General features: G+C 39.7%; 2 protein-coding genes across 3 annotated transcripts; both read left to right on the forward strand.

Annotated features, from left to right (window-relative positions):
- The first annotated feature begins 13412 nt into the window (after window positions 1-13412).
- Window positions 13413-35350, forward strand: LOC145715609 (uncharacterized). Its single transcript, XM_081796103.1, has 4 exons — window positions 13413-19763; window positions 25586-25684; window positions 26491-26653; window positions 31667-35350. Exons 1-2 carry the CDS (start codon window positions 19381-19383, stop codon window positions 25647-25649), a joined length of 447 nt encoding a protein of 148 aa, XP_081652229.1. The 5' UTR covers window positions 13413-19380; the 3' UTR covers window positions 25650-25684; window positions 26491-26653; window positions 31667-35350.
- Window positions 35351-38726: 3376 nt separating this feature from the next.
- Window positions 38727-58713, forward strand: CLEC2D (C-type lectin domain family 2 member D). Of its 2 annotated transcripts, XM_060658434.3 has the most exons (5): window positions 38776-38987; window positions 41833-41943; window positions 48263-48447; window positions 52471-52574; window positions 54123-58713. In XM_060658434.3, the coding sequence occupies exons 1-5, from the start codon at window positions 38927-38929 to the stop codon at window positions 54259-54261; spliced, it is 600 nt and encodes a 199-aa protein (XP_060514417.1). In that variant the 5' UTR covers window positions 38776-38926; the 3' UTR covers window positions 54262-58713. The 2 variants fall into 2 exon arrangements, with proteins under 2 accessions (XP_060514418.1, XP_060514417.1); XM_060658435.3 differs by lacking the exon at window positions 41833-41943 and having other exon boundaries at window positions 38727-38987.
- Window positions 58714-66950: the final 8237 nt, after the last annotated feature.

A 66950-nucleotide genomic window follows, 5' to 3' on the forward strand; every position in this document is an offset into this window, starting at 1 on the left:
GAATGCAGAGGGGTATTGGAAGGTGAGAGAGAAGTGAAGAGTGCAGCACTATCACCCCACTCACGTTCCCCTCATTTAACAATGACACATGGACCTGTATGCACCATTCACTAGCTTTTTTCAGATACGGAAATGTGAACAAAATGATTCCTGCCGGATTCAAACAGTTAAACCTATTGCCTTTTGAGAATGTTTTAAGATATTAAGAGCCTTAGGCATGGTTTCAGAGAACTGAGAGAAATAAATGCTAACCACTAAACAACTTATCAGTTGGCTGTGGGTTGTCATCGCTTTGCTTTGCTTTCTCGCTCATTCCTGTCCGGCTGCCCTGCTTAAGTAGCAATTTTGTTCTTGTTGTTGTGTAAGTCTCAGGACTTCAGTGTTCCATGAAAACAGGTACACTTGGTGCCTTCTTCTGTGTGCCTGCAGAGTTTGCATGCAAAGCACATTTATAATTTATTTGCAATATGGTAGTATCTATGTTTTGGCTGTTAGATTGAAATTTTCCCTTGAACCATGACTGTTTTGTAATGCCAGAGGATAACTACATGCGTACATACTGAAGGGATGAATGAATGCATGATGCACTTGTTGTGATTGTCCTGTGCTGCGTATTTGCAGTGGGGATTAGATGCATAACACTGCCCGTATTGGTTGCTAGGGCTGCACTAAAAAGGTGCCACAGACCGGAAGGCTTAGTTCTGGCAGCTGGATGTCCAAGATCAAGATGTCAGCAGGGTTCATTTCTTCTAAGGCCGCTCTCCTTGGGTTGGAAACGGCTGTCTTTTCTCCATTTCTTCACGTGATCTCCTCTCTGCATCTATGTCCTAATCTCCTCTATTGACAACAACACCAGTCATATTGGAAACAGGCTCACCCTAAAAGCCTCATTTTAACTTAATTATTTCTTTAAAGACCATTTTTCCAAACAGTCACAACTGGGGCGCTAGGGCTAGGATTTGAATATATGGATATTTTGGCAGGGAGGGGAGTATAGTTCAGCTCATAAAATATCCTAAATCAGGGTAATGGTTATATTTGACTGTAGATGGTTTGTGTGTGTGTGTGTGACTAAACTTGGAATTATTAATATAAGCTGATCATCCTGCAAAAATTAAAGATATCTAAACACCAACTGAACCTACTGATTAACCCAAGGCAAAATACAAACTCTTCCAAATTGTTCATGCACTGTCTATAGCTCGTTTCATAAGGAGTTACGCCAATGCTGAGAATGTTTTCAACATTATAATGAAATAATGATACTGCACACAGATGATTTCTGTTCGAGGTTCAGAAATTTCCACTGCGAACAAAATTAGGCCAGTTGCCTTGATGCACAGGAAATACGTACCACAAATATCTTCCTAGAAACATTTACACATTTTACCCTTCAAAAAAATGTTTGTTTATTTTTGAGAGAGTGAGAGTGCATGCGCAGAGAGGGGCAAAGAGAGAGGGGGACAGAGGATTTGAAGCAGGCTCTGTGCTGATCCAGACAGACCAATGTGGGGCTCAAACTCAAGAGCTGTGAGATCATGACCTGAGCCAAAGTCAGACGCTTAACTGACTAGGGCCACTCAGGTGCCCTGAAACATTTACGTTGTTTTTTTTTTTATTTAGTTTTTTAATGTTTATTTAATTTTGAGAGAGAGAATGAGAGAGAGACAGAGCAGGAGCAGGGGAGGAGGAGAGAGAGAGGGAGACACAAAATCTGAAGCAGGCTCCAGGCTCCAGTTGTCAGCACAGAGCCCGAAGTGGGGCTCGAACCAATAAACTGTGGGATCATGACCTGAGCCGAAGTCGGACGCTTAACTGACTGAGCCACCCAGGCGCTGCCCATTCACTTTATTTATTTATTTATTTATTTATTTACTTACTTACTTATTTATTTAAATATAATTGGCTGTCAGGTTAGCTAACCTACAGTGTATACAGTGTGCTCTTGACTTTGGGAGTAGATTCCCATGATTCATTGCTTACATACAACATCCAGTGCTCATCCCGACAAGTGCCCTCCTCAATGCCCATCACCCATTTTTCCCCTCCCCTGCACCCCGCCCAAAAAAAAAGTCAGTTTGTTCTCTGTATTTAAGAGACTCTTATGGGTTTGCCTCCTTCTCTGTTTGAAACTATTTCTTCCCCTTCCCTTCCTCCATTGTCTTCTAAGTTTCTGAGGTTCCACATATGAGTGGAAACATATGATATTTGTCTTTTTCTGACTGACTTATTTCACTTACCATAATAGGCTCCAGTTCCATCCACATTGTTGCAAATGGCAGGATTTCATTCTTTCTCACGGCCAAATTGTATCCCATTGTATATATATACCACCTCTTCATTATGCATTCATCAGTTGAAGGACATTTGGGTTCTTTCCATGATTTGGCTGTTGTTGAAAACGCTGCTATAAACAATGGGGTACATGTGCCTCTATGCATTGGCACTCCTGTATCCCTTGGGTAAATTCCTAGCAGTGCTCTTGCTGGGTCATAGGGTAATTCTATTTTTGAATTTTTGAGTAACCTCTACCTTGTTTTCCAGAGTGGCTGCACCAGTTTGCATTCCCACCAACAGTGCAAGAGGGTTTCCGTTTCTTCACATCCTTGCCAACATCTGTTGTTTCCTGAGTTGATAATTTCAGCCACTCTGACCAGTGTGAAGTGGTATCTCAATGTGGTTTTGGTTTGTATTTCCTTGATGATGAGTGATGTTGAGCATCTTTTCATGTGTCTGTTGGCCACCTGGATATTTTCTTTGGAAAATGTCTATTCATGTCTTTTGCTCATTTTGTCACTGGGTTATTTGTTTTTCAGGTGTTGAGTTTGGTAAGTTCTTTATATACTTTGGATGCTAACCCTTTTTCTGATCTTTCATTTGCAAATATCATCTCCCATTTCATTGGTTGCCTTTTAGTTTTGTTGATAGTTTCTTTTGCAATGCAGAAGTTTTTAATCTTGATGAGGTCCCAATAGCTCATTTTTGCTTTTACTTCCCTTGCCTTTGGAGATGTGTCAAGTAAGACGTTGCTGTGGCTGAGGTCAAACAGGTTGTTGCCTGTTTTCTCCACTAGGGTTTTGATGGTTTCCTGTATCACAGTTAGGTCTTTCATCCATTTTGAGTTATTTTTGTGTGTGGTGTAAGAAAGTGGTCCAATTTCATTCTTCTGCATGTTGCTGTCCCAACCTCCCAACACCATTTGCCAAAGAGACTGTCTTTTTTCCATTGGATACTCTCTCCTGCTTTGTCAAAGAGTAGTTGGCCATACCTCTGTGGGTCCATTTCTGGGTTCTCTATTCTATTCCATTGGTCTGTGTGTCTGTTCGTGTGCCAATAGCATACTGTCTTGGTGATTACAGCTTTGTAGTAGAGGCTAAAGTCCAGGATTGTGATGCCTCCCACTTTGGTTTTCTTTTTCAACATAACTTTGGCTATTTGGGGTCTTTTGTCATTCCATGCAAATTTTAGGATTGTTTGTTCTAGCTCTGAGAAGAAGGCTGGTGCAATTTGGATTGGGATTGCATTGAATGTGTAGATTGCTTTGGTAGTATTGACATTTTAACACTATCTGTGCTTCCAACCCATGAGCAAGGAATGTTTTTCCATTTCTTTGCGTCTTCTTCAATTTCTTTCATAAGTTTTCTATAGTTTTCAGCATATAGATCTTTTACATTGTTGCTTAGGTTGATTCCTAGGTATCTCATGGTTCTTGGTGCAATTGTAAATGGGATCGATTTCTTGATTGCTCTTTGTGCTGCTTCATTAATTGTGTATAGAAATGCAACTGACTTCTGTACATTGCTTTTGTATCCTTCAACTTTGCTGAATTCATGTATCAGTCCTAGCAGCTTTTTGGTGGAGTCTTTTGGGTTTTCCATGGAGAGTATCATGTCGTCTGTGGAAAGTGAAAGTTTGACTTCTTTGCCAAACTGGATGCATTTTATTTCATTTTGTTGTCTGATTGCTGAGGCTAGGACTTTCCAACACTATGTGAAACAAGGGTGGTGACAGTGCACATCCCTGTCGTGTTCCTAATCTCAGGGAAAAGGTCTCAGTTTTTCCTGTTTGAAGATGATATGAGGTGTGGGCTTTTCATATATGGCTATTATGATATTAAGGTATGTTCCTTCTATCGTGACTTTTTTTTTAGTAAGAAAGGATTCTATGTTTTGTCAAATGCTTTTTTTTGCATCTATTGACAGGATCCTATGGTTCTTATCCTCTCTTCTATTAAAGTGTTGTATCGCATTGATTGATTTGCAAATATGGAACCAGTCCTGCAGCCCAAGAATGAATCCCACTTGATCATGTGAAAAATTCTTTTATTATGCTGTTGAATTTGATTTGCTAGTATCTTGTTGAGAATTTCTGCATCCTTGTTCATCAGTGATATTGGCCTGTAAGTCTCCTTTTTGATGGGGTCTCTATCTGGTTTGGGAATCAAGGAAATGCTGGTTTCATAGAATGAGCCCAGAAGCTTTCCTTCCATGTCTATTTTTGGAAGAGCTCGAGAAAGATAGGTATGAACTCTGCTTTAAATGTCTGGTAGGATTCCCCTGGGAAGCCATCTGGCTCGGGACTCTTATTTGTTGGGAGATTTTTGCTCCGTCATTCAATTTCTTCACTTGGTCTGTTATGGGTTGTGGGTCTGTTCAAATTTTCTATTTCTTGACATTTGAGTTTTGGGAGTGTGTAGGTGTGTAGGAATTTGTCCATTTCTTCCAGGTCGTCCAGTTTGTTGGCATATAATTTTTCATAGGATTCTCTAATCATTGTTTGTATTTCTGTGGTGTTGGTTGTGATCTCTCCTCTGTCATTCATGATTTTATCTGTTTGGGTTCTCTCTCTTTTCCCAGACTTGAGAGATGTCTGGCTAGTGGGTTATCAATTTTGTTTATTTTTTCAAAAAGAAAAATCAGCTGTTACATTCATTGATTTGTTCTAATGGTCTTTTTTTATTAATCTATATTGTTTATTTCTGCTCTAGTCTTTATTATTTCTCTTCTTCTGCAGGCTTTGCGGTTTCTTTCCTGTTCTGCTGCTAGTTCCGTTAGGTGTGTGGTTAAGTTTTGTATTTGGGATTTTTCTTGTTTCCTGAGCTAGGCCTGGATTGCAATGTATTTTCTTTTGATGATTGTCTTTGCTGCATCCCAGAGTTTGGACTGTCGTGTTTTCATTTCATTTGCTTCCATATATTTTAAATTTTCTTCTTTAATTGCCTGGTTGACTCATTCATTCTTTAGTAAGATGTTCCTTAGCCTCCATGCATTTGGAGGCCTTCCAAATTTTTCCTTGTGCCTGGTTTCAAGTTTCATAGCATTATGATCTGGTATGCAGACTCCTTTATCCAGCAAGGCTGTTATTCAGAATAGAAGGAGAGATAAAGACTTTCCCAGACAAACAAAAACTAAAGGATAAGCCAGCCCTACAAGAGATTCTACAGGGGGCTCTGTGAGTGGAACACTGCAAAGACTACAAAGGACCAGAGACATCATCACATGCATGAAACCTACAGATAACACAAGGACATTAAATCCATAGCTTTCAATAATTACTCTGAATTTAAATGGATTACCAAATTCTCAAAGTCTTTTTTAAAAATATTTATTTATTTTGAGAGAGAGAGAGAGAGAGAACAGGGAAGGGACAGAGGGAGAGCAAGAGAGAGAATCTCAAACAGGCTCCGTTCTGTCAGTGCAGAGCTGGATGGAGGTCTCGAACTCACCAACCATGAGATCATGACCTGAGCCAAAATCAAGATGGATGCTTAACTGCCTGAACCACCCAGGCACCCCACAAATTCTTTCTTTTATAAAGTTATATGATCCCCTTGTCATGTGAATCCTTCTACTGGTATTTGGTCCATATTCATGAAGCATTTACTATGTTATGCTTCATGTTATTTGCTTGGAGGGTTATATAAGTAAAATTTAAATATAAAATACAAATACACAATACAAAGTTAGCAACAGCAAATGTTAAGCACAATTTAGGTTTTCAAAAAAAAAAAAAGAAATAAAAGCGTTGGGTAAATTCGCAGCTGATGTTGGGTGGGTGGTTGTGGTATAGGAAATGGTGGTGAAAGTAAGAGCATTTATCTGAAGAAAAAAAGTCTTAAAACAGAAGAGCCTTGGGTTTTGAACACGATGCAATGTAAAAAAATACATAAAATGGTTTTCTGTGTTATTTATTAATAAATATTTATGGTAAATGCATAAAAAACATGCCTGCAAATTATCTGCATCAACCTCAGTTTAGATGGTAACTTTGGGAGAAAGAAAAGGAAAAACAAATCACTTTAGTGGTATCTGTAAATTTTGTTCAGTTTTTAACTTGACGCAAGTGAACTGTGTGCAAAAGTGTTGATTTCTTACATATGCGAGGCATTATTTTATTGAATCACTAATTTATTTAATTTTTTAACTATAAATCCCAAACAGGTATTAGCCATATTTTTATTTTCAATATCATTAGTCATTTTGCTTACATGCATTTCATAATCAGCAATTTTTATTTTATACAAGCAGCAACTTCAATGGATGCTTTATCCCATTTATTTTTGTTGATGTAACAGCTTACCCATAATTTCATCTCTTTATTTTGTGTGTGTGTTTGTGCATATGTGTTTTATGATTATTTTTTGCTATATGATCTATGTTTTCTTTGTTTGCCTAGGACATAGGTGCACATCTTTTGGAAATTTGAAAGTTTTATAATGTTATTAAGGTCTTTAGTGGTAATATTGCATCTATTTATTTTATTTATTTTGTTAAATGTTTACGTTGCTTTTATTCTGAGGGAGCTGAGTATCTGCTCAATGCTTTAGAGCCATTTATAGATCCTTCTGGTAAATGTTCTGTTTTGGTCATTTGACTATTTCTATATTGAATTACTAGAGGTTTCCTTAGTGAATATTTAAGGCTCTTAATATATTAAAGAAATGAACTCATTTAACTCAGATTGATATGTAACAGTTATTCTGTTTGTACTCAAACAGTTAAGGGACATGATAATGTGGGTGTCCATTTTTTCCCCATACCATTCATTGAACAGAATATTGTTTCCCCATTGCATCTTCTTGGCTACCTCACTTTGTTCAAGCTCTTCTAATTTATAACTTTTATATCAGGAATCAAGGAATGGGTCAAATCTTCCTGCCACCTGCTTTTTTATAGCCAGCAAACTGGAAACATTTTTTATTTTTACCTTTTTCATTGCTGAAAAAAATTTTTAAAGAATGTTTCGTGGTATATGACTTTCATACTTAATTCACATTTAAATATCTGGAAATAAAGAGCTTTTTATTTGAGGTTTTTTTCAATTGAGATAAGATCAACATATAACACCGTGTAAGTTTAAAGCGTAAAACATGCTGATTTGATACATTTATATATTGCAATATGATTACCTCATAGCATTTCTGACATATCATATGATTATTATTACTTTTGTGTAGTGAGAATTTTTAAGATTTAGTCTCTTAACAGCTTTAAACTACATAATACAGCATTAGCTATAAGTGCTATGCTGTGCTTTGATCTCCATAGTGAATTCATTTTCTAACTGCAGGTTTGAAACCCAATTTCCTGAAACCCAGCCCTTGATAACCACCATTCTATTCTCTGTTTCTACAAGTTTGACTTCTTTAGATTCCACATAGGGATTGCTATCATATAGTATTTGTCTTTCTGTGTGATTTACCTTACTTATCATAAGGTCCATCCATGCTTTCGCAAGGGGCAGGATTTCCTTCTTTCTCCTGGCCGACTAATAAATCCCATCTTAAATACTTACCACATCTTCTGTATCCATTCATCCATTGATGGACATTTAGGTTATTTCCATAGCTTGGCTTTTGTGAATAAGGCTGCAATAAACATGGGCCTGCAGCTATCTTGTCTTTTTTCTCCCCACTTTTCTTGAGATGTAATGGGTATATAACATTGTATTACTTTAGGTATCCAACATAATGAGTTCATAAATGTATCTATTTTGAAATGATTACCATGATGGATCTAGTTAACGTATATCACCTCATGTGGTTGTAACTTTTGTTCTGTGGTTAAATCTTTTACCTTAGCAACTGTCAAATGTATATTATTGGTAACTGTAGTCACCGTGCTGTGCATTATATATCCAGAACCTACTTATTTTGTAACTGTTAGTTTGTATCTTTTTGACCACCTTCCCTGTTTCTCTCAACCCACATTTCCTGCCTCTGGCAACCACCAGTATATTATCTGTTTCTATGAATTCAGTTTTTTTAGATTCTACATATAAGTAATATCATGCAGTATTTGTCTTTCACTGTTTGACTTAACTCCTTTGCATACTGCCCTTAAGTTTCATTCATGTTGTCACAAATGGTAGGATTTCCGTATTTTCGTGGCTGAATAATATATTCCATTAGGTAGGTAGATAGATGGATAGAGAGGTAGATAGATAGATAGATAGATAGATAGATGGTTAGATAGGTAATAGTTGGATAGATAAGTGATAGATAGATAGATCTACCTGTCTATATAATATCATTTATAATATCTGTCTACTTCATATTTCTTTACCCATTCATCTGTTGATGGACAGTTAGTTTGTTTCTATACCATGGCTATTGTGAATAATGCTACAGTGAACATTGGAGTGCAGATATCTCTTCAACATAATGATTTTGGGGTGCCTGGGTGGCTCAGTCAGTTGAGCTACCGACTTCAGCTTAGGTCATGATCTCTTGGTTCTTGGGTTCGGGCCCCTTATCAGGCTGTGTTGACCACTTGTTCAGAGCCTGGAGGCTGCTTCAGATTCTGTGTCTGCTTCTCTTTCTGCCCCTCCCCTGCTCACGCTCTGTCTCACTCTGTCTCTTAAAAATAAATAAATGTAAAAAAAAATTAAAAATTAAAGATAATGATTTCTTTTCCTTGGATATATAACTCAAAATGGGATTCCTGGATCATATGGTAGTTCTATCTTTAATTGTTTGAGGAACCTCCATACTGTTTTCCATACTGGCTAAACCATTAGTTTACATTCCCAACAACAGGGCACAAGTGTTCCCTTTTCTCCACATCCTCACTAAAACTTGTTATTTCTTGGCCTTTTGACAGTATCCATTCTAACAGGTCTGAGGCGATATCTTATTGTAGTTTTCATTTGCATTACTCTGATGATTAGTGACATTGAATATCTTTTCACTGACCTGTTGGCCATGTGTATGTCTTCTTTGGAAAAAAAAAAATTCTATCCAGATCCTCTCCCCATTTTGTTTGCTTGTTTTCATTTTGTATTGAGTTGCACGAGTTTTTTTTTTAATATATTTTGAATACTAACCCCTTATCAGCTAGATGGTTTACAAATATTTTCTCTAGTTCTATAGGTTGCTTTTCATTTTGTTGATCATTACTTTTGCTCTATAGGAACTTTTGATAGCACCAAGCCCCATTCAGGGCTTGAACCCATGAACCATGAGATCATGATCCAAGCTGAAGTTGGATGCTCAACCGACTTGAGCCACCCAGGTGCCCCTGTACAGGAACTTTTTAATTTGCTGTAGTCTTGCTTGTTGATTTCTCTTTGGTTGCTCGTGCTTTTGGTGTCATATCCAAAATACTATTTTGAAGACCAATGTAAAGGAGATTCTTCCCTATGTTTTCTTTTAGATGTTTTATAGTTAGGGGTCTTATGTTTAAGCCCTTTATCCATTTTTAGTTAACTGTTGAGAGGTATAAGTGTTTACCTAATTTTATTTCCTGCATGTGGGTATCCATTTTCTCCCCATACCATTCATTGAACAGAATATTGTTTCCCCACTGCATCTTCTTGGCTACCTTGTCAAATATTGGTAGACATTATTGGAGGGTTATTTCTGAGCCTCCATTCTGTTCCATTGGTCTATGTCTCCATATTATGCTGGTAGCACGTCATTTTGATTATTATTGCATTACAGTATACTTTTAAATAAGAAATGTGATACCTCCAGTTTTGTTCTTTCTGAGGATTACTTTGGCTATTTGGCTAGCCATACAAATTCTAGGATTTTTTTTTCTGTTTCTTTGGAAAATGTCCCTTGGAATTTTAATAGGGATGGCATAGAATCTATAGGTGACTTTGGGTATTATGGACATTTTGACAATATTAATTCTTTCAATCCATGAACACGGGATATCTTTCCATTTGTTTGTGGCTTCTTCAATTTGTTTCATTAAAGTCTTGTAGTTTTCATTGGGCAGGTCTTTTATTTTTTGGTTAAATTTATTCCTAAGTACTTTATGTTTTCAATGTTATTATACATGGGATTGTTTTCCTGATTTCTTTTTCACACATTTCATTGTTGGTAGATAGAAATGCAACTAATTTCTTTATGTTAATTTTATATCCTACGACTTTACTGAATTTGTTGATCAGTTCCAACAGTTTTTTCGGTTGAGTCTTTAGGATTTTCTATATATAATAAGATCATATGATCTGCAAATAGAGACAGTTTTGCTTTTCCCTTTCTGATGTGGATACTTTTTATTTCTTTATCTTACCTGATTGCTCTAGCCAGTACTTGTGGTACTATGTTGAGTGAGTGGTGAGAATGACACCCTTGTATTGTTTCTGATCTTAGAGGAAAAGCTTTTAACCTTTTACCATAGACTATGATGCTAGCTCTGGGATTGTTGCATATGGCCTTTATTATATTGAGATACCTTCTTTCTATGCCCAATTGTTGAGTCTTTTTATGGAATGATGTTGTATTGTGTCAAATGCTTTTTCTGCCTCTGTTGAGATGATCATATAATTTTTAAAATTATTATATTAGTGTAGGGTATCACATTTATTGATTTACCTATGTTAGACCATTCTTGCATCTCAGGAATAAATCCCACTTGATCATGCCATGGGATCCTTTTCATGTGCTGTTGATCATGTTTTGCTAATATTTTGTTGAGAGCGTTTGTATCTATATTCATCAGGGATGTTGGTCAGTTTTCATCAGGGTAATGCTGGATTTGTGAAGAGAATTTGAGAGTAGTCTCTCCTGCCCAATTTTTAAAAAAAAAGTTTGAGAAAGATTGGTATTAATTCTTCTTTAATTTTTTTTTAACGTTTATTTATTTTTGAGAGAGAGAGAGACAGAGTGTGAGCAGGGGAGGGACAGAGAGAGAAGGAGGCACAGAATCGGAAGCAGGCTCCAGGCTCCGAGCTGTCAGCACAGAACCCAACGCGGGGCTCGAACTCACAGACTGTGAGATCATGACCCGAGCTGAAGTCAGACGCGCAACCGACTGAGCCACTCAGGCACCCCGGTATTAACTTTTCTTTAAATGTTTGGTAGAATTCACCAGTGCGATCATCTGGTCCTCGGCTTTCCTGTGTTGGGAAGCTTTTGATTCCTGATATTCTCTTTACTTGCTATTGGTCTGTTCAGACATTCTATTTTTTTGTGCTTCATTTCTGGTAGAAAGGAATTTATCCATTTCTTCCTTGTTATCCAGCTTGCTAGCATATAATTGTTCATAGTAGTCTTTTAGGATTCTTGTATTTCTGTGCTATCAGAAACTGAAGTGAATCTCGTACAGCATATTGTTGGGTCGTCTTTTTTTTTTTTCCATCTAGCCACTCTGTATCTTTTAATTGGAGAATGAAATCCATTTATTTTTAGAGTAAATATTGATATGTTAGGACTTCATAATGCCATCTTATTAACTGCTTTCTATTTTGTAGTTCCAAAATATTTTGTTCCTCTTTTTTCTCACCTGCTGCCTACCTTGGTGAAATGGTGATTTTCTATGGCAGCGTGCTCTGATTTCCTTCTCTTTGTTTTTTGTGAATCTACTATAGTTTGTTGGGTTTTTTTTTTGTTGTTGTTGTTGTTTTTGCTTTGTAGTTACTATGAGACTTAAATAAAATGTCTTACAGATATAATAGTCCATCTTATGCTGATAGCAACTTAACTTAGATTGCATACAGAAACTCTGCTCTTTCAGCTCTCCTTTTTTGTTTTTAATGTCACAATTTGCCTCTTTTTACATTTTGTATTTAAGTAAGTATAGTAGCTCTAATTGATTTTAATACTCTTTTGCTTTGACTTTTGTAATGTAGTTAAGTGATTAACACACTATCATGTTACAGAATTGAAGTTTTCTGAATCTGATTACACATTTACCTTTACCAGTGAGTTGTATAACTTAGTATATTTTCATGGTACTAATTAGCATCTTTTCATTTTCAGTTTGAAGAACTCCTTTCAGCATTTTTTATGAGGTAGTTTTAATGGTGATGAACTGCCTTAGTTTTTGTTTGCCTGAGAAAATCTCGATTTCTCCATTTCTAAAGGACAGTTTAGCCAGCTTGTGTATTCTTGGTTGGCAACTTTTTTTTTCAGCACTTTGTTTGTTTTTTTTTAACTGTTTATTTATTGAGAGAGAGAGAGAGAGAGCACAAGCAGGGGAGGGGCAGAGAGAGAGCGAGAGAGAGAATCCCAAGCTCACTGCATGCTCACCATGGAGCCTGACACGGGGCTCAATCTCACGAACCATGGGGATCATGACGTGAGCCAAAATCAAGAGTTCGGGGCTTAAGGGAATGAGTCACCCAAGCGTTCCTAGTTTGGCATAATTCTTAAATTTGTATATCTTCTCTTCACCTTATAACAAAAGAGCAAGCTGGCTTTGGTAACCTTTCTTTTCTTTTCCTGAAGGTGGTGCTACAGCTGAAGCTTGTGTTTCCTCCCTTGTGTCAAACTCTGGCTTGTTTTCTGCACATCCTCTCTTTGTCTATTTAGCTGCCTCTTGCTTCCACCCTGGGAAGTGCACACACAATGCCAGTCACGGAGTGGGATGAAGTGTGAGTTTGGTACTTAGGGCCAGCTCGGGGAGTGCCCAGGTGAGGTTTTCCCAGCTCTTGGCCAGACTTCCTGCTGGAGCCTCGAAGGCAATTGGCAAGATCAGTGTCACTTTAAGATCAGTGTCTCTAACATTCTCATCTCCCTCTCTCCCAATCTCCCTTCTCGGACTCACAGAATTCGTACGTTTATGCTCGGGGTTGTGTGGGAGAGAAGGCCTTCTTTAGCAGTGTCCTGCACAAATTGGGTAAGCCAGGCGCTCACTTGGTCTTCCTTTTTTTCTCATGGGAGGAATACCAGCTTTCTTTTTTTTCTCTAAAGTGTGCCACCTTCTGGGAGGAATAATGCTTGCAAAGTTCCTCCCACCCACTCCAAGGCATCCAAACTCTTCTGGGTTGTTTTTTGTTTTTTCGCGCTGGAACTTTTCCTCCATAAACCTGAACTTTCACGAAGGCACTCTTGTCTGTAAATATCTGCCCAAGTCTGTGTTTTCCAGGCACCACGACCAAAAGGGATTGGATCTGGTTCACAGGATCCTGCTGGTACCACTGGGGTCTATCTGCCTATTATCCAGTTCACAGGTGAGTAAGGCTTCTCCTAAATCCCTTGGCATGTGGTGCTAGATAACACAGGCTCCCACGGAAGCACTTTCGTTCCTGGATAGATGCCCAATTTTAGATGTTGAGAGAGGGCAAATGAGGAATGTCTTACGCTGCTATGATGTTGCTCCGTAACTTTTATGATTTAAATTGATTTTCTTAATTTCATATTTGTTGGCTGACCAAAAGTCTATCACACGAATTTCTACCTTTGCCAGAAGAAGAATTTAGCCACATTTACTATATATATATAAATATATATAATATATATATATATTTAGGTCATGATAATTTCAATTGTAGCTCAGCCTTAGTTCTTACTTCATCATACATAGTGTTAATATTAGTTATACAGCACCTACTTTAAACTTCATATTAAATACAATCATTAACCCCAGTGAACAATTTGCACTTCTAGTCATTTCATACGATGTCTTTATCCTTTCTGAGATCCTTAGTTTTAATCATCCGTTAGTTGGCTGGGCTTATTCATCAAGTTGTTTATTTTTAGAACGATATATGTTATATTTATCATATTCAATAAGTTCTTAATGTTAAGTTTTGGTTTTAATTTGCATGACAACTCAATGGATATAAGAACTTGCCTCTTTCGCTGTTTTTCTCAGACAGTGTAGACATTATTCTTCTATTTCCCGCCATTGATGGGCCTGCGGCAAAGTCTAGGGTGGGGTTCACATTCTGCATTGTAAGCAACAGACTTTTTCTTTGTACCGAAAAATAAGAAACTTTACCCAGACTGCTTTATTTATTTATTCAATGCTCGGATTTAGTTGTCTTCTTATTTCAATGAAGTTTTCTTCTATTAATGCTTAGCCGTTTTCCATTGTGGGCTGGTCTTCAGGAACACCGATTTTATGCATGTCAGAACTGCTTACTCTTTCTTGACAACCATTTTCTCATTGCTTTGACTTGGTTCACAGAGTCACTTTGACATCATGATATCTCTAACGTAGTTTTCCTTTATGAGATATCAGAAGGCATTCTTATCTTTCTGATAAAAATATCAGAGGTATTTTTCACCTCCCTTTTCTGTGCTGACTGCCTCCAGCTCATGTTTCGTCTCTCTGTTATGTCTTTACCCTTTCCATTTTACCTGTTAGAGGAGTTCTTTTTCCAGTCTGAGTTGCCCATAATTTCTTCAAGTATGAAAAAGTATTTCTATGCAATTACCTAATTTCTCCCGAAACATGGATTCTCATACAAAGTGTTCACCTGCTTTTCTATGCTAATTTTAGTGGGGACAGCAATAAAACAAGGTGAAGAGGGTGTCTATGCATGGATCCCCTGGAACTTCTTTCTGGACATTGTTCATGTTGTATGGGGCAGCTTTTCAAGCCAGTCATTTGTTCAAAGATAGTTTTGGAAGGGATGGGTATAATAATATAGATGATCCGGAAATTTTCAATTTTATACCAGGGAAGGTATGAAACCATCAAAAGATTTTAGTGAAGAGGGAAATCATATAGACACACATTAAGAACAATGCAAGCAGAATTTGTGTGGAATAGAGAAGGAAAAAAACATATAAATAAATATGATACCATTTTGAAACAACTGATAGGGAAAAAAAATCCATTGTTTGCCTCTAAATACCTATGGAGAGCTCTTAAAATCAGCTCATTTTCCAAACTTTTTAACCACCCCCCACCATTTTCTGATGGTATTCAAATGGTCTTCACCTCCAGAACCCTGAGTGAATTCTTTTATTTTATTCCAACTAGTTATTTCATTGAGATATAGTGGACATACCCAAGTGATTTCTTTAACACTTAATGTCTCACTTATGAGAAAAGTATTTTAAGTATTAATAATAATACTATTCGAATTTGGAAACTTTGGCAGTCCATAACCTACATTTAATCCTCTCCTAACCCACTTCACATTTTCTATTTCTTGACTCCTCTTTGATGGGTTTTTTGGTTTCGTTGTTAACAAGTCACCTCCAAAATTTAGCCTCTTAAAACAACAAACATTTATTATATTGCAGTCTTTCTAGATCAAGAATCTGAGTGTCCCTCAGTGAGATGCTCTGCCTGAGAGTTTCCCAAGATGTTGGACAGGGCGATAGGCATGTCAAGGTTCAACTGGAGGACGTTCTGTTTCCAATCTCATTCACATGGCTGCTAGCTGGCTTCCGATCTTCAATGCCTTTTGGCTGTAGATATCAGTTGTTTGACATGTGGATCTCTCCATAGGGTCCTAGGAATAAAGAGGAAGAAAGTTTATGGCACAAAGAATTCAGTTTTTTGTAGCCTAATGTCAAAAGTGACATTCCATCATTTTGTTGTATTCTGTGCATTAGAAGTTAGTTACCAGGTCCAGCCCATGCTCCTACGTGCAAAATACATTCACCCTCCCAAAAGCCCCAAACATCTAATCCCACTAAAATATCAGCTCCTAGTGTGGAATCTTATCAGATAAATCAGGTTCTTAGGTGGATGTTTCTTTGGACATAGTTCTTTTTTTTTTTCTTTTTTTTTTAACGTTTATTTATTTTTGAGACAGAGAGAGACAGAGCATGAATGGGGGAGGGGCAGAGAGAGAGGGAGACACAGAACCGGAAGCAGGCTCCAGGCTCTGAGCCATCAGCCCAGAGCCCGATGCGGGGCTCAAACTCACAGACCGCGAGATCGTGACCTGAGCTGAAGTCGGCGCTTAACCGACTGAGCCACCCAGGCGCCCCATGGACATAGTTCTTTAAGTACAGTTTCTCTAGGTATACAGATCTGAGAAATTAAGGAGACAAGCTTCCCATAAACAAAATGTACACTGTCATACAAATGAGGAGAGATGGATTTTTGTCCACACTGTTTATCTTTGGGTCTTTAAGGTCTCAAAAATTTTAAGATCCTCGATCTCTTGCCAATTGTTTTCTAGAAAGGTTGTGTCAATTAAATTCCATGCTGATTAAGCATAACAGTGCCACTTCTCATTCTTAACATCCCCAAGAACTTTCCTTTCATTTCTCTAATATTTGCCAGCTTAATAGGTGAAAATGGTACTCACTTATTTGGTACTTTATTCTAGTCATTTTGTTGTCATAGGGATCATTCATTCAGACTTTTAGCTTGAATGTACCTTAGTAGAGTGTAAAGGATTAAGCCTAGTTGTGGTTCAGACCCACAGAACTGTGCCTGACTTAGGTTTCACTTAGTAGTTACAACATACTAGGTCTTTCAACTGTCAGTTTGTATAAACCCTAGAATCAAATTGTGAGGATTCATGCTCTCCCTTTCCTGTTTACTTATTTTGTTGCCTTGGACAAGATATAGTAATCTTTTCAGACCTATTTCTTAGTACGATGAGGAGATTTCTTAGTACAACCAGTACAATCGGGAGATAAGGGTGCTTTGTGGAGACTGAGACCACATGTGTAATGGGTTTAAGAAAGTTTCTGGGGGGCGCCTGGGTGGCTCGGTTGGTTGAACGTCCGACTTCAGCTCAGGTCATGATCTCACAGTTTGTGGGTTCGAGCCCCGCATCGGGCTCTGTGCTGACGGCTCGGAGCCTGGAACCTGCTTCGAATTCTGTGTCTCCCTCTCTCTCTGCCCCTTCCCCGCTCATGATCTGTCTCTCAAAAATGAATAAACGTTAAAAAAAAAATAAAAATAAAAAAAAAGAAAGTTTCTGGCTGGTGGTAGGTTCACTCCTCTGTTGGCCTAATATATGTTGCCTATGCTAAGTTACAGTCTCTACAAAAATAAACACACACACACACACACACACACACACACACACAATTATCCATAAAAGTATATATAACGTCCTTTGATCATTCAAAAAAAGTCATGGAAAAGGGTGTTATTGTTATCTTTTAAGTAATTTGTGAAGTAGGGAGGAAAGTCATTATTGTGCATATCGGATTTTTAATCTGCAAAGGCTTCTTTGCAGTTTTGCACAGGAAGCACTAAACTTTATCGCAGGGTGTAGCCCTCATCTGCACAGTCAACAACACAGTTATTGGTGCATCAAACTAAATAATGTGGATTTAGGCACTTGGCAGGTAGCTTTAACTTTCTTACTTCGGTATACAGCTATGCAAAACTCAGGTACAAGGAGGGATGCAGATTACTTACCTAACAAAGATTTCAGAGTCAGTTTCAGACTTCTTTAAAGCCCAAGAAGTTTTTCTCTTTAAAACTACACTTCTTTCTGAGCCTGGCAATGGGGAAAGAGGGAAAGAGCAACTGAATGGTTTTGAAGGTGATGGAGACAGACGTGGGAAGCGACTTTCTCACTGGGTGAGGAGTCTATAAGGAAAGTGAGTTAAGGGAGGAGGTATGGTTGGCAGTTATGGGTACTCCCCCCCTGCCTCTGGGCTATCTGGGACGTGCATAAAGGGAAATTTACTTCAAGAGTATGTGGAAAGAATTAGAGGTTTATGGAATGGCATTCGTGGTGTTAAGAACAAAACAACAGGTCCCAAATGGAGTCACTTGTGTTAAGCTCCACATTACCGAAAAGACTTAATTATAATTTCAGATTTCCCAGAAATGGCATCTTAAGCCAGGCAATCAGAAATCGCCTGATCAGTGCTAGCGAGGTTATTTGCCTGATAGACCCCTGCGATCCCCTAAAGGAAGGTAACTTTGTGAAGATCGACCTAACTTTTTTTCCTAATACAACTTCCTTGATGCTACTCCCTTCTTTTATCTTGTAGAGTCTTTCATTTTGTAAAACTCTTCAAAGCTTCCTTCCGTCTGCTAGACTGGATGCTGCTGACTCGAATCCATTTTCGTTCAAATAAACCCTCAGCATTTTAAATATGTTTCAGTTTACCTTTCAACAATGGGGTGATATCTCCAGGGAGCCGGTCATAGGAGAAGGTCGGAGTTTTAGAGGTCAGGGTATGTCCACTTACCAACCTACGTCCACATAGTAACAGATGAAAATAAGTTCCCATATGCGAACTTTCCCCTCCCTTCCCATTTTCCCCTCTTACTGACATCTTGCATTAGCGTGGTGCATTTGTTGCCAAAAAAATCCATACTTTCCATTAAGGCTGTCTCTATTTATATATTCTCTGTGTTTTGACAAATCTATAAGAACATGTCCAGCATTACAGTATCAGAATAGTTTCACTGCCCTGAAAATCCCGTGGGTTCTGCCTCTTTATCCCTCCCTTCTCTTACCCCTCAGCCTTGTGAATCACAGATCTTTTCACTGTCTCCATAGTTCTGCCTTTTCCAGGATGCCAAATTGTTGGGGTTTTATAGTATGTAGCCTTGTCAGATCGTCTTCTTTCACTTAGCAACATGCATTACAGTTTCTTTTAGGTCTTTTCTTGACCTAAGGACTGCCCCCCCCCCCCCACTCCTTATTTAAGTCCCTAGATAATATGCCATTGTTTGGATGTTCCACACTGCTTATCCATCCATCTACTGACAGACATGGTGGCTGTGGGACGGACAGACAAACAAGCTGCTACAAACAAGCTTGGGCAGGTATTTCGTGGACATCGGTTTTCAACTCCATTTTCAACTCATTTGTGAAATGCCCAGAGAATGAAACTCATTTGTGAAATGCCGAGGTCTGGATCCTAAGATAAGCATATTTAGTTTCTTAAGAAACTGCTGCCTTTCACAGTCAAGTGCTTTGTTATTATCATCACCTGCTGAAACTTCTAAAATGTATCAGAAATTAAAACAGTCCACGGAGGGGAAAAATGTTGAAACTAAGACCGATTTCCTCAGTTACTGTCTTGTTTTAATAGAAACACGTGTCATTGCTGCTCCAACTGGACAAATCTCACTGTGGACCATCGTCGGCTTTGAAATCTAATCCTCCCCCCCCCCCAAGAAAATCCAAGAAAGGGTGATGGAGACAGACTTAACCCAAAGAGGCAGAGCCCTGTCGCCATCTTTGCTAGGCCAGGCCACGCCCACGATGTAGAGTCCGGAGCAGACTTTTCCCTTGCAGTGAGTGGCCCAGCAGGGCATGGCAGGGGCCTTGGGAGGAGCTCCGTCCCCACTCAGGACAAGGGTAAAGGCGTCCCCACAGTTGTCCACCAGGACCCCAAACAGCAGGTCGAGCGGCCCAGCTGAGTGTGGCAAGGAGCCAGTGAACCGCTTTGGCTTCCTGTTTACAGGCTTGCGCGGCTCCGTTCTTCCTCTTTGTCTATTTCAAAACTCGTCGCAGCGAATAGAAACACAAAGAAGTGAAACTGAGAGTAAGAACCCGACCAGGTGGCAGTCAGGCCCCGTTCGTGGTTTGGGCGGCTGCCGGCGCCACCTGGCACGGCCCTGGACAGGCCTGTGCGGCCTAGAAGCTGGGGCGCGGAGCACAGGGCTTCTGCAGACGCCAAGGCAAGGCCTGCCGAGGTGGGCAGCCCTAAGACTCCTCCGTCCCCACTTTTCCTCTTTCTCCGGAGTTCCCAGAGAGTGAAGGAGGAACCAGCATCGGGAGCCACCCGGGTTTCGCCCAGGGTGTGACCTCGGAGGGCCTTCCTAGCCTGGTGAACATGCCTTGGCCAGGCCACTTGAAAAAATACGACCTAAGACCCCCACCCCAGACGTCCTGAGCCCCTGACCTATTCTGTTCATCAGAGTTTGCAGAACTTAGGGGCGGGGTGGGGGGGGGGGCAAGTAACGGAGTCCCTGGGACAGACCCCATGGGCTGAGGCTTCAGGACTTTTGGAAAGGCTGCAGGGGGAAACAAGTGTTTAGTGTTCCAGTTCAGGGTCCCTGCCCTTCTTATTTCTCAATATCGTCCTCCCCCCACTCGTCCCCAACTCCTTGGCCTTCCTGGGTGGAAAATCTGTGAAAGCTGCTCAAGAAGCGTTGGTATTTTAAGTGGAAGGTAGAGATCCACTTGGAATTGGTCCCTGTCTCCTTTTCCACGAACACAAATACCCTAACTTTTGGGGGGAGACTTGTTTTTAAAGTGGGTCTTGGGGTGCCTGGGTGGCTCAGTAGGTTAAGCGTCCGACTTCGGCTCAGGTCATGATCTCACGGTCCCTGAGTTCAAGCCCCGCATGGGGCTCTGTGCTGACAGCTCAGAGCCTGGAGCCTGCTTCAGATTCTGTGTCTCCCTCTCTCTCTGACCCTCCCCCGTTCATGCTCTGTGTCTCTCTGTCTCAAAAATAAATAAACATTAAAAAAAATAATAATAAAAATAAAGTGGGTCTGGGTGTCCTCAAGCCCCTGGTGGCAGAGCAGGGGTGTGTTAAAAAAAAAAAAGTTCCTTTATCAGGCAGCTTATCTGTGCCACTGTTTTCCTAACGTATTGCTCTTGGCTTTGCCATGGTTTTCAGGGTACGATATAATCATGACCTTTTGAGATATCCTTCTCTTGACTAGACACCACCCACCTTGCCTGGCTCATTCTGGAAAACCTGTCCAGCCCTCTCTTGCAGAGGTCAAAGGTGCTTGCTCCCCTCCTCTCCCCGCCCCCCTCAGAGTATGCAAAACTTTCCTTTCTCAAGCCACAACAGTAAACATTCTACAAATATTTGGTGATTGGATAAGAAATGACCAGTTGCAACTTGTTTTTAAATCCTTTTTAGCGACTCTGTGCCTTTTGATTGGAGAATTAAAGTAATTACTGATAAGTAAGGGCTTGCTAACACCGTCCTGTTGTTTTCTGACTGTTTTTGGAGTTCTGTGTTCCTTTCTTTGTCTTTTGTTGGCTTTCTTTGTAGGTGATTGATTTTCTCTAGGGGTATGCAGTGGATTTGGTCTGTTTATGCTTGATGAATTTACCATGGGTTTGGGTCTGTGGTTACCATGAAGGTTACATAACATGTGTTGCATATAAAACAGAGCATTTTATGCTGAAAACTTGGCTCGCTCACAAAAACTTTACCCTTTTACTTACCCCTCAATGATTTGTGTTCTCAGTGTCCTAATTTATTTCTTTTTATGATGTGGGTCCATGAAAACAGTCTCGTAACTATAGTTATTTCTTAACAGTTTTGCCCATTAAGCCTTTACGCTAAAGCCATGGTTACATAGCACCATAGTACAGTATTTGAATATTCTGAACTTGACTATATATATTTACTGTATATGTCTTTACCAGGATGTTTTACAATTTCATGTTTTCTTGTTACTAATTAGCATCCTTTTGTTTCATCCCGAGGAACTCTTTTTTCAGCATTTCTTGTGAGGTAGGTCCAGTGGTGGTGAACACCACCAGTTTATGATGGTTTGGGAAAGTCTTTATCTCTCCTTTATTCCTGAAAGACAAATTTGCCCTGTAGAGTAATTTTGGTTTGCAGGTTTTTTCTTTTGCTCTTTAAATATGTCATCGCAGTCTCTCTTGGCTCGCAAGGCGTTTGATGAGAAATCTAATAACGTTATGGGGGTTACTTTATTTGTGAAAAACTCATTTTCTCTTGCTCCTTTAAAGATTCTCTCTTTGTGATTTTATACCGTTTTGTTATTTTGTGGTTTGGAGAAGATTGTTTTAGGTTGAAAGTGTGGGGTGACTTAATTGCTTCGTGAACTTGGATATCTAAGTTCCTCCCCATATTTGGGAAGTTCTCAGATGTTCTTTCTTTAAACAAACTTTCTGGGGTGCCTGGGTGGCTCAGTCGGTTAAGCGTCCGACTTCGGCTCAGGTCATGATCTCACGGTCCGTGAGTTCGAGCCCCGCATCAGGCTCTGTGCTGATAGCTCAGAGCCTGGAGCCTGCTTCCGATTCTGTGTCTCCCTCTCTCTCTGCCCCTCCCCTGTTCATGCTCTGTCTCTCTCTGTGTCAAAAATAAATAAACATTAAAAAAAATTAAAAAAATAAAAATTAAAAAAAAATAAACAAACTTTCTGTTCCTTTTGCCCACTCTTCTCCTTTGGAGGGTCCAGCAATGCACAGATTATTTCTTTGCATGATATCCTATAATTCATATAGGCTTTCTTCACTCTTTTTTTCATTATTTTTCATTTTGCTTCTCTGGCCATATGATTTTAATAGACCTGTATTGTAGTTCACTACTCCTGCTTGTTGCAGTCTCCTGTTGAAGCTCTCTTTGAGTTCTTTAGCGCAGGCATTGCAGTCTTGGACTCTAGAATTTCTGCTTGACTTATTATAATGTTTTCTGTTCCTTTGTTGAACATCTCGTTTTGTCTATGCATTGTTTTTTAAATTTTCTTTAGTTGTCTATCTGTGTTTTCTTAGAGTTCACTGGATTTCTTTAGGAGGATTCTTCTGAATTCTTCATCAGACAGTCCATAGATCTCCATTTCTTAAGGGTCCATGGTGTCATGTTTCCTTGCTTATTCATGATTACTGTGGCCTTGTATTGGTGTCTGTACATTTGAGGATATAGGCACCTCTCCAGTCTTCACAAACTAGTATTGGAAGGCCAGCCTTTCACTACTCAGCTTGTCCAGAGATTCAGGTGGGCAGTCTAGTGTTATCCAGGGGTGGGCTTGCTATTGGAGTCCTTGGGTGACCTGATGCTGAAAATGGTTGTATCTCTGGACCAGCTGTATTCACCCTGATGTTGAGCCCTAGTGGGACCTTGGGTTCATAGGTGTTGCTCCCATGGAGCTAGGGTTTGTGGGTATTGATTGGGAGCCTGAGTTCATAGGAGTCACCCAGAGCCATGGGAGCCAGCTGGAGCTACCTGGGGCCATAGGGGCCTGATAGGTGATGGAGTGGATCAGGGGCCCGAACTCATGAGAACAGTAAAAGATACCTGGAGTTATGGGGGCTCCCTGTGGCCACTGAGCCACTAGGGGCTACTGGAGCTAGCTGGCATAAAGGTGGGCCAGGAGCCTCATTTCCCAGGGGCCCTCTGTGAGGCCGGGGCCAGTGAAGCTGCCTAGAGCGTGTAGCCTGCCTGGGGTCACTGGAACTGGAAGGTTCCAGAGTGAACCAGGGTCTGTTCTCATGGGAGCGTCGTAGAACCTGGTGCCATGGGAGTTGCCTAGGGCCTAGGGCTTCCCTGCCTGAGTCAAGGATTCCACGTGGGGCTGCTGGAGCCACATGGGGCTGCTGGGGCTGCCAGATTCCTGGATGCAATGAAGGCCTAGATTCTTGGGAGCCTGCAGGGAACCTTGCCTTGGCAGCTGCCTGGAGCCATGGATGGTGTCTGGGACCTCTGGATCAGGCAGGTGCTGGATGAGCTGGTTTCATGATTCCTGGGAGCCTGCAGGGGAGTCACAGGAGTGGCTTTGGGGCCATTGGAGACAGCAGGTGCCTGGATGAAATGACGCCTGGGTTTCCGGGACCCTGCCCGGATCCTGGTCACTGGAGCTGGCTGGCACTGGTGGGGGGGAGGCCCTAGGTTAGTGGGAACCTGCAGGGAGCCACTTAGACCTTCTGTGACTCAAGCTGCCATGGTTCAGTTTGAAACCCTGGAAGAACTGGTAAAAAATGTTTTTGGATCATTCTGTTTGTTGAATACTTCGCCCTCTGAGAGGGGTAGACTGCATAGGATTAAAGCTGAAGGATAAGGAAGAACCCTATTCCAGCAGACTTGGGAGCCTGGGTGCATATTAGTACCTAATATTTATTGTATTCTGTTCCTGGAACCCTGTGAGATATTTTAGATCAACTCTTTCATGTAATCTGCATAATTAGCCTACAAGACTAGCTCTGTCTCTCCCACTGTATGAAGAAGTATGGTGATCGTAAAGTTTGTCATCTAAATATCATCTTAATCATCTTCATTTAAGAAGTGAAAATGACCAGAGGGTTCTGTAGCACAACAGGCATAAACTGGGACTTCCCTGAGCTGGGATTTTTGGTCAGTTTCACAAAAGTAAGCTGGAATCAGAGACATTGAATGAGTTAAGCTCGAAATTGGGAAGTCAAACCCCAAAGTCCGTGCTTCTCCTTATTACCATGCTACCACCCACAAAGAGAGAAGGCTGTAGAGAAGAGAGGCCCAAGAGCAATGTGACAGAAAGATAACACATGTACTTACTTCCTGTAAGTAGAATTTCCTTTTAGAATAGAATTTCCTGTAAAGATAAAAAGCCCTTCTGACCTTCAGATAGGCCTTAGCAGAGAATCATCCCATCACACTTGGAAATGTACAGACAACACTGAATATAGCGTCTGGTATATTTTGAGCTTTCTTTTCTTTCTACTGGGATTATGTATGGCTCACACATGGACATTGTATTTATGGGAAAAATTTAACCTCATGGAACACGTATTGCACAATGGGATAAGATATATAAATTCTTTTTGCGTTCTTCCATTTATTAAATTATTTTGATAACCAATGAGAGAAATTACAAACTGGCCTGCGACTGGCCTTTAAAAAGTGTTAACACGTTCAAAATTCTCTCATTGTCCATTACAATTATATAGGAAAATTTGAAAAGTGCTGAAACTCTTTACTTTGTTCTCTGTATGTTAAAAACTTAGAAACACTGAAAAGTGCTTTTTGCACTTTAATTCTTGGTGTTTATGTCTTAAATTACAGGGTGCTAAATAAATATTATACCTATAAACCAATAGCACTCTTTATTTTACCCTTTCTTGGCTTTAAAATTCTGCTTTTATCCCAGATTAAATCACAAAGAGTTAATTTCTCGAACGCTTTAAGCACTCAGCACCCAATGTCAAGGCTGTTTCTATACTATTGAGTTTTAAAAAACAAAATGTTAAAAATCCTTACAGCGTTAGCTACACGGGACTGATGAATCCCCAAATGAACAAATAAGAATTGACACTGCAATTTTCCCTTATTCCATTTCTCCTCCTTTGTTGGTGTATCTGTCAATTTCTTCTTGTAATTCCATGAAATTTTTATTATATATCCTTTAAGGCTATGTTATTAGCTGCATGCAAATACATTTCATTCAGGGATTAAATCTTTTTTTCCAGTGAGTAGTAACTTTATTTCACCCTGAATATGATGCTTTTTGCCATCCAATCTGTTATAGCTTAGGGTTTCCAAGAGGCACGAACTCCCATCTAGTTCACGTCTGTATCCTCAGAGACTAGCAATGTGTCTCAAATATAGCACATGTTCGAGACTGGTCTGTGGACATGCCTTCATTATTATAAGACTCTTCCTGTGAACTTTTTGACGAAGACGGGTAAATTTCTCCAGATGTCTGGAGAGTAAAAAACAGAACAAAGCAAAAAACCCCAAGACTTTACGTTGATAAACTGTGTGTGACTGACTCACAGATGAAATTTGAGTCAAAGCGTGGCCCTAACCTGGTGTTCTTTCACAAACTAGGTTCCGAGGCATATATCTAAAGCGTGGATTCCATTTCTCAACCGGCTGTGACCTTGATCCATGACCAAGCCCCTTGAGCAGAATGTTTTCATATGAACAGTAAGTATAAGAAGAGCAGTTTCACTGCCTAGGGACAAGGTTCAAATGAGATAACATGAAAGTCTTTGCCAGCATGTGAAGCTCATAGTAAATGTTAAAATGTGTTGTTCTTCCATTATAGCTCTATGGAAATAAAAATAAAATACCAGCAATAGTTCTGCTACCAGCGTGGGGAATTCAAAGTGATGTTAAGTTCACCGTCCGTCTTCTGCTCCTCCCAGCAGGAAGTCAGTGAGCTGTTTAAGTCAATTGCTGATACTTCTGTGGAAATCATGATTAGTTCAATTAATCATTCAAAGTGCACGTGTGAAACATGTCCTTATAAGAACAAGCTTGCAAAAGTACACGGTTTATAACAGAAAAAGTCTAGGTAATTTGGGACTTACCCAGTTTCCTAATTTAAATACATTCTGATTCATTCTTCATATTGTGACCAGAGAGATCATTTTAATACAGATAGGATCAGGTCACATTCTTGCATAAAATCTTTCTATAATTCCTCCTCTGCTCTCAGTGTGCAACCCAAACTCCTAACAGTAGCTAAGGCCACATGATAGAGTTATGTCACTGTTTCCTTTCCATCTCTAAAATGCCTGTGCCCCATCTCCCTGACCTTGTTACCAAAAAATAAATAAATAAAAGAAATCGTACCCTAAATACATTTCCGGCCACTGGATACCTCCGGACTGGTGGAAGCGTTCCAGAATGTGCAGTAGTCAAGCCAGAGCTCCGTGGTGTTCACGTCCACTGGAAATGATAGCAGGAGTTGCCCACTTACGCACGGTCTCTTTATTCTGTGGTTTCAGAGACCCTTGGTAAACTGTGGTCTGGAAGTAGACGATTGTCCTGACATAACATCGGAAGGTCAGCAGTAGCCTAACACTACATCTCCCTGCCTGCCTACATCATTCACCTCAGTTCATCTCATCACATAGGCATTTTATCGTCTCAACCATCGCACGAGGAAGGGTGAGTATAAGAAAAGCAGATCAATTGAAAGAGAGACCGCATCAGCGTAACTTTTATTACAGCGTGTTGTTCCAGTTGTTCTCTTTTCTTATTGTTATTGCTTATCTCTTGCTGTGCATAGTTTATAAGTTAACCTCTGTCGTAGGGGTGTGTGTGTGTGTGTGTGTGTGCGCGCCCAGTACTATCTGCAGTTGCAGGCATCCACTGGGGATCTTAGAACGTGTTCCCTGTGGATACAGGGGGACTGCTGCATTGCTTTTTTAGCAACTTGAGAAGCATTCAGGGCGCAGCCGTCTAGGAGTAATTGGGATTATAGTCGCGTCAGCAGCTGGGGTTCCATAGACCTGAATTCTGGCGTAGACGATGGAGAGAGACTGAAGGAGTGGATCAACTGGGGGTGTGGTTTATGTGTAGAGAGCTGCAACCACAGAGGAGTTTTGTCAACTCATCCTTAGTCTTCATTTAATCATGGCCTTTCGCGGAGATACTTTCTGAGTTTCTCGACATGCTTGTGTTCCCAAAGCTGTTACTTCCCCAACAGAAACCTCATTACACTGTTTCTGTTACTTATCCAGTTTTCTTATTTCCCAATAACAGTATTGCAGCATGCAAGGAGAAGTCACAGTGACTTCTTGCTTATGTTCTCATTGCTTTGTGAGGTCCCTGACAGTAGTAATTCAATTAAGTTAATTAATATTTTGGGGTATGTATTGTGGTTTCCTTCAGTTTCGTGATCACAATAAAAAGGGAAAGGATTACATTTTTTCCTAAATATTTATTTATTTATTTAAATCCAAGTTAGTTAACATATAGTGTAATAATGATTTTGGGGATAGAATTTGGTGATTTATCACTTACACAGAACACCCAGTGCTCATCCCAACAAGTGCCCTCCTTCATGCCCATCACTCATTTAGCCCATCCCCCCCCCAACACCTCCAGCAACCCTTAGCTTGTTCTCTGTATTTAAGAGTCTCTTATGGTTTGTCTCCTTCTCTGTTTTTATCTTATTTTTCCTTCCCTTCTCCTATGTTCATCTGTTTTGTTTCTTAAATTCCACATGTGAGTGAAATAATATGATATTTGTTTTTCTCTGCCTAACTTACTTCACTTAGCATCGTCAATCCTAATTTCATCCACGTTGTTGCAAATGTTAAGATTTCATTCTTTTTGATTGCCAAGTAATATTCCATTGTGTATATATACCACTTCTTTATCCATTCATCAGTCGATGGACATTTGGGCTCTTTACATAATTTGGCTATTGTTGATTGCACTGCTATAAACGTTGGGGTGCATGTTCTCCTTCAAATCAGCAGTTTTGTATCCTTCGGATAAATACCCAGTAATGCAATTGCTGGGTCATAGGGTAGTTCTATTTTTAATTTTTTGAGGAACCTCCATATTGTTTTCCAGAGTGGCTGCACCAGCTTGCACTTCCACCAGCTGTGTAAAAGGGTTCCACTTTCTCCACATGCTCACCAACATACGCTGTTCATTTTAGCCATTCTGACAGATATGAGGTGGTATCTCATGGTGGTTTTGACTAGTATTTCCCTGATGATGAGTGATGTTGAGCATCTTTTCATGTGTCCATTAGCCATCCGGATGTCTTCTTTGGAAAAGTGTCTATTTATGTCTTTTGCCCATTTCTTCGCTGGATTATTTGTTTTTTGGGTGTTGAGTTTGACAAGTCCTTTATAGATTTTGGATACTAACGCTTTATCACATATGTCATTTGCAAATATCTTCTCCCATTTCGTCGGTTGCCTTTTAATTGTGCTGATTGTTTGCTGTGCAGAAGCTTTTAATCTTGATGAAGTCCCATAGTTCATTTTTGCTTTAGTTTCTCTTTCCTCTGGAGATACGTCAAGTAAGAAGTTGCTATGGCTGAGATCAAAGAAGTTGTTGCCTATTTTCTTCTCTAGGATTTTGATGGCTTCCCCTCTTACATTTAGGTATTTCATCCATTTTGAGTTTATTTTTATGTATGGTGTAAGAAAGTGCTCCAGATTCATTCTTCTGCATGTCACTGTCCAGTTTACCCAACACCATTTGCTAAAGAGACTGCCTCTTTTCCATTGGGTATTCTTTCTTGCTTTGTCAAAGATTAGTTAGCCATATGTATGTGGGTCTGTTTCTGGGTTTTCTCTTCTGTTCCCTTGATCTATTCTATGCGTCTGTTTCTGTGTCAGTACCATACTGCCTTGATGATTACAGCTTTTTCATATAGATTGAAGTCTGGAATTGTGATGCCTCCCACTTTGGTTTTCTTTTTCAACATTACTTTAGCTATTTGGGGTCTTTTCTGGTTCCATACAAATTTTAGGATTGTTTGTTCTAGCTCTGTGAAGAATGCTGGTGTTCTTTGGTAGGGATTGCATTGAATATGTAGATTGCTTTGGGTCGAATCAACATTTCAACAATATTTGTTTTTCCAAACCCATGAGAATAGAATGTTTTTCCATTTTTCTGTGTCTTCTTCAATTCCATTCATAAGCTTTCTATAGTTTTCAGTGCATAGATATTTCACCTCTTTGGTTAGGCTTATTCCTAGGTATCTTATGGTTTTTGGTTCATTTATAAATGGGATCGATTCCTTGATTTCTCTTTCTGCTGCTTCATTATTGGTGTATTGAAATGCAATAGATTTTTGTGTGTTGATTTTATATCCTGTGACTTTTAAAAGATTAAAAACAAAACAAAAAAAATCAAAGGAAGCTAGATTTTAGGTGTGTTTCAGTGTCCTTGTTGAAAGAAGCTTGATAGAGAAAAAAAGGGAAAGGAAAGAAAAAATTAAAAAATTAAAAAAAATGTATAATACAATAGAATATAAAATGAAATCGGATAAAACTTTTTAAAAAAGTAAAAAATAAAATAAAAGGAAATACACTTTTCTCTTTCTGTGTCCAAGAGAAAGAAAGAAGGAAAGAAAAAAAGAAAACAATTTAAGCAAAAACAGAAGCAAAGAGAATGAACGAATAAATGAACCAGCAAACAGAATGAAACCCAAATGAAGTTACATCCTGTTTCCCCTAGAACTGAAACTATGAAGCATTCTATAGTCCATACGCTAAGCAGGTGGAGGGACTGTGCTGGTCTTCTGGGGGATGTGCTTGGATTAATGGTATAATGGCTTGGTATAATAGCTCCTTTCTCCACTAAGTGTTGCTGCTTAACTTACTGCAGTGGATCTGTGTGCGTGTGAGAGGTGAAAATGGCTTCACCCAGCTCCCTAGTCTCTGGGGAAGGAACTTCTTGCTCTCACTGATCTGCATTCAAGCACCTCCCCTTTGGCTCAGGCCTCCGTCTACTCCCCACCTCTACCCTGTCCATGTCCAAGCTGTTTGCCTGTCAGGTGGCAGTTCACTCCAGAGCTTTATCTCAGATGGGGTTGTGTTCCAAACCCCACACTTCAGAGATCCCCGTGGCTTGGACCCCCACTGACTCTCTGGGGGAGGGTCTCGCCGAACAATGGCTTGCCCCAGAAAATGTTCTTATGATCACGTAGTAGCAGAGGTTCAGAGATACCAAGTCACAACCCACAGCCCAATGCCAGGTTTCACCGCACTCTGGTTTCTTTGTCCCAATACCAGCAAATGTGGCTGCTTTCCAGGGTCCGCTGGGACCTTTGACTGTAGGGGGGCAAAGGCCCTCCAAGCAGGGGAACCGCTTCTCTCCGGCATACAGACCCCTCAGACCCCACTGCTTGCTCCTGGGAATTCACCCTAGTTCCTCACCAGAGCACCGCCAGTCACTAACCTCTGAAACTTCAGACTCTGCACTCCACTGTTTATAGAATCCTGGTGGTATTGAATCCCTCTCCTTTCTCCCCATCGATGATTTTGGGGAAAAGTTTTCTTATTTAGTCCCTTGCGAGCATTTTCACTCTTTCTCTCCAGCTACTTTCAGGGGGAGTACTTTTCTTGCGCAATCCCAGTGTGCCACAATTCCCCCCTTTCTCTTTCTCTCTGTCCTCTCCCTGTGAAAGTGGCTCCCTACTTTTTGTGGCTTTTCTCTCCCCCAGTTCACCTCTCTACACCAGGTACCTGCTGAGTTCTGTGGCTCAAGTTATACAGATTGTTGCGTTAATCCTCAGATCAATTTCCTAGGTGTTGAGAATGGTTTGGTACTGATCTAGCTGCGTTTCAGGGACAAAGACAAGCTCAGCGTCTCCAAGCTGCTCTGCCATATTAACTCACCATCCGTTTATTTTTCAGAGAGAGAGAGAGTGGGGAGGAGGAGCAGAGAGAGAGAGAGAGAGAGAGAAAGAATCCCAACCAAGCTCCACGGTGTCACGAACCGTGAGATCACAATCGAAGCCCAAACCAAGAGTCGGACACTGAGCCACTAGGCACCCCAGAAAATCAGATTCTTTCAGCATTCCCGTTAGGTCTAAGATTGGACTTCTGTGTCTCTCAGAATACAATGTAATAACCAGAGAGACCACTGAGACCTCAAGAGCAGGGATAACCACAGAATAGGTGGAGAGCAAGACGTGGGAAGACACAAAGTAATAAAAATGGAAAAGGAGAGAAAGACAAAGGAAGTGAGCTTGGATAAGATTTATCACAACAGGAACTCAGATAGAAAATGTGGATGGGGCCATAACTTCTGTTAGGACAAGCTGGGCTAGCATTATCTGTCCATGATCCCCGTCTGAAAATCACACCAGGGATAGGCAGTCGAGAATTTTTAAAGATGGTGAGATGGAAGGGAGCTGGTTTGGGATCCTAGAACTGGAGAACTAACACAGTGGCAGGGCACCTTGTATGCCCTTTCCACTGTACCTAAAAGAAGTCAACTACAGCTTGGTATTTCCTGACTCCCAACCTAACAATAAAAGACAACCCAAGTAGATTCTTCTCTTGCACTGATTGATGGCTTCCCACTAACACTACCAGGCAAGTCCAGTAGGGCTAGTGAAAGGGATCTACTGGGATCCCCACTGTCAGTAAGCAGCTGAAGAAAGCACTCACCCTTCCAGACCTGAGACTCTCCTCTCCCATGCAGAGACACCACAAGGCCAGGAACGCCAGCAGGGGTGAACACACCCTAATGAGCACACTGTCCAGGCAGTTTTCTTCATTTCTGTGGCTGAAGGCTCCCTTCTTCCAGCTGGATGCACCAGGCTGGGCGGGTTGAGAACGCTCCTTCAGCCCCCCTCCTGCAGCACCAGGAGAGACCACGGGAGCCCCTGTGGTACCAGATAAACCAAGACCAAAACAACCCTGACTCTGAAAATTGTCACTGGAACCACAGAACTCAAAAGTGGGCCAGAGTGTGCATGCTACATCTAAAGAAGCTGACTCCCTACTAAAATAAGGACGTATAGCTCCCAGAGTCTCCAAACGTAATGGTCAAAATAGAGAATCATGTTTCTTAGTATTGACCCAAAGAAGCTGGAATCTTACATCCGCATAAAAACCTGCACAAGGATGTCAGCAGCCTTATTCATAATTGCCAAAATTGGGAAGCAATCAAGATGTCCTTCAGTGGCTGAGTGGTTAAACAAACTACGGAACATTCAGACAAGGCAGCATTATTCACAGCTATGAAGAAATAAGCTATCAGTGCATGAAAATACTTGGAGGAAACTTAAGTGCGCATTACTAAGTGAAAGAAATCAACTTGAAAAAGTTTATGATCCCAACTATACGACTTTCTGGAAAAAGCAAAACCATGGAGACAATAAAAAGGTCAGTGGTTATGGTAGTGGGGGGCTAGAAGGTGATAAATTAGCAGAGCAAAGAGGTGTGCCCTATTATTGTGGTTGAGATGTGTTTGCCTTCAGTCTAGTTGTCTACAATGGCTCTCTTGGCCTGTTATAGGCAAGGTTTGGTCTCCATGATGTTAAAGGGCCAGTCTTAGGCCACCTTGGGCTTGAGTTGGGTCAGACCAGATAGACGCCCGGTCTCAGCCCACTGCTGGGGCTAGAGTCATACTTACGTGTGTGGTTATCTTACCCTCTCCCCAGGACAAGTCACTGTGGAGTGGTGCTGGCCATTGTTGGGGATGAGACCTGCATCCACTTTAGAGGGACTCTGCTGAATGAGGATGGTTGGAGGGTGTAGTCTGCAGGAGAATGTGGGGGCAGGGTGCACCGTTAGCAAAGCTAGGTGGAGAGTCTTTGGGCTGATTCCCACAGGTGTCCATGTATCTAGGCTAGTGGGCCGAGGAGAGAGATGGCACCAGCCAGATGGCACTTCTTAGAGAAGTGTCCCAAAGATATCTGCCCCTCCTGTACATGCTCTGAGGCCAGGAAATAAGTCTACCTTACTGCATACCCCATATGCTATGCTTTTCAAAACTGCTGGTCTTATGCTCTATCTGTATAGATGGGGTTGTTTCTTATGCTTTTTTTTTTTTAAAGAGTTGGAACTCAGTTTCCCTGTCACCCTCAAGCTCCCTCAGAACCAAACCTACTAACTGTTAGAGTTTCCGGTGTTAAGCCCTGCTGATTATAAAAATGTGTGAAGTTAAGCCCCTGTGATTTTCTTTTTTTTTTTTTTTTAAATTTTTTTTAACGTTTATTTTTGAGACAGAGAGAGACAGAGCATGAACAGGGGAGGGGCAGAGAGAGAGGGAGACACAGAATCCGAAGCAGGCTCCAGGCTCTGAGCTGTCAGCACAGAGCCCGATGCGGGGCTCGAACTCACGGACCGCGAGATCATGACCTGAGCCGAAGTCGGACGCTTAACCGACTGAGCCACCCAGGCGCCCCAGCCCTTGTGATTTTCAAAGGCAGACATGATGGGGATTCATCTTCTCAGTGCAAGTCCCCCTTGTCTGGTGTCCCCGGCGTGGGTCTCTTCCTCTCCCTTCTCCATGCCTATGGTGTACCTCCCTATTGCGATGAGCCTTGCAGGTTAGTTTGGTTCCCAGCCTGTCTCCAGGCCATCTTTCCAGTTTTGATGTGGCCTCCTCTCTATGATTAAGAGTGGAGAGGGGCGCCTGGGTAGCTCAGTCAGTTGTGCATCCAACTTCTGCTCAGGTCATGATCTTGCAGTCCGTGAGTTCGAGCCCCATGTCAGACTTTGTGCTGACAGCTCAGAGCCTGGAGCCTGCTTCAGATTCTGTGTCTCCCTCTCTCTCTGTCCTTCCCCTGCTCGCATTCTGTCTCTTTCTCTCTCTCTCTCAAAAATAAATAAACATAAAAAAATTAAAAAGAGTCTGTTCAGCAAGTTTGGGATCATTTTCTAGGTGAGCTACACTAATGTGTGTGTTATTTAGGTGTACCAATGGGACCAGGTGAGCTCAGGATTCTCCTACTCCACCAGTCTTTCTGGAAGTCACAATATTTTCATTTTTTTTAATGTTTATTTTTTTTTTTTGAGACAGAGACAGAGCATGAGAGGGGGAGCATGAGACAGAGCATGTTTTTTGAGATAGAGCGAGAGGGAGACACAGAATCCGAAGCAGGTTCCAGGCCCTGAGCTGTCACCACAGAGCCCGACGTGGGGCTCGAACTCATAAGCTGCAAGGTCATGGCCTGAGCCTGAAGTTGGACGCTTAACTGACTGGAAGTCACAATATTTTAAACTCTGTTGCTCATTAAACCCCGGTCTTTGTTCTTAGTGACCCCCGGAAGTTTCAGGTATGCCAAGCTCCATCAGAATTAGCATCTTCTTGGCCTCATTAGCTTTCTGAGGCAGGCAAGTTAGACATTGATGGTAACATCTCAAAGCGAGCAGGCAAAGTGGTCATGTGATTTGTGTGGTCCAACTCCTTTTAATGGAAAGCTGACGGGGGGCTTGATCCCACAAACCATGAGACCGTGACCTGAGCTGAAACCAAGAATCTGAGGCTTAACCAACCGAGTCACCCAGGTGTGCCTAAAAACGTGTAATTAAAAAAAAAAAAAATGAAAGCTATATTGGACGAGACAAAAACTACGCCACCTCTTTTATGCACAAAGGGTCAGGGTCCGCTACATAATTTGCACGGTCACGTGCAAAATAAAAGCGTGGAGTGTCTTGTTTAGATATTAGTAATAAGTTGAAGGCAATGAAGGTAGCATATTAAACTGAGTATAAAGCCCCTTTGAGCATGGAGATCGGCTCCTGGACAGACTGGATGTCCATGTACCTGGTCCTGCACAGAGTCATTTTTCTCCCCAGTTACAATTCATCATTAACTGCTCATGTTCAGTGTTTTTGCTTCTTGAAGAGGGTGCTTTCTTTACTGAGCTACTTAGCAATAGTCGCTTTGTCTGGAAGGCTTCCCTCATTTTTCTCAGATTCTTTTCATGATGCACTAGGATGAAACACACCATTTCTCTTACCCTCCCCCGGCTTTTTCTAATATTTATTTTTGAGAGGGAGGTGGGAAGGGTAGAGAGAGAGGGAGACAGAGAATCCAAAGCAGGTTCCAGGCTCCGAGCCGTCGGCGCAGAGCTCGACACAGGGCTTAAACTCACAAACCATGAGATCGTGACCTGAGCTGAAGTTGGACGCTCAACTGACTGAGCCACCCAGGCGCCCCCCCCCCCCCCCCCCCCGGCCATGACTCTTACCCTTGAAGAAACATTGATGTTCAGAATATTCTAACCCAGGCATGAGCCAATCAGAGTAATCTCTGGCCAGTGGTCCACTTGGGGAAAATGGCTTTATCTGAACCCGGCAGAAAAAAGGTTGTCGGTATTCTCCAGACCAAAGCTTCAGCAGGAAGATGTTAGATACTAAAGTTCATAATGTTTCCTGAAGCAGGCATAAATTAATAGTTATTGGATACTAAGTATTAAGCTGAAGTTTATTGGACACCTTTACCTAAATCATAGATTTCGTTTTTCAGAGCAAGCCTGTCACCATATAGATCTTGCGGATGAGAGAATTTAGTTAATGTGCTGTAATAATTTGTGAAATAATGAATTACCACACATTGTGGTTTAAAAACAATATGAATTATTATCTTATAGTTATGGAGGTCAGAGTTTCAAAATGGATCTTAATAGGCAAAAGTCAGGGTGTTGGTAGAGCTCTGTTCTCTTTGGAACTCTGGGGGAGAATCGATTTCCTTGCTTTTTGCGGCTTCTAGAAGCCACTTGCATTCATTGGCTTGTGGCCTCTTGCTTCATCTTCAAAGATGGCAGCACAGCTCCTTCAAGCCTTTCTCTGGGTAACGCTGCCACCTTCCTCGAACAAAGATCCCCATGTGATTAAATTGAGCCACTCACATATTCCAGAATAATTCTCCATCTTAACAGTCTTCATTTTTTAAAAAAAAATTTTTTTTAACATTTATTTATTTTTGAGACAGAGAGAGACAGAGCATGAATGGGGGAGGGTCAGAGAGAGAGGGAGACACAGAATCCGAAACAGGCTCCAGGCTCTGAGCTGTCAACACAGAGCCTGACGCGGGGCTTGAACTCACGGACCGCGAGATCACGACCTGAACCGAAGTCAGATGCTTAACCGACTGAGCCACCCAGGCGCCCCAACAGTCTTCATTTTTAAAAAATTTTTTAATTTTTCAAAAATCTAATTATTTAAATTCAAGTTAGTTGACATATAATGTTGTATTGGTTTCAAGGGTAGAACCCAGCGGTTCATCACTTCCATATAGCACCCAGTGCTCATCCCAACAAGTGCCCTCCTTAATACCCATCACCCATTTAGGCCATTCCCCATGCACCTTCCCTCCAGCAAGTCTAGGTTTATTCTCTATAGTTAAGTCTCTTATGGTTTGCTTCCCTCTTTTTTCCCCTTCCCCTATGTTCATCTAATTTGTTTCATAAGTTCCACATATGAGTGAAACCATATGATGTTTGTCTTTCTCTGACTGGCTCATTTTGCTTAGCATAATACCTTCTAGTTCTATCCACATTGTTGCAAATGGCAAGATTTCATTCTTTTTGACCATTGAGTAATATTTCATTGTATATATGGACCACATTTCTGGATTCTTAACCACATCTTCAAAGATCTTTTTTGGTTTTTAATTTAGTTTTATTTTTTTAAATGTTTATTTATTTTTGAGAGAGAGAGAGAGAGAGAGAGAGAGAGAGAGAGAGAGAGAGACAAAGTGCCAGCAGGGGAGGGGCAGAGAAAGAGGGAGACACAGAATCTGAAACAGGCTTCAGGCTCTGAGCTGTCAGCACGGAACCCGATGTGGGGCTCGAACCCATGAACTGTGAGATCATGACCTGAGCTGCAGTCAGATGCTTAACTGACTGAGCCACCCAGGTGCCTCAACTTTCTTTATTTTAAATAAAAAATTTATTTAGAGGGAGAGAGAGTGTGAATAGGGCAGAGGGGCAGAGGGAGAGAGAGAGAGAGAGAGAGAGAGAGAGAGAGAATCTCAAGCAGGCTCCATGCTCAATATGGAGACCCATGAGGGCCACGATCCCATAGCCTTGGATCATGAGCTGAACTGAAGTCAAAAGTTGGATGCTTAATTGACTGAGCCATCCGGACACCCCTCTTAAAGACATTTTTAAATTTTTTTCCATGTAAGGTAACATATCCACAGGCTTGGAGATTAGGACGGGGAATCTTTGAGGGGCCAATATTCTGCCTACCATATACACGTAAAGTTAAACAACTACCAGGCTATAAGACTTGTGTTTGAGTTGAGAGTATTTTGCTCCAAAGGCCATGTTCTTTCACACAATCTTTTATGTTTCCTCACATTGAATACATCTGTCATCCATTCTGTTGTCAAAACCAGAAAGGCCAAGAAAAGTGGGGCAGAGGTAATGTAGGACTAAATACTTTTCATGAGGTTTTGCTCTTTCCTATAGTTTCTTATCAGTGAGCTGTTCCAACAAAACAAAATCTGTTAAAATTAATTTTACATTAGTCACTTGAGAGAGTCCCTTCTATTGAGTAGTGACGGGAACCTTGAAGGGCTTTTTCGCCACAGCCAGACGGTCACTCATCTGTGCCTTTTAAATATAGGCCTCATTTTAAAAAATCCTGTTTGGGAAAAGAAAAAAAAAATTCTTTTTTCTAAGTGAAATTTGAAATAACTGTCTGGGTACTCTGTCTTTTCACCGTGTAAAAACATGCCAGTATATCGTGTATAGGGTGACACCTGTTAGACACAGAATTTCATAAGAAGAGTGAACAGAATCCTAGGGCTTATAAGTCATGAAATTCACACAGTTTAATATAGAGCCCTTGTATTTTAGAAATGTAGTTTTTCATGTAGCTAACACATCATCAGGACTGTTTGCACTAGTTTTCCGTTTCTTTTGCTCATTAAGAGGAGCTGTTTCAGGAACAGAAACTGAGAGGGTTTTTTGTGGCTTTTTGACTAACAAGGTCAACATTTGACCTTTACTGACTATGGAGGGTCTTAGTTTCAAACTAGTTCCTCAGACAGATCATTTAATCATGGCATCTATCAGTAACTGAATGTAGACAAATGCCTTTGCCCTTAACTTGAGGAGCTCATTTAAAATAAAAGTAATAATGTCAGCCCCGTTATTTAGCGGCGCCAGTTAAATGAGAACACGTGTGTAAATCTTTTCTGCGTGTTCCTAGATCATGGTAAAGGGTAATAAACTGTAGGTTTTTGTTATCATGCCATGATAATAATAGTAAAACTGATGTTTTTAATTGTGCCACCTATGTAGGAACTCCAGTATAGTGTGAAACCTATCAAAGTTTACTTTCTGTCCCCTTTGACGACAAAATCGTGAAAAAATACAAAAAGGGCCAGCTTGACAATTCATATTTACTCTGCCGATGGTATTACAAGCTGAGAGACCCCAAGCTCACACTGAGAACCAGAAGGGGCCGATTAAAAAAAAAAAAACAAAAACAAACCAGAAACACCTCTTTGAGGGCATTGGAGCAAACGTCTTTTAATGTATTGGAGAGTTTTCAGGGTTAACTGGAAGACCAGCAAAGATTCTGGATTTAAAAAAAAATTTTTTTAAGGGAGAATGAGCTCTTGAGAATAGGTTTTAATTGGAGATTAGGATTGCCCTTGCTTTTTTATGTGCGTCATATTTACTGCCCCTGAGAATCACCTCCTCCATCCTCACAGCAATACTTCTGGTAATGCTCAAGCATTAACAAATTTGACTGTTCCCGTGACCAAGTTTTAAAGAAATTTTTGCAGAAAAAAAAAGAAAGAAAAGAAAAGAAATTTTTGCTAAGCACCCACCTTCTCTGAAGGCAAGCTGCTTTCTGACTCATGTGGTCCCCTGTCTTTTTGTGAGGCGGGTGTGTAAATGAGGAAGTTCTAAACCGAAAGGAGAGGTTGTTCTCTTGGCTTGGAAGCGATCTGAAGCCACTTGTTAGCTGTCTGCGATGTAGGGGCAAAATGCGTGATAGCAATTGTGTGGAGAAAGCCTGTGTGCCGGTGGAATTGCTGAGAAACCCAAGTAAGAAGCTGGTCTGTATGCAGTGACTGTGGGAATTGGGGCGGTAAGATAAGAGCAGTAATGCGGGTCTGGTTTCTGCACAGGGAAGACAGTCTTTTGGAGAGAGTTTTCAAGGCTGAGAGATGGAATGCTAGAGGTTATAAATTGCAGGTTTACGATTGGTATAAAAATATGCAGCTACTTGGGTACACTTGCGCCAACAAGTGAGGAGGGAGAACTGTTAAGGAAAGATGTCAGAGAGTCGAGTCCGGTTCCATTGATGACAGAGGATAAACCTTGTAACAATGAATCTCACTGACATATACAGTCATATTTTATTAATAAATATCAGTTCACAAATAGTAAAAATTCAAACGTAAGAAAATGGAATTAAAAATTAAATTACGAGGTTAAAACTTAGTAAATGTTAATAACAGTGAATTTCACTGAAAAGAACAATGCGCATTTTAAAGTGTCATACAGATGCAGGGTATTATCATTGGTAAATAAGGTAGAAAATAAGGGCGCCTGGGTGGCTCAGTCAGTTAAGCGTCTGACTCTTTATTTTGGCTCAGGGCATGATCTGAGGGTGGTGAGTTTGAGCCCCATGTAGAGCTCCATGCCCAGCAGGGAGCTTGTTTTGGATTCTTTCTCTCTCCCTCTACTCACTGTCTCTCTCTCTCTCTCTCTCTCTCTCTCTAAAAATAAATAAATAAACAAATAAATAAAATGAGGTGGAAATCTACAATGGAAGCTCATACATAGGAAAGATAGAAATAAAAAGCAAAGAAAAGGCAAATAGTATGGAGTTTTTTAGCAAGTAAAAAAAGTAAACAGAAGGCAAAGGAAAAACAGTACAGCATTCAAATGGAATTATCTAAAATTGGAGGCACAGTAAGAAGAAAATAATGTATATACACACATATAATCTCATATATATTATATGAGATACGTTATGTATTATATATATTATACATTATATATATTATATATATTATACATTTATACAAAGCTTGAAACTGTAAAAAACCACTTGTATTCAAGGCTTTATGTGATGACTTAGTAAGTGGGGGAAAAAAAAACGTTTTGGACCAGCTGCAGAAAATCGAAGTGGCATAATTTGGGAGTGAAAAAAATTTCTTTTGTCTTTGATAAAAGTTGTCCTCGACTTAGAGAAAAGGCAGTTCATATGAGGAGAAGACGATGTCTAATCCTTGTTGAGTGACTTCGTTTATTTCTTTATTCCTTTGGGATTTTTGCATATTTCCATAAGAGCTGCTTTAAAGTATATGTTAGATAATTCCAACATCTTGTCATCGCAGCATTGGCTTCCGTTGACTGTCTTTGGCCACGTTCGTTGAAATTTTCATGGCATCTGGACATTTTGAATGAACATTTTGTTACGAGACTTTTGATTTTGTTTAAATTTTGGGGTGTATTGATATTTTTGGTTTTAGCCGGCAATTACTCTGGCTTGGTTCAGCATTCTGTGGGCTCTAATTCCAATGTCGGCTCGGTGTTTGGATCCTTTGTAGTGTTATTCAGATCTTTCCTGGGTGTGCATCAACCATTGATCGTTCTGGGAAACATTAACGAGAAGCTTTCTAGTGTGGATAGAATGTTACAGGAAAATATGCCTGTTTCATCAAGAAAGTCTTTAAAAGAAGTAGCTAAAATTGTGTATGGTGGCCACGTGATGGACTCTGAAGAGGGTTCCAACAGGAAATTTTACAAGAGGGTTTAGGGGCACCTGGGTGGCTCAGTCAGTTAAGTGTCTGACTTTGGCTCAGGTCATGTTTTCATGGTTCGCGAGTTCAGGCCCTCCATCGGGCTCTCTGCTGTCAGCACAGAGCCTGCTTCGGATCCTCTGTCCCCCTCTCTCTGTGCCCCTCCCCTGCTCATGGTGTCTCTCTCAAAAATAAACATTAAAAAAAAAAACATTTACAGCAGGTTTTAGATAACATAGGATCTTTTGAGATACAACACAAATATAGAAAAGTGTACAAAACAGATATACAGCTTAATGAATTATTCTAAGGTGAGCATCCTTGTTAAATGCTATCTTTGTCTGGGGTGCCTGGGTGGCTCATTTGGTTGGGCAGCTGACTCTTGATTTTGGCTCAGATCATGATCTCACAATCCATGCTGGGTGTGGAGCCTGCTTGGGATTCTCTCTCTCCCTCTCCCTCTGCCCCATCTCTGCTCACACACTCTCTCTCCCTCCCTCTCTCTCTCTCTCAATAAAAAAAAAAAAAATACTATCTTTGTCAGATAAAGAAGCTTGCCACCCATCTCAGAAGCCCTCTAGGCAGTCTTTAGGAATAACACTAAATTGACTTTTATGAGAATCATTTTCTCACTTTAATTTTGACTTAAATAAAAAGACTTTTAAGTCCCTTTTAATGAAAAGATACCCCCGTGATTGCTTTTTAAAATGCGTTTTCCGTGTTTTTTTAAGTTTCAAGATAATTTATCATGTAGAATTTACAACAGTCTCAAGTTTGTTGATTTCGTTCCTGTCATTTAATTAACATGATTCTCCCTCTCTTACATTTCTGTTAAATTGGTAGCTGGATCTGGAAATAGAATAAGATTTGTATTTAGTTTTGGGGGACAGGTGCAAAGCCACTTCATGGCTTGTGCACTAAGATCAGTTCTTCTGTGAGTAAGTAAACTCCAGAGACAAAATTGTACATTCATAAAACGACAGGCCAGTTGTCCCCTGTAGTGAAAAGGAATGAAGAGGAAGTAACATTTTGACGGTTAATGCTTCTAGCAGTCTGACGTCTGTTCTGCAGTTAACGTGGAAAAAAAAAAAAAAAAAAAACCTAAAACAAAAACGTGTTTTTCATTGTGTTTTTTCCAGATTACCTGCCTTCAAAAAAGCATTCTACTAAAGTTAAACCAAATAGAGCCTTTTCCTTCATCATCACATGTTTCATACTTATATTGAGTGGAATAATTATATATGTTGTAGGTAAGTAATTTGTAATCTTTGTTCATCTAGAGAAGTCCACTTTCCAAAAGAAGAGAGGACTTATTGATGATTTCCCTGTTCTTTACAGTTCCTAAGTTTTTTTTTTTTTTTCATTTCACCAGTTGAGTTAAATTCCAATAACCTTGTAAGTGGGGTCTAAGATTTTAGTTGTGTAATATAAGGGTCACATTATTACAAACTTAATAGAATGCTCAGAGTTTGCAGAAGGTAGAACCCAATTGCCAGTCATATTGTGCTTTAATTTATATTATTGTTAGGCCTTTTATCCAGTAGTCTTACTATATATATATGTATACATTTATATATATATTATATATATATAAATATTTACTTACAAATGTATATTTATATATTTAATATATTTATATGTAAATTTACTCTCAAATTACATTTTCTTTTTAAAAATTTTCTTAGGTTAAGGATATATCAAAAATGAGCTATAGTTGGCATATAACATTATGTAAGTTTCAGTCATACAATATAATTGAAATTACATTTTCAATTAAAATTACTTCAAAGATCTTGTGTGTAGGTCCTGATGGAGGACACATCCAAAGAGAGCTGTAGAAATTGATGTGTTTGATTCATGAAATTGCATTTGTGCTTGAATATTTGCCAAGAATTCAGTAATTTTCTTTAATGTTGACTTTTTTGAGGGACAGAGACAGAGTGTGAGCAGGGGAGGGGCAGAGAGAGAGGGAGACACAGAATCTGAAGCAGGCTCCAGGCTCTGAGCTGTCAGCACGGAGCCTGACTTGGGGCTCGAATTTCTGAACCGTGAGATCATGACCCGAGCTGAAGTCAGATGCTTAAACTGACTGACCTCCCTAGGCACCCACAGTAATTTTTAAACAATGTATTAATAGGATCTAGGCTGAGATAATATTCAAAAAATAGAGGACCACAAAACCATGGTGGCTTAAAAAATAGAGACTTCTTTGACCTCTCAATTCTGTCGTGAGTGCATAAGACCGTGGGGCTGCTATTTTCCATCATTCTCTTAAGATATCATTGGCTTCTGTAAGGTGCCACCATCAAGGCTGGGTTTCCTGAAAGAAAGGAATAGGGTACAATGAGGAGGGCTGCTCAGTCTTTTAAGGTCCAGGACAGAAAGTAGCATAAATCCCTTCCAACTCAAGTTTCATTTGTGGAAACTTAGTAAGAAAGCCCCACGGAAATGAAACTCTGTCTCTGTCTTTGACTTGACAATTTATTAGGATTTGTCTCAGGGTGAGGTTTGGGCGTATTTATCCTACTGGGCATTGGCTGAGTTTTTGAATGTTTAGATCATGTATTTCATCACATTTGGGAAGTTTACAGCCATTACTTTTTCCAGTAATCTCTCTGCCACTCTTTGTCTCCCTACTTCTTCTGAGACCCCTGTGATGCATATGTGGGTTTGCTTCATGGCATCCAACAAGTGCCTTAAGCTCTGTTCATTTTCTTCATTCTTTTTTTCTGTCTGCTCCTCCTACTTGATAATTTCAGTTGTCCTACTGGTAACTTCCCTGAATCTTTCTTCTGCTGCTCAAATCTGATATTAAGTCCTTCTGAAATTTTTCCTTTTTAGTAAGAGAAATGTCTGTCCTGCTCCCTCCATTTTGAGAGAGGGAACAGGGGACGGGGCTGCCTTCTACCTTAGGCCCAAACTGCCGCTGCACTAGTCAGAAGGTATTCCATGCATGAGAAGAAAACACGTTTTCCTACCATTTTGAAGATGGCCTTTATTGATTGGGTGTTGGCTTAATTTGTGTAGACTTTTATAAACCTTTGTTTTCCCGAGGTCTTACCAGTTTCAGTCAGCTAATTTCTTGGGCTTTTTTTTGGTTTGTTTTTATTTTTTAAGTTGTTCTTGTGGAGGAACAAGAACTTGGGGTTTCCCAGTTCGCCATTGTACTGCCCTCTACTCCTGGGGATGGGGAGATACTTTTGAGGGAAGTATGCAAGTGCATGCTGCCTTCCACTGTTTTCTCCTTCTGACTGCAAAGAATATTTGAGAATTACTGTGATAGAAGAACAGTCCGCCAAAGAAAGTTATTCATTCATTTTCTCAGTGAAAGGTCTACTGTTGAATCATAGCCTTGTCAAACTTACATGCCCCAGGAGACAGTGATGGTTCACAGAAGGTCAGACTCCCTGATAAGCCCTGGCGTTAGCAGAACAATACGGAAAATTATGCCCTTGAGTAACATAAAACAAAATCCGTGATGCAATTCACACGCAGGTAATAATTGGTTAAAGTACTACGTTCACGTCTGCCTCCATTTTTATGTCTTTTCTCATCCTCATCACACCTAATTACCTACTTCTTAGTCCTTCATAGGTCGATCAGAGTACAGAGTTTAAAAGCACAAATATGAGTACAGATTCTGGATTTAGATGGCTTGGGTTTGAATTCTAGCTCTCTCGTCTGTGCAGCTTTGTAAACTTGGACAGCTCTAACACCCTCTCGGTGCTTCAGTTTGCTTACTGTTGTTGAAATAATGAAGTAAATTTGTGTATGATTGAACTTGGACAATGTCTGGAGCACAGCTGGCAGACGATGACTACTGCTACTTGTTAGAAAACTCACATTTTTTTCAGTTAAAACACAGTAGCGGACTCTGCATGTTGGTAAAAAATTTAAAATTTCATAGAATCATGTGAATCCACCATAAATGTGATGAAAATCAGAAATGGTTGAATAATTGTCCCAAAGTCATGTATTTCATCTATGGCATAGGCAGGACTCTGACTAATTATTTTGGCTCCATTAGAATTGACTTCCTTTTAAAGCAGGTATACGTTCAGACAAATTTATAAAGTGCTTCCATTTTTCAGGAATAATATATTAATATTGATTGCACCCCTGAGCTCTCATAGCATTTGTTATCTGATGGTTATAATTATTAATTTATATGTGCATTTTTTACGTTTGTGGTGAGCAACTTGAGGGAAAAATACTATTTTTTTCCTATATCATTAGTCCCTAGCTTAGTACAGAATAAGTGTTCCATAAATGATCACTGATTGTATAGATTTCTAATATTTTTATCCTTTTGAATATAATCTTAAATACGCGGCTTCACTTCCAGTTTTCCAACTTCTCTAATCATACTATCCATACTATAATTTTGGATAGGGATTTTTCCTTCTAAAAGTTAGAAAAGTGGTGTAGTCTAGTGATAAGGCACATCCACATTTTCACCACCAAACTATCTCAGTTCAAATCCCAAATCTGCACTTGTGAGCTGTGGAACTTTCAGAAAATTAAACGTCTATTCCTAATTTCTTCATCTGTGAAATAGGGATGATAAATCAAACCACTTCATAAGGCTGTTATGAGCATTAATAAGTTAATATAAATAAAGTATATAAACCAGTAAATAAAGTATATAAAGATTTTTTTTTTTAAATCATTTTCTGCTCTGGTTTTCTTCTGCATGTTCTGTATAGCCACTATGGCTGATAGGTGAGGGACTAATTTTTCAATCCTATGTAGACTACTGCACTTTTATTTGTTTTTAAATTTCTCATATTATTTTGACAGAAAACTAATTTTGAGCCCTGTGATCCAAACCACTCAGCATGGTTGATGGGTAAAATAACTTAATAGTGCCCTACCTTGGACTGTGAATTTTGCTATTATTCAGTCATACCAGACGTTTTGAAATCTCTGACTGCCCTCTGGTGTCAGTAAGAGATTATACAGACTCTGTTAGCTGAAAACAAGTCTGCTTTTATTAATTTATTTTTAATTTTTATTTTAATCCCAGTATAGTTAAGATACTGTGTTATATTAATTTCAGGTGTACAATAGAGTGATTCAACATTTCTGTAATTACTCAGTACTTGTCAAACTAAATATACTCTTAAAAAAATTTTTTTTGGGGGCACCTGGGTGGCTCAGTCGGTTAAGCGTCAGACTTCAGCTCAGGGCACGATCTCGCGGTCCGCAAGTTCGAGCCCCGCGTGAGGCTCTGGGCTGATGGCTCAGAGCCTGGAGCCTGCTTCCGATTCTGTGTCTCCCTCTCTCTCTGCCCCTCCCCCATTCATGCTGTGTCTCTCTCTGTCTCAAAAATAAATAAACGTTAAAATTTTTTTTTTTTTTTTAATGTTCAGACAGAGCATGAGCAGGGGAGAGGCAGAGAGAGAGGGAGACACAGAATCTGAAGCAGGCTCCAGGCTGTGAGGTGTCAGCACAGAGCAGGATGTGGGCCTCGAACTCATGCACCATGAGATCATGAGCTGAGCCAAGGTGGGCCGCTCAACCGACTGAGCCACCCAGGCCCTCCAAGATATACTCTTAATCCCTTTCACTTATTTCACCCATGTCCTCACTCACTTCCCCTCTGGTAACCATCTGTTCCCTATAGTTAAGCGTCTATTTTTTGGGAGCACATGGGTGGCTCAGTCAGTTAAGTGTCTGACTCTTGATTTTGGTTCAGGTCATGAGCTCACGGTTCGTGAGATCGAGCCCCATGTCCACAGAGCCAGCTTGGGATCCTCTCTCTCTCCCTCTCTCTGCCCCTCCCTGCACATACACGTGTAAACACGCTCTCCCTCAGAATAAATAAAGGAGCATTAAAAAATGAATCTGTGGGGCACCTGGGTGGCTCAGTCGGTTAAGCGTCCGACTTCGGCTCAGGTCACGATCTCACAGTCTGTGAGTTCGAGCCCCGCGTCGGGCTCTGGGCTGATGGCTCAGAGCCTGGAGCCTGTTTCACATTCTGTGTCTCCCTCTCTCTGATCCTCCTCCCCCTTTCATGCTCTGTCTCTCTCTGTCTCAAAAATAAATAAAAACGTTAAAAAAAAAATGAATCTGCTTTTTGTTCGTCTCTTTACCTTTCTTTTGTTCCTTTGGTTTTGTTTCTTAAATTCCACATATGAGTGAAATCATATGGTATTTTTCTTTCTTTGCTTTTAAATATCTGGGTTGCAAAAGGCCACTAATAGACAAGACGCGTGGAATTTACCTTTAACTCTAAAATGGAAAGGTAATGGAGTAAGTAATTGTAAATTTAGTGTATTGAAATATAATCAGGATTAGATAATTTGATGCATTAAATAACTGGATACACCTAATAAAAAATAAAACCTTCAAAAACTGTTTGCTGCTATTTTGTTATCATAAACGGTATCACTATCACCATTACCATCTTTAATGGAAATGTTAGAAGCTTACAGATAAAGAAAAGATAAAACAAGTAATAATCCACCGTGGTCATCCTCGGTTTAAAGATTTCTCGGTGCGACAGTTGCTCAGGATTACCTCCGGACAGAAACCCCGAGTAGAGTGATTGCTTATCACTTTCTCTGCCTAAACTTGAACTTTGCCAAACAAAGACGAAGAGGGGAGACTCGTTTGAAATTGGTCAACATACGCAGCAGTCTCTTGTCTAGTTTGAAAGTTGGGGACAAAGATTTGATTTTACTTTGGACTCTCCCATGTTCCAGGTGATCGTATTTCTTTTTTAATATTTTTATGATTCCACAGAGAATGATCTATTCTTGCCATTCTGTTACCAAAAAGAAAATCTCTTATACATCGATGAAGCAAAAATAAAGCTACAGAGATTTAAATTAACATTATTTATTTAAGAAAGAAGCTGTGAGGTTACTTAGGGAAAATGGTTATAGAAATAAAAGCCTCACCTACTAGCAAATCAGTAAAGGCCACCTGGAGAGACTTTTCTTCTTTTTAATCTCACCTTTAGAGAGCATCTCTCCTGGTTATATGGGAAGTGTATCAGAAAAGCTTACCCCATGGAGTACTATCAGCTTCAAAATAGAGAAAGCCTCACAAAACTTCCTTAGTTGAAGGAAGTTCTTTAGTAGAAGGACACGCAGGGTAAACCCACTTTTTTCATCATCATGGGACTCTTTACACATCTATCCGACCATTTCATTTCCAGAAACTTTATTCACAAAAGGTATCTATGCCCTGTCCCTCATTTTATTTAGGAAGGTGTCTAGAGCTCTTGAACTATCTGTTCTCTAAGGCTGGTAAAATGTTACTGATGTGCCTAGTATTTTAAGAAAGGTAGCATTGTTGAAATCTAAGTAGGCAGGTCTATAGTCCAGATTTTAAGACATTAGTAATTCTTTATTCAACTCATCCACTAACTAAGGCATTAGTTTGAATCTCAGCTTTGACATTTGCTGTGTAATATATGCAATGACTTGCAGAATCATATTCCTTGTTTGAAAAATAAGGGTCATATATTTAGCCTATCACACAACTATGGAAAAGTGTATTAGAAAGCACTTGATAATGTACATATAGGAACATATAAAAGTAAGTTGTTTTTATTTTTAGTAACTAGAAGAAAATTCCATCAAATCCCGCCAGAGTGCCTTGAAGCTGCATGCCCAGAAAACTGGATTGGTTTCCAAAGAAAGTGTTTCTATTTTTCTGATGACATCAAAAATTGGACATTCAGCCAGAGGTTTTGTGTCTCACACGGTGCTGATCTTGTTCAGATTGAAACCCTCCAGGAACTGGTAAGAAAATAGTTCTGTCTAGAATAAAATAATGTGCCCCATCAATACACTACGTAATTCTATGTGAGAATGTCTAAGGTGCAGGTTTAGACACTTGCCTAGACATTGATTTTTTTAACATAAGGAGAGAAAACCAGCAGGTGCTACATTCTGCAGCAGATCATCTACAGTTACCTTAAACATTCATAGCAGGAAAGTGGCCAGAGAGCAAGACAGTGCTTTCTCTGACTAATGAGCAAGAACTGTGCAAACAGAATTAGAAAATTAAAGAGGGAAACATCATTTTAAATCTGCATGAAGTTAACATTGCTTCAAAATAAATCAGGCAGGAGTGATGTCAGAGAAGATGGCAGAGTAGGAAGCTTTGAAATCTGTACCTACACCTAAACACCTATTGGACTGGCAGAAACTCTCAACGAATCTGGAGCTCTGGAGTCTTGCAGCATCCAAGGGATAACTTAATGAAGAGGTTAGTAAATTTCAGTTAATCTCCATGAATTTCAGCCTTCCCACTCAGTGGTTACCATTCCCCATACACCATCATGTTCTACAGCCATGGGGACTCCTGGCCACGTTCCTGGTAAAGCTTGCTGGAGCCAGGATGGTGAATAAGAACATTGTGCTTCAAATATTGTGGTTTTGTGGTGTTATTTTTTATTGCTGCTTTTCTTTGCTGAGGGACAGACACAGAGGTGGGCTGCCATTTTTCATTCAACTCCTACCAAATGAAGTGATTTTCAGAGCATTTAAAGAAACAGTACTTGTTTCCCGCCCCCCACCCCCCACCCCTTTTGGGAGCTAGACATTTAAGAAAACCTGTGGCAGTTAACTGGCTGACCATAAAAATAACAGAATAGAAATTTCAGTGACCACACACAGTAGGTAATGCACATTTTGCAAAAATTGTTTGGAAAAGTCACAACCAGGTGGCTCTGAATCTCAGTAATCGAAATTCAACAATCACTGAAGAAAAGAAGTATATTCCCAGAGTTAACACAATAAAGTATTCATAATGTCCAGTTTTTAACAAAGAAATTACAAAACATATAAAGGAATAGGAAGGCATAGCTTATTCACAGGAAGAAATATCTGACAGAAACCATCCGTGAGGGAGTCCAGACATTTGAAATATAGTCAAAGATGTTAAATCTATTGTATTAAATATGTTCAATGAGCTAAGGGAAACCATACACCAAAAAAGTAAAAGAAATCAGGAAAAATGATATGTAAATAAAGTAAGAATATCAATAAAGTGGTAGAAATTATTAAAAGGAACCAAATAGAAATTCTGGACCTGAAAAGTATAATAATTGAAATGAAAAACTCACTAGAGGAGTCAAAAGAATATTTGAACAGGAAGAAGAAAGAGTCAGCAAACTTGAAGATAAGAAAGTTGAAAGTATCCTCTCTAGCAATAGAAAGAAAATTTAAAAATAAAAACAAACATCATGAAGGAAGTGTAGTATACCGCCAAGCAAACCAACATATACATTGTGGGAATCCTAGACTGAAAAGAGAAAAAGAAGTAGAAGAAATATGTAAAGAAATAATGGACAGAAACTTCCCAAAGTTGAGGAAAAAGATGAATATACATGTCCAAGAATCTCAACAAACTCCAAGCAGGATAAATTCAAAGAAAACTACATGAAGACTAAAATTAGAGTCAAGTTATCAAAGCCTAAAGAGAGAAGTTTGAAAGCAGCAAGAGAAGGGACTAGTCATGTACCTAGGATCCTCAATAAAATTAACAGTTGATTTATCCTGAGATACCATAGAATCCAGAAAACAGTGGAATGATGTATTTTAAATTCTAAAAAAAACCCTGCCAGTCTAGAATTCTGTATGTGTCCAAACTATCTTTAGTAATGGGAAAAAATTTAAGGTACTTCTAAAAGAACAGCAGCTAAGTGAGTTTCTTATCAGTAGACCCATCCTATAAACAATGATAAAGGCTGAAATTAAAGTGCATTAGATAGTAACTCAGAGCCAAAGGAAGAAACAACACTCATAAAAGTAACCACATAGATCAATATAAAAGCCAGAATTAATATACTTTTGGTTTACTTTGTAACTTATCTCCTTTCATATATGATTTAACAGGTGAATTCATAATACAATAATTATAAATCTATGTTAATGGGTATATAGCATATACATATATAGTCTATGACAATATTATGAAGAGAGGGTTGGAGATGGGGCAAAATGTTCATTTGCCATTATAACCAAGTTCATATTGTAAACTATGTTGTTATAAGTTTTAAAATGTTAATGGCAATCCCCAAGGTAACCACTAATAAAATTACTAAAATATATACAGTAAAAGAAGGAGGGAATAAAAATGGTACTTACAAAAACTCAATTAAATAAAAATCACAATAGTAGAGGAATTAGAGAATAAAAAACATATAAGACATATAAAAAATAAATAAATGGTAGAACTAAGTCTTTTAATGATAATCACATTAAATGTAAATGGATGAAACGATCTGATTAAAAAGCAGAGACTGGCAGTTGGCTAAAAACAAAACAAGATCCATCTATATGCTATTAGAGACTCACCATAGATCTAAGGACTCAAAGAAGTTTAAAGTAAAAGGCTGGAAAAAGATATGGCATGCAAACAGTAACCAAAATAGAGCTGTGTGACTATATTTTTGTTGGACAAAACAGATAAAAGCAAAAAAGCTTACAAGAAACAAGGAATATTATATCTTGATAAAAATTTTGTTACAGCAAGGAGATATAACCATTATGAACATAGTGTACCCACAGCACCAAAATATATGAAGGAACAATTGATAGAATTGAAATGAGAAATAAATAGTTCTATAATATTTGAAGACTTCATGATTCCACTTTCAATAATGGATAGAACAACCAGACAAAGGAACAATGAGGACATACAAGTCTTAAACAGTACTGCAAACCAATTCTACCTAAAAGACCTGCAGATAACACCTCCCAACAATAGCAGAGTACGTATTCTTCTCATGTGTGTGTGGAACACTTTTCTGGATAGTTCATATGATAGGCCACAAAACAAGTTAGTAAGTTTGAAAAGATTGAAATCATGCAAAGTTCCTTTTGTAAACACAATGGAATGAAACTAGAAATCAACAACAGAAGGAAAATTGGAAAATTCACAAATACATAGAAATTAAACAGCCCACTGTTAAACATTCAGTGAGCAAAAAAGAAATCACAGGGGGAAATTAGAATTGAAACAAACGAAACGAAAACATGCAAAACATAAGTGTTTTGTAACATACCGAAACCTATGGTATGCAGCAGAAGCAATACTAAGTGGGAAGTTTATAACTGTAAATGCATCCCTTAAAGAAAAAAATAAATAAATACTTGAAGTCAGTATCCCAACTGTACATGTCAAGGAACTAAAAATGGAGAAGTCAAAATAAATGTCATCTTCAAAGAGTAAAGATTTCCCCGAGAAGTCCACTAATCGTAAAGGAAAATGATACATTGAATTATATAGAAATTAATACTCGTAATCATAAAAAGACACTCTGCCTGTTGACAGAGATGTGTAACGTGGAAAACTACAATGCTGGTATGAATACAATTTGTTACAATTATAGAATCAGAAAATAATTAGGTGTCATTTGGTAAAATTGACAATAACCGTTACTGTGGCCTAATCATTCATTCCAGGACAGGAGGACAGGGGCCACGAATGCCATGAAAGCATTCATAATAGCTTCAAACTTGAAATAATACTAGTGGAAATCAATAATAGAATAGATAAACAAATTATGAAGTAGTAAGACAAAGTGGCACTATGCTGAATTAAAAGCAAACAAGTTATCAGCAATTTCTCTCCGTTTTAATATTCATTTGTGTGTGCTACTGTAGCATATCTATTCTGTATGTATTATCAAACAATACAAAATTAAAAAGAAGAAAATTGTGAGAGCAGTTGAGAAGATAGCATAGAAGCAACATTTCTTCTGGGAGAGGCCAGATAATGTCGGGTTAATGCATATCATCTTTGTTTTCTGAAAGGATTTCCTGTTGCGGTATAAAGGCCCCTCTGACCACTGGATTGGGCTCAGCAGAGAAGAAGGCCAACCATGGAAATGGATAAATGGCACTGAATGGACCAGATGGTGAGTTCTGAAAAATATGGTGGCAATAGTTGTACCATACTGTGCACATATCTAGTGTTTAAAGGAGCAAATATTTTGAATTCACTTTGCAGGAAACCAAACACAGAAACCAGTGTGTTCTCTAAAAATTTTTATTTTGCGATTAGTCATAAAGGAACAAAGTGAAAAAGTGTAGACTGCAAAGGTTTTGCAACGTCCTCAAACCGCTACAAAATCTATCATAGGTGGCACAGTAGAATGGTGGTGAACTTGACTCCAGCCTCGGCTATGTCATTTACCAGCTCTTTCACTTTGAGCAAACTACACACTATCTTTAAGTCCATTGCTTACTCCACAACAAAATTAGTCGTACTTGCCCAATTGATTTCACAGGGTTGATATGAGAATCAGAGATTTTGATATTTACCATGGCACCATTTAACTTTAAATGTCATATCAATGCAAGGTAAATTACTATTTTCGTTGATCGCTGCATCAGTCTTCAACCATTTACATAGGGATTATGAGGGATGGTAATAATGTCTATTATTTATAAGATCATCATTACAATGTTTAGGACAGGTGCAGTTAGCATTGTCACATTTAATCTCAACTGCGTATCTGTTGGATCTTTATATCACTAGAAGAATTTTGGATAATGTCGGAAGTCTTGGATTCAGGCAGCCTCACTACATGTTTTCTTATCTGAAGATAATGAGGAGGTTTTGAAAAGTTGCTTTATGATGATAAAGTAGTCAGCATTGGAAATGTCACTTTATTTAGTGGAAAGAGCAATGGATCAGACATTGGTAATTTTGAAAACTGGTTCTTACCTATTAGCTTTTTGATCTCGGACAGACACTAAGTTTTAGGAATTAGAGCTTATATTTATACACTGTTGCATCTGCAGTGCCTAGCCCATTGTGGGTGCTTGATAAATATTTAGGATTGACCTTTACTTCTCCCTTTATAATAGTGAAACAGTAATGTTTACTTCATCTAATTCTCTAGTGTTTAAGGAGCAAATATATTGCTAACTGTTCAGTCATTGAAAATGGTTCATCACCATAGAAGTGAAAAATACATTTATTAAGGGCTAGCGTGTCTTAACAAAAGGCAAATCATGTCACCCTGAGCAATTTCAAACAGTACAGGGGAAAAACTTCTAGTCTAAATGCTGACCCAGATGTCTGAGCCAGGCTGCTTAAATGCTGAGTAGACAAGCATTCTCTCTCTTTCCCAAAGGGACGAAGGTGGGAATAGCGTGGACCCTGTATTTTCACTGATTTAGTTATGAATCCTCGTTTCATTTGTTATAGAATCCTGGGAAATTCTGTGAATTTTGTGTGTTGGCTTGTTGTGGGTTTTTTTTTTTTTTCCCGGCCTGTAAAAAGAGATGATCTGTATCTCACAGGGTAATCTTTAATATCGAAGAGAGAATACGGGGCGATGCACCTTATATTTTAGAGGCTGAATTAATGTTAGTTTCCTGATTTCCTCATCTGTGTTCCCTGTGCTTTTGAAGAACTATCCGGCGGCCAACTGAGCGACTCTGCTTTTTCATTGCAGTTTTCCTATTAGAGGAGGAGGAGAGTGTGCCTATTTGAATGACAACGGTGCCAGTAGTGCTAGGCACTACACGGAGAGAAAGTGGATCTGTGCCAAAGAGGACACATACACCAAGATCAGGAGGCAAAATGCAACGTAACTCTTCCCTTGTGAATTGCACTCCTTCCCTAATGTGTCTTAGCTCTGACAGTGTGGAACCTGCTGCGGATTCTCTCTCTTGCTCCCCATCAAAAAGAAACATTATAAAAAATGAGCACCCGGAGAGACTGCCACATATAATTGCTTTGTATCCGGGTGCTGTTGTGTTACTCAACTTTGTAACTTTTTTCCGAAAACCCCGAGCAACCCAAAAAGCTTTCCTTCTAGAATCCTCATTGAGAGAATAAAAGCGGTTTCTTTTGTACATAACTTCTTGGCCTGATTGCACTTTCAGAACATTCCCTAGTGTTGGCAACATAAGGTGACATTCTTTACGTGCCTTCTCACTTACATAAAATATGAGACTGAATGAAAAGGGAAACATCTTTTGAAAAGTCCTTGTGTACTTTACAAGTTTTAATTCCTCTTGATTGGAAGATACTCCTTAAACATCAAAAATCTCAGCATTTTTTTTCTCCTCAACCTCATTAAAATGTTAACTTTTTTTTCATTTTTATTGAGTTTTAATTTTAATTCCAGTAGAGTTAACACACAGTGTTATATTAGTTTCAGGTGTAAATACAGTGATTCAACGATTGTGTACATTACTCAGGGTTCATCATGGTAAATATACTTCCTAAAGGAGGACACTTGTGAGGAGCACTGGGTGTTGTATGTAATTTAGTGATGAATTACTAAGTTCTGCTCCTGAAAATATTATTACACTATATGATAACTGACTAGAATTTAAATAAAAATGTGAAACAAACAAAAAAGAGATTAAAAAGTGATAAATGTACTCTTAATCCCTTTCACCTATTTCACCCATGCCCCCACCTATCTCCCCTGAGCTAACCATCGGTTTGCTCTCTATAGTTAAGAGTCTGTCTCTCTTTTATCCTTTGATCATTTGTTTCATTTCTTACATTCCACATATGAGTGAAACCTATGGTATTTTCTTTCTCTGACTTCTTTTGCTTACATTATACTGTAGCCCCATCTCTGTTATTACACATGGCAAGATTTCATTCTTTTTTATGGCTGAATTGTTTTTTGAGTTTGATAACTTCATTATAGATTTTGAATACTAACCCTGTATCAGATATGTTGTTTGCAAATATCTTATCCCATTCCATAGATTGCCTTTTAGTTTTGTTGATTGTTCCTTTGCTGTGGAGAAAATTTTTATCTTGACAAAATCCCAGTAGTGCATTTTTGCTGTTTACCTTGCCTCTAGAGACATGCCAAGTATTCATTGATAGATAAGTGGTTAAAGAAGAAGTGGTCTCTGTGTGTGTGTGTGTGTGTGTGTGTGTGTATATATATATATAATGGAATATTACTTGCTAACAAAAGAATGAAATCTTGCCGTTTGCAACAACACAGATGGAGCTAGAGGATATGATAACCTAGTGAAATAAGTCAGAGAAAGACAAATGCCATATGATTCACTCATATGTGGAGTTGAAGAAACAAAAAAAAAAAAACAAAGAAAGAGACGAACAAAAAAACAGAGTCTTCTCCCTCCTGGTGCTGCAGGGTCCCCCCCACAGGGGACCACCGATGGCAAAGCTAGCTAAGCTTGCCTCTCCTGCCCTTGTGCACCTTGCGGATCCACCCCGTCTAATATGCCCTTGGCCAGATCCCATTGAAGCAGCACCACAAGCCTGGCAGTGTGCAAGCAGCCCAGACAGGGACCACACCACTCCACAATGAGTCCTGCCCCTGGAAGAGGGGGCGATAAGGTACACACTGGTCTGACTGTGGCCACAGCGGGGGGCTGGGGGCAGACATCAGGTCTGACTGCGGCCCACCCAACAGCACCAGTTACTCCAGACAGCACAGGGGAAGTGCCCTGCAGTTTGGAGCTACCGCAGGGACTGCCCAAAATGATGAAACGGAAGAATTCTCCTCAAAAGAAACTCCAGGAAGTAGCGACAGCTAACAAATTGATCAAAACCGATTTAAGCAATATAACAGAACAAGAATTTAGAATGATAGTCATAAGATTAATCGCTGGCCTTGAAAAAATCATAGAGGACAGCAGAGAATCTATTGCTACAAAGATCAAGGGACCAAAAAATAGTCATGAGGAATTAAAAAAATGCTATAAATGAGGTGCAAATAAAATGGAGCAGCCATTGCACAGATCGAAGAGGCAGAGGAAAGAATAGGTGCATTAGAAGATAAAATTATGGAAAAAGAGGAAGCTGAAAGAAAGAGAGATAAAATAATCCAGGAGTATGAGGGGAGAATTAGAGAACTAAGTGATGCAATCAAACGGAACAATATCCGTATCATAGGAATTCCAGAAGAAGAAGAGAGAGAAAGGGGCTGAAGGTGTACTTGAGCAAATCATAGCTGAGAACTTCCCTGATCTGGGGAAGGAAACAGGCATTGAAATTCAAGAGGTACAGAGAACTCCCTTCAGACATAACTTGAATCGATCTTCTGCATGACTTTCATAGTGAAACTGGCAAAATACAAGGATAAAGAGAGAATTCTGAAAGCAGCTAGGGATAAACAAGCCCTAACATCCAAAGGTAGACACATAAGAATAGTAGCAGACTTATCTACTGAAACTTAGCAGGCCAGTAAGGAATGGCAGGAAATCTTCAATGTGATGAACAGAAAAAATACACAGCCAAGAATCCTTTATCCAGCAAGTCTGTCATTCAGAATAGAAGGAAAGATAAAGGTTTTCCCAAACAAGCAAAAACTGAAGGAATTCATCACCACTAAACCAGCCCTACAAGAGATACTAAGGGATACTCTGTGAGTGAAGTGTTGCAAGGACCACAAAGTACAGAGACATCACTACAAGCATGAAACCTACAGATATCACAATGACTCAAAACCCATATCTTTCAATAATAACACTGAATGTAAATGGACTAAATGCTTCAACTAAAAGACATAGGGTATCAGAATGGATAAAAAAACAAGACCCATCTATTTGCTGTCTACAAGAGACTCATTTTAGACCTGAGAACACCTTCAGATTGAAAGTGAGGGGATGGAGAACTATCTATCATGCTACTGGAAGTCAAAAGAAAGCTGGAGTAGCCATACTTATATCAGAAAAACTAGACTTTAAATTAAAGGCTGTAACAAGAGATGAAGAAGGGCATTGTATAATTATTACAGGGCATTATATAATAATTCCATCAGGAAGAACTAACAATTATAAATGTCTATGTGCTGAATATGGGAGCCCCCAAATATACAAAACAATTAATTACAAACATAAGCAACCTAATTCATAAGAATTTGGTAATTGCAGGGGACTTTAATACTCCACTTACAACAATGGATAGATCATTTAGACACAGAATCAATTAAGAAACAAGGGCCCTGAATAATACATTGGATCAGATGGACTTGAAAGATATATTTAGAACTCTGCATCCCAAAGCAACAGAATATACTTTCGTCTCGAGTGCATATGGAACATTCTCCAAGATAGATCACATACTGGGTCACAAAACAGCCCTCCATAAGTATACAAGAATTGAAATCATACCATGCACACTTTCAGACCACAATGCTATGAAACTTGAAATCAACCACGGGAAAAAGTCTAGAAAACCTCCAAAAGCATAGAGGTTAAAGAACACCCTACTAAAGAATGAATGGGTCAACCAGGCAATTAGAGAAGAAATTTAAAAGTATATGGAAACAAATGAAAATGAAAATACAACGATTCAAACGCTTTGGGATGCAGCGAAGGCAGTCCTGAGAGGAAAATACATTGCAATCCAGGCCTATCTCCAGAAACAAGAAAAATCCCAAATAAAAAATCTAACAGCACACCTAAAGGAACTAGAAGAAGGACAGCAAAGACACCCAAAACCCAGCAGAAGAAGAGAAATAAAAACTAGAGCAGAAATAAACAATATAGAATCTAAAAAAACCAGTAGAGCAGATAAATGAAACCAAGAGTTAGTTTTTTGAAAAAATAAACAAAATTGATAAACCTCTAGCCAGGCCTCTCAAAAAGAAAAGGGAGAGGACCCAAATAGATAAAATCATGACTGAAAATGGAATGATTACAACCAATCCTTCAGAGATACAAGCAATTATCAGGGAATCCTATGAAAAATTATATGCCAACAAACTGGACAACCTGGAAGAAATGGACAAATTCCTAAGCACCCACACACTTCCAAAATTCAAACAGGAAGAAATAGAAAACTTGAACAGGCCCATAACCAGTGAAGAAATTGAATCAGTTATCAAAAATCTCCCGACAAATAAGAGTCCAGGACCAGATGGCTTCTCTGGGGAATTCTACCAGACATTTAAAGCAGAGATAATACGTATCCTTCTCAAGCTGTTCCAAAAAATAGAAATGGAAGGAAAACTTCCAGACTCATTCTATGAAGCCAGCGTTACTTTGATTCCCAAACCAGACAGAGACCCAGCAAAAAAAAAAAAAAAAAAAAAAAGAGAACTACAGGTCAGTATTACTGATGAATATGGATGCAAAAATTCTCAACAAGATACTAGCAAATCGAATTCAAGAGCATATAAAAAGAATTATTCACCATGATCAAGTAGGATTCATTCCTGGACTGCAGGGCTGGTTCAACAGTTGCAAATCAATCAATGTGATACATCACATTAATAAAAGAAAAGAACCATATGATCCTGACAATCAATGCAGAAAAAGCACTTGACAAAATTCAGCATCCTTTCTTAATGAAAACCCTCGAGAAAGTCAGGATAGAAGGAACATATTTAAACATCATAAAAGCCATTTATGAAAAGCCCACAGCTAATATCATCCTCAATGGGGAAAAACTGAGATCTTTCCCCCTGAGATCAGGAACACGACAGGGATGTCCACTCTCACCGCTGTTGTTTAACATAGTGTTGGAAGTTCTAGCATCAGCAATCAGACAACAAAAGGAAATCAAAGGCATCCAAATTGACAAAGATGAAGTCGAGCTTTCACTTTTTGCAGATGACATGATACTATACATGGAAAACCCGATAGATTCCACCAAAAGTCTGCTAGAACTGATACATGAATTCAGCAAAGTCTCAGGATACAACATTAATGTACACAAATCAGTTGCATTTCTATACACAATTAATGAGGCAGCAGAAAGACAAATAAAGAAACTGATCCCATTCACAATTGCACCAAGAATCATAAAACACCTAGGAATAAACCTAACCAAAGATTTAAAAGATCTGTGTGATGAAAACTATAGAAAGCTTATGAAGGGAATTGAAGAAGATACAAAGAAATCAAAAAACATTCCGTGCTCATGGATTGGAAGAATACATATTGTTAAAATGTTAATACTACCTAAAGCTATCTACACATTCAATGCAATCCCAATCAAAATTGCACCAGCATTCTTCTCTAAGCTAGAACAAGCAATCCTGACATTCATATGAAACCACAAAACCCCCAAATAACCAAAGTAATATTGAAGAAGAAGACCAAAGTGGGAGGCATCACAACCCCAGACTTTAGCCTCTACTACAAAGCTGTAATCATCAAGACAGCATGGTATTGGCACAAAAACAGACACATAGACCAATGGAATAGAATAGACACTCCAGAATTTGACCCACAAAAGTATGGCCAACTCATCTTTGACAAAGCAGGAAAGAATATTCAATGGAAAAAAGACATCCTCTTTAACAAATGGTGCTGGGAGAACTGCAGATTTTTGTGTGTTGATTTTATATCCTGCAACTTTGCTGAATTCATGAATCAGTTCTATCAGTTTTTTGGTGGAATCTTTTGGGTTTTCCATATAGAATATCATGTCATCTGTGAAGAGTGAAAGCTTGACCTCCTCCTGGCTGATTTGGATTCCCTTTATTTCTTTGTGTTGTCTGATTGCAGAGGCTAAGACTTCCAATAATATGTTGAATAACAGTGGTGGGAGTGGACATCCCTGTCTTCCTGACCTTAGGGGGGAAGCTCTCAGTTTTTCCCCATTGAGGATGATATTAACGTTGGGTCGTTCATATATGCCTTTATGATCTTAAGGTATGCTCCTTCTATCCCTACGTTCTTGAGGGTTTTTATCAAGAAAGGATGCTGTATTTTGTCAAATGCTTTCTCTGCATCTATTGAGTGGATCATATGGTTCTTGTCGTTTCTTTTATTGATATGATGAATCATGTTAATTGTCTTGTGGATATTGAACCAGCCCTGCATCCCAGGAATAAATCCCACTTGGTCGTGGTGAACAATTTTTTTAAGGTATTGTTGGATCCGGTTGGCTAATACCTTGTTGAGGATCTTTGCATCCATGTTCATCAGGGAAATTGGTCTATATTCTCCTTTTTAGTGGGGTCTCTGGTTTTGGAATCAAGGTAATGCTGGCTTCATAGAAAGAGTTTGGAAGTTTTCTTTCCATTTCTATTTTTTGGAACAGGTTCAAGAGAATAGGTGTTAGCTCTTCCTTAAATGTTTGGTAGAATTCCCCTGGAAAGCTGTCTGACCCTGGACTCTTGTTTTTGGGGAGATTTTTAATTACTAATGTGATTTTTTTTTACTGGTTATGGGTCTGTTCACATTTTCTATTTCTTCCTGTTTCAGTTTTGGTAGTGTATATATTTCTAGGAATTTGTCTGTTTCTTCCAGATTGCCCATTTTATTGGCATATAATTGCTCATAATATTCTCTTTTATTGTTTTTATTTCTGCTGTGTTAGTTGTGATCTCTCCTCTTTCATTCTTGATTTTATTTATTTGGGTCCTCTCCGTTTTCTTTTTGATCACACTGGCTAGTGGCTTATCAATTTTGTTAATTCTTTCGAAGAACCAGCTTCTGATTTTATTGATCTGTTCTACTGTTTTTTTGTTTGTTTGTTTGTTTCGATAGCATTAATTTCTGCTCTTATCTTTATTATTTCCTGTCTTCTGCTGGTTTTGGGTTTTATTTGCTGTTCTTTTTCCAGCTCTTTAAGGTGTAAGTTTAGGTTGTGTATCTGAGATCTTTCTTCCTTCTTTAGGAAGGCCTGGATTGCTATATAATTTCATCTTATGACTGCCTTTGCTGAATCCCAGAGGTTTTGGGTTGTGGTGTTATCATTTTCATTGGCTTCCATACACTTTTTAATTTCCTCTTTACCTTCTTGGTTGGACCATTCATTCTTTAGTAGGATGTTCTTTAGTCTCCAAGTATTTGTTACTTTTCCAAATTTTTTCTTGTGGTTGATTTTGAGTTTCATAGGGTTGTGGTCTGAAAATATGCACGGTATAATCTTGATCTTTTTGTACTTGCTGAGGGCTGATTTGTGTCCCACTATGTGGTCTATTCTGGAGAACGTTCCACTTGCACTGGAGAAGAATGTATGTTCCGCTGCTTTAGGATGAAATATTCTATTAAGTCCTTCTTGTCCAGTGTGTCATTCAAAGCCATTGTTTCCTTGTTGATTTTTTGATTAGATGATCTGTCCATTGCTGTGAGTGGGTGTTGAAGTCTCTTACTATTATGGTATTACTATCGATGAGTTTCTTTATGTTTGTGATTAATTGATTTATATATTTGGGTGTTCTCACATTTGGTGCATAAATGTTTACAACTGTTAGGTCTTCTTGATGGATAGACCCCTTGATTGTGGTATAATGCCCTTCTGCATCTCTTGATAAAGTCTTTATTTTAAAGTGTAAATTGTCTGACATAAGTATGGCTACTCCGGCTTTCTTTTGTTGACCATTAGGGTGATAGATGGTTCTCCATCCCCTTATTTTCAATCTGAAGGTGTCTTTAGGTCTCAAGTGGGTCTCTTGTCAACAGCATATAGATGGATCTTGCTTTCTTAGCCATTCTGGTACCCTATGTCTTTTGATTGGAACATTGAGTCCATTGATGTTTAGAGTGAGTACTAAAAGATATGAATTTATTGCTATTATGTTGCTTGTAGAGTTGGAGTTTCTGGTGGTGTTCTCTGGTCCTTTCTAATCTTTGTTGATTTTGGTATTTATTTATTTATTTGTTATTCATTCATTCATTCATTCATTTATCTTTTTTTTTTTTCTTTCATCTTTTCTTCCCTCAGAGAGTCCCCCTGAAAATTTCTTGCAGGGCTGGTTTAGCGGTCAAACTCCTTTAATTTTTGTTTGTCTGGGAAACTTTTTATCTCTCCTTTTATTTTGAATGACAGTCTTGCTGGATAAAGAATTCTTGGCCGCAGGGGCGCCTGGGTGGCTTGGTCAGTTAAGCATCCGACTTCAGCTCAGGTCACGATCTCACGGTCCGTGAGTTCGAGCCCCGCGCGTCTGGAGCCTGCTTCAGATTCTGTGTCTCCCTCTCTCTCTGCCCCTCCCCTGTTCATGCTCTGTCATCTCTCTGTCTCAATAATAAATAAACGTTAAAAAAAAAAAGAATTCTTGGCTGCATATTTTTCTGATTCAGCACATTGAATATATCCCGCCACTCCTTTCTGGCATGCCAAGTTTCTGTGGATAGGTCTGCTGCAAACCTGATCTGTCGTCCCTTGTAGGTTAGGGACTCTTTTTCCCTTGCTGCTTTCATGATTCTCTTCTTGCCTGAGTATTTTGTGAATTTGACTATGATATGCCTTGTTGATGCTTGGTTTTTGTTGAATCTAATGGGAGTCCTCTGTGCTTCCTGGATTTCGATGTCTGTGTCTTTCCCCAGGTTAGGAAAGCTTTCCACTATGATTTGCTCACATAACCCTTCTACCTTTATTTCTCTCTCTTCCTCTTCTGGGACCCCTATGATTCTGATGTTGTTCCTTTTTAATGAGTCACTGTTTTCTCTAATACTTAAATTGTGCTCTTTTGCCTTAATCTCCCTCTTTTTTTCTGCTTCATTATTTTCCATAAGTTTGTCCTCTATATCACTGATTCTCTGTTCTGCCTCATCCATCCTTGCCACAACAGCATCCATTCGAGATTGCAGCTCAGTTATAGCAGTTTTTATTTCATCCTGACTAGTTTTTACTTCTTTTATCTCTGCAGAAAGGGATTCTAATCTATTTTCAACTCCAGCTAGTATTGTTATTATCTTGATTCTAAATTCTGGTTCAGACATCTTGCTTGTTTCTCTGTTGGTTAAGTCCCTGGCTGTCGTGTATTCCTGCTCTTTCTTTTAGGGTGAATTCCTTCGTTTCATCATTTTTAAGGGAAAAAAGGAATTAATGAGGTAGAAAAATTAAAATTAAAAAAATTAAAGTTAAAAACCTATTAAAATTAAAAAATTAAAAACAAACACACACACACAAAATTGAATAAATGATGCTAGAACCTAGGTATGTTTGGTCTGGGTGTTGAAAGTGGTTTGACAGATTAGAGAAAAAAGGGTAAAAAAAGAAAAATAAAGGAAATCATTTGAAAATTTGAAAAAATGAATACACTGAAGTAGACTAAAATGAAATGATGGAAGTAAAATAGAATTTGAAAAAATTTATACATAAGTTAAAAATATAGCAGAAAAAATCAAAGGAAATATTTTTAATAAAAATTAAAAATAAAAATGAATTTTTTCTCTTTCTGTATTCAAGAAAAAGGAAAGAAACGAAAAAGAGAAAAAAAAAGAAAAGAAAATAAATTGAATGGTTGGACCAGCTAACAAACTGAAGTACGACTGAAATTACTTTGTTTTCCCCTAGAAGTCAAACAATGAAGTGCTTTATAGTCCATAAACTAAGCGAGCAGTGAGACTTGTGTTCCTTTTTTTTTTTTTTTTTTTTTTAATTTTTTTTTTCAACGTTTTTTATTTATTTATTTTTTGGGACAGAGAGAGACAGAGCATGAACGGGGGAGGGTCAGAGAGAGAGGAAGACACAGAATCGGAAACAGGCTCCAGGCTCCGAGCCATCAGCCCAGAGCCTGACGCGGGGCTCGAACTCACGGACCGCGAGATCGTGACCTGGCTGAAGTCGGACGCTTAACCTACTACGCCACCCAGGCGCCCCGAGACTTGTGTTCTTGAAGAGGGAGGTTGGCCCAGTTGGGCGGGGCTCCGTGTAACGGCTCCGTTCTCCACTAGATGGCGCTGCTAGCCTACTGGGGTGGATTGTTGTGGTGCTTGTAGGTGTGTATGTGCATGTGCGGGAGCGGTGAAAATGATGTCACCCAGCTATCCAGTCTCTAGCATCAGAACTCTGTTCTCCCCGATCAGCAATCATGCACCCATCCTTCATCTTCAGCTTCTCTCTACTCCCCACTTCCACCGCTGTCTGTGACCAAGCCCCAGGTAGCACCTCCCTCCCGTGTTTTGTCTCATGTGGCTGCCTTCCCCGGTCCCCTACTTCTGAAGGACTGTAGCTTTGACCCGCTCCGCCCCTCTGCGGAGGGTCTCACCAAGCAATGGCTGGGTGCTGGCCACACCCAGGAACGCTTGCAGAACCGTGCTGCTGCTGATGCCCAGAGACTGCAGCCAGGTGCCATCCCGCCCCAGAACAATTTCGTGAGACAGTGTAGCAGCAGCTTTTCAGAGATTATGGAAAATCACAACACACATCTGGCACCCCAATGACCTTGTTCTAGCACCAGCGAATGTGGCTGTTCTCTGGGGTCTGCTGGGCCCAGGTGGCCTCACAGCCTCTACCAAATGTGCTTCCAACAGTGGAACCACTTCTCCCAGTGTGGCCCGAGAACCTCCTGGACTTACTCTGCTCCTGGGGATTTGCCTTTCCCACCAGATCAGCGCCACGTATTGAGCTGTGGAGTTTCAGACTCTGTACTCCCCCTGTTTATAGCCTTAATGGAATTTAAACCCTATCCTTTCTCCTTTCTCCCTTTTTATTTCAGTCCCTGTGGCTGTTTCCAATTTTCAACTTCTCTCCAGCTGCTTTTGGGGAGTGGTGCTTCTCCCGTATTTTCCCCGCCTCCCCCCCCCCCCCGCCCCATCTCCATCCTCTCTCTGCATGCAAAAGTGGCTCCCTGCCCTCCGCGTCTTCTGTCTTCCCAACTTCACCTCTCCACACCATGTACCTGCTGAATTCTGTGGTTCAGGTTTTGCAGATTGTTGTGTTAATCCTCCAATCAGTTTTCTAGGTGTGTAGGATGGTTTAGTGTTGGTCTGGCTATATTTCATGGACACGAGACACACACAAAAACTTCCTTGCTGTTCTGCTATCTTGGCTCCTCCCTGTTGGGCTTTACATTTAAGAGCATGGTCCCTGTAGGGGTGTTTGGGTGGCTCAGTCGGTTAAGTGTCCCACTTTGGCTCAGGTCATGATCTCGTGGTCCCGAGTTTGAGCCCCACATTGGGCTCTGTGCTGACAGCTCAGAGCCTGGAGCCTGCTTCAGATTCTGTGTCTTCCTCTCTCTCTGCCCCTGCCCCACTCACGTGACATTTTTGTCCAAGAGGATATCCACAGAGTACTTTGTGGGCACAAGCTGATTGTAGTTACAAACTTTCACCTAAGACTTGAACTTGGTCTTTGACCTCTAGGCGTTTTCTTCTTGCCCATGACAGCTGTCACTTTGAGCAGATAGCAGTCAATTCCAGCCAACAGAACATGGCTCTATGAACAGTCTGAGGCACCATTATCAATGGTCTTCACCATAACTACTCTGTGTCCAGAGTAATGTCCAGCCAGGAACAGCACCACTTTTCTGGGTTCCATGAACTTGCCCATCTTGACATAAGGCACTCGAGCTTACAGCAGAAAGCAAAAAAGGGCCGGAGCTTCTCCTCTTGATTTTGATATTTATGTTTTGTTTGCTTTTGGTCTTGCCACACGGGGGCATGAAACTGACACACACACGCACACACACACACACACACACACACAATGATGTTAAACCATCGATAAGTCCACGGTGATGAGCAGAAACAAATACAAAGCGATTCTGGAATTGGAGTATTATTTAGACATAAAAAAAAATGAAGCACTGACACACGCTACAATGTGGATGATCCTTGAAAACATTATGCTAAGTGGAGGAAGCCACACAAAAAAGGTCACCCAGTGTAGGATTCCGTATATATGAAATATCCAGAGAGGTGAAAACACAGAAACAGATGCAGCTTGGTGGTTGGCAGGGGCTACCTGTGGTGGTGAGAAATGGGGTGCAACTGCTTAACGAGTATGAGGGTTCCTCTTGTGATAATCGAAATGATTTTGAACCAGGTAGGGGTGGTGGTTTAGCAATGTTGTGAATGAACTAAATGCCACTGAGTTATTCACTTTAACTTGTTTTTTTAATGTTTATTTATTTTGACACAGAGAGAGTATGAGCAGGGAAGGGGCGGAAAGAGAGAGGGAGACACAGAATCGGAAGCAGGATCCTGGCTCTGAGCTGTCAGCACAGAGCCCGATGTGGGGCTTGAACTCACGAACCGTGAGATCACGTCCTGAGCCGAAGCTGGATGCTCAACCGACTAAGCCACCCAGGAGCCCTGAGTTATTCACTTTAAAAGAGTTGATTTTACATTATGATGATTTTATGTCAATTAAAAAAAAATTTAAAAAAAAACCTATTCTGGAGTGACACTTCCACAATGTGGGAAAATTCATACTGAAGGTTAGTTCATAATAGAAAACCAAAAACACTATCTGAGTCAACAGAAACAACAAACAGGAGGATTAGAAACAGAAGAACCCACAACAAGAACTTATTTATTTATTTACTTATTTATTTTTAGAGAGAGAGAGAATGTGAGCAGCAGAGAGGGGCAGAGAGAGAATCTCAAGCAGGCTCCGTGTTTAGCACGGAGCCTGAGGTGAGGCTCAAGCACAT

Source organism: Panthera onca, chromosome B4 (genome assembly GCF_046562875.1).
Source record: "Panthera onca isolate mPanOnc1 chromosome B4, mPanOnc1 haplotype 2, whole genome shotgun sequence".
NCBI classification, from domain to species: domain Eukaryota; kingdom Metazoa; phylum Chordata; class Mammalia; order Carnivora; family Felidae; genus Panthera; species Panthera onca.

Coding starts and splice junctions, on each gene's coding strand:
- LOC145715609 (XM_081796103.1), top strand. CDS start 19,381: ATGGCAGGGGCCTTGGGAGGAGCTCCGTCCCCACTCAGGACAAGGGTA. Junction 19,764..25,585: donor CCAAGGCAAGGCCTGCCGAG/GTGGGCAGCCCT, acceptor TTCACAAACTAG/GTTCCGAGGCATATATCTAA.
- CLEC2D (XM_060658434.3), top strand. CDS start 38,927: ATGCGTGATAGCAATTGTGTGGAGAAAGCCTGTGTGCCGGTGGAATTG. Junction 38,988..41,832: donor GGAATTGCTGAGAAACCCAA/GTAAGAAGCTGG, acceptor TGTTTTTTCCAG/ATTACCTGCCTTCAAAAAAG. Junction 48,448..52,470: donor TTGAAACCCTCCAGGAACTG/GTAAGAAAATAG, acceptor GTTTTCTGAAAG/GATTTCCTGTTGCGGTATAA.